Below are 71,353 nucleotides of genomic sequence, written 5' to 3' on the forward strand. Positions count from 1 at the left end.
AGGCTCTAAAGAGCCAGGGACGCTAAGTGGAGTGTAATGATGTGAATGTATATTATTAAATGGAAAATAAATAAAAATTATATATAAGAAAGGAAAAAAGAAAGATGCTCAAAGGTAGTCGGACTCTCAGACCGTTGCACGAGAGGCAGTGGGCATATGTCCTCCCAGGCACAGAAAGAGAAATCTTTAGGGGACACTTTTCCAAGCTGAGGGCCGCATTGTGGCCTGGGCAACCATCCAGAGGCCGCAAGCCAGTGAAAAGTGAGAACCAGAGGGGCAAATGTGTTTTCTCCCTCCGTCCCGATCTATATCAGTGGGACACATCGGGAGGCTGAGGTTGGGTGGTGCCTCGGATCCTCTCCTGTGGTTAACAAAGTGACCCTCCGGCAAACCCTGCAGCTGAGCAGAGCAATACTGGAACATCTGCTGGCCTTGCAAAACTGCATACAGATGCAATGACAATTCTCCCTTTCTCTTTGCCCAGCTGTGAATTCTTAACATCCCATCTGTGCCGGTGGAATTCATTCCAGGGGGCTATTTCTGGACTGCTCTGCCTCAACCAGCCCTGCACTGTCCTGCCTCAGTCACGCCTCTGGTATTTCTATATCCCAGCCCAACCCCGGGGGCAATACTGCTAGCCTTTCAAGCTGGCCAGTGACAACATCTTGAGATGTGAATCGGGTGTGAGCGTGTGGACACACCAAGCAACCTTGAAGGTGTCTGAGTACAAATGCCACGAAATGCCCGTTCTGCACTGGGAAGGAAACTGATTCTTTAGTGTGGCGGCTACTCTTTGGAACTCCCTGCCCATTGAGATTAGGCAGTTGCTGTTCTCTTCTCGGTGCCTGCTGATGAAGCAAGCCTACCTGTAAAAATCAAACATGCATTTCATGTGTGTTTTCATAATGCACATTTTAGAGAGCTTTACCGATCAATATGTCTTCCCAAGGAACTCTGGGAGTTGTAGTTCTGTGAGAGGAATAGGGGGTCTCCTAACACCCACAACAAACTACAGCTCCCAGAATTCTTTGCAGGAAGCCATGACTGTTCAAAGCAGTATGATACTGCTTTCAATATATAGGGAGGATGGGGACTTAAAATGTATAAATGGAGATTGCATTGATGGTCATTGTATCAGTAAAGTTGACTGGTGTATTCTTTCTCCCTCCCTTATTTTTAAATCGCTCTTAAAACATAAAGCGATCTCTGATAAAGATGAGCTTGGGTGTGGAAGTTGAGAGTGTTTTTGTTTTTCATATTTTGTCTTGGTTCCAGGAGTTTCCTTGATAAAATTCCTCTGAGCTAAGGCAGGTTGTTTTGCACTCGCTCGTGACACACATTCCTATGCCGAATGAACGAAGGGGATCTGGAAGTGGTCTGTTTCCTGCAGATGAAAAGCTCTACAGGATTGTGCAGTGTTCGGGGCCGTAATTATGCCAAGCCGTCTTGGCGGCACAATAATCTGCCGAGGATTCCATCTTTGCCAGCTCTGCTAATGCCATCGCAGACTAAAAGCGAGAGAGGGGGTGATGCCCGTCAAAAGTTCCCTCCCCGGCCCATAAATGCACAAATATGGAAGACGCAGAGGACTAGCGCCTTGAACTTTCAAGGAATGATGGATTCCAATATTACGGTTAATATTTTGCTGGTCCTTAATAATGCTACGTCGTGAGACACAGCTACGATTGCCTGCTATTTCTCTCAAGTATTGGTATTTGCTTGAGACACAACATTAGGTCAACAACTGCTCAATCTCCCAACAATACAATGACCATACTAGCGCTGCTCAATCTCTGGGGCATTCGTGAAACAACTGTAGCTCAGTGGTGGAGCCTCTGCTTTGCACGAAGAAGATCCCAGGTTCCCTTGCAAGGCAGGGAAAGATCCCGTCTGAGAACCTGGAGAGCTGCTGCCAGTCGGTGAGGGCAGTGACTGGTAAATAACTGCCTTTAACAGATGCCTGATATTCATCAAAGTGGGGGGGATGTGCCTATTTCCCAAGGAACCCTGCAATCGGAAGAATTCTAAAGGAACGAGCAAGAAACAAACACCTGGGCTGAGCACCCGGATTCGAGTCCTGACATCCGTCAGCTGCGACCTCGGGTTGACGGAACCAGTTCTCCTTCCATTCAAAAGCTAAATCCCTGCAGCTCCACCCTCGCCTTACAAACATGGGATGAGCTTGAAGAGCACGTTGCTCTTAGGGTATTTTTCTTTTCTTGAAAGACAAAAACAGGCCTTCTGGGTTTTAGAAAAATGTTTTATTTCACGGCCAAGGAGAGGGCATGGCTGAGGGAGGAAAGAAAAGGGGCTGACACATCCCTGGCAACGAAGCTTTGGGATTTCACAGAAGGGATGGGCAAGGAGGTGTTTGTTAGGGTCTGGATAACTCTGCACGTAAATGGGAAGGCTGTAAACTTCGAAGCGCATCCAAATCACATTCCCTCATCAAAGAAACTCCATTGCCCAGAATCCTTTGAGGGAAAGATGGTTTGCGTGTATCAATGGTGCTTCAAAGGTACACAGCCGCTGTTGTGTTATTATTAGGTCGGAGGCACGACGTGACCTTTTATTTTTAAGCAGGAACAGTCGGCTCTGGAAGGGTTAGGCAGGAAAGCTTTTCTGGGGTTATCGGCACCGTGAGCCCGGCTGTGCCAAAGCGCGCCTCCAGTGCTCCGGGTGCGAGATCACGCACGCTATCCCGTCAATACTTCTTCCCTCCCGTCGGCTTCATCTTCTTCACGTAATACTCGTTGCATCCATTGGTCAGCCCGGCAATGAGAGAGAGGTAGCCCTCAAAGCTGACTTTGCCATCCCGGCACTCCTCTAGGTTCTTCATGATCCGGTCGATGGCCATCGGATCTTTCTGGTTCTGAGAGAAAAAGAGGGGGCAGGCAGGGGGAAACAACAACAGGCCATTATCATTACTATTACCTAAATGGCTGTCCTGTGGAAGACAGAAGCAAGCTTGCTTCCTGCTGCTCCCGAGGGCGAGATCCGAACCAAGGGATTCAAACGACAAGGAAGGGGATTCTGAGTAAATGTCGAGAAGAACAACATGAGGGTAAGTGGAACGGACTCCCTCGGAAGGTGGCGGCCTCTCTTTCCTCGGAGGCTTCTAAACAGAGGTTGGGTGTCCATATTTCAAGGACTAGTTTAGCTGCAACTCGTGCACTTGAGGGGGCTGCACCCCTTTTGCAGAAGGAAAAATTCCAAAGAGGTAGCGGCCTTGGCCAGTTGCAGGGTCGACCTCCCACCAACCCCTGCCCCAAATAAAAAAGGTAAAGGTAAAAGATCCCTGGATGGCTGAGTCCAGTCAAAAGCGACTGTGGGGTTGTGGCGCTCATCTCGCTTTCAGGCCAAGGGAGCTGGCGTTTGTGGCCAGCAGGACTAAACCGCTTCTGGTGCAACGGGACACAGTGAATGCACGGAAACACCATTGACCTTCCCACCACAGTGGTACCTATTTACTCGCGCTGGCATGCTTTCGAACTGCTAGGTTGGCAGCAGCTGGGACAGAGCAATGGGAGCTTACCCCATCGCAGGGATTCGAACTGCTGACCTTCTGATTGCCAAGCCCAAGAGGCTCATTGGCTTAGACCACAGCGCCACCTGCTCCCTTTTCATGTCCCAAATAGCACAATTTAAAGCCAGTGCCCTCCAGACATATTGGACTTCTGCTGTCACCAGCCACTGTCTGGAATGAATGGGGCCCTGTGTTCTAAACCACAGAGCCTAGGGCTTGCATATCAGAAGGCCGGTGGTTTGAATCCCCGTGATGGGGTGAGCTCTCATTGTTCGGTCCCTGCTCCTGCCAACCTAGCAGTTCAAAAGCATGTCAAAGTGCAAGTAGATAAATAGGAACCGCTACAGTGGGAAGGTAAATGGCGTTTCCGTGTGCTGCTCTGGTTCGCCAAAAGCGGCTTTGTCATGCTGGCCACATAACCTGGAAGCTGTACGCCGGCTCCCTCGGCCAGTAAAGTGAGATGAGCACCGCAACCCCAGAGTGATCCGCGACTGGAGTTAACAGAGGGGTCCCTTTACCTTTATTGGCTCTGTCTCCACCTATGGTTGGGTGCCCCCCCCTTCCTACACCCTCCTCTGAAAACAATGACATCAATGCCATCATCTGCAGTTTGAAAAGTAATAACAACAACAACAATCCCGTTTCAGCCTCACTCACTTCCATATACCCAGGGACCTCCTTCTCCATCAGCTGCCGGAGATCTTCCTTCGTCAGATAGTTCTTGTCACCCGCAAATTTGTGGAAAGTGAACATGATGTTCTCCATGGCGTGTTCTAGCTGGGATGGCATTTTGGCGCTGGTTTCTGGGGCACGAGGAAGCCTGTGGAGAAACGGGTGAGAGAGAAAGAGATGTTGAGTTCTGCTGTCTTAAATCCCCCTGATGGAAGAAGCGTGGCAAGTGAAGACTAGTAGACTGGACCAATTCTCTGTTGTTGCATTGATGCTTAAAAAAAGAAAAAGCAGGGGAAAGGAAGCAAATTCTAAAGCCAAGAAATCTCATATTGCCATAAACCCAGGGGCCTCATTCCCTCCTGGGCAATGTTTCAGGGTCCACATGCCAGGTGGGCGGGACCAGAGGGGAAAATGGGCAGAGCGCTCTCTCTCTCTCTCACACACACACTCTTCTGTATCATCCATCCAAGGAATGAAAAGGCATGATCAAAATTCACAGACACGCTCCAGTCTTGCAAAACCACACACAGGGTGGAGCAGGGAGAGTGTGCGGCATAAGGAGTTTCCTGAGGGCCAAAGAGATATGCTTGGAGGGCCACATTAGTCTCCCAAGCCTATGGGTTTGCCACCTCTGATCCAAACTGCCAGAACTATGCAAATCACGTGCATCGAGCAAAACAGGCATGATTTCTTTCATTTGGTGGAATATGTTTCGCAGTGTATTATTTTTAACTGTTTTGCATAATTTGTACTGGTTTTGCTCTGTCACAGGCAATGGGACGAGGAGCTAGCACAGGACAACCGAGCTCATTCCTCAGCCACCGTTCCATCACCTCTTGGGGCTTCAGAGCAGACTTAGCCGAGACACAAATATCTTGGCGGCACCAAGGCCTAGAAAAAGATTTTTGAAAAAGAGAGTGAAGCTTCTCAGTAAACTGGATGCTGTGCACTCTTTATAGGAGCCAACTCCCTGGGGCCCACAAAATTCCCCATGAAGAGGGTGGGCAACCATAAATTTTGGTGCCAGGGCCATGCTCAATGCATGGCACCGGGCACCATGGGGCACTAGCACAGCTGTACTGCTCTTAATCCCCATATTCTGTGCATTCATGAAGAAAGGAATATGTTTCTAGCATGTGCAGAAACTGAGTTGGGATGCAAAATGTACAGGCACTATTTTTTTTGTGGGTGCGAAACTGGCCTGTTTCCCCCACCCCTTCCCAGTGTCTTATTTTACCCCGCCCTCCATTTAGCCAAAAAATCCTGTGGATGCCACAAAAAATGTCAAGCCTCTGGGATGTGTGTGTCGCAATGCTCAGGAGGTCAATTGAGCATGTGCAAAGTGCACCCCCAAACAAACAAACACTGTGCAACTGGGATGGTGATAGCAGGTCCTGACTTATTGGGAAATTCCTTCCTAAGGACAGAGAGGAGGCCAAGCACCAATCCTGACCGGCTGGTTCTGTGCGGCTCAGCAGAATTTATTCTCTCTCGCTCTCTTTCCTGCTCCCTTCACATTCCTTCCACTAAAAGCTGCCGCCTTTTTCTTTGATCCCTGGACCCTCCAGGCTGCCAAGAACATCTGTACAGACCATCTGGTTCCTATCTGGGGAGGGCTGTGCCTGGGGCAGGAGGCGTTGGCTGGCTTCCCGGCCAAAGCATCTCTCCCGCCTTCCCCTTCCTCCTCCTCTTGGCTGGCACTATGAGGAAGAAACACAAGGAAGAAGCACACTCTGACCCGGGATCAGCCTTCTGACTCAGCCTCTTCTTAACCCTTCACCAGCAAAGACTTTGCTTAAGCACATGGCATAGTCCTCCCCAGATGGTACAGCCCTCCCCAGACAGTCGTGGCGATTCAGGCTCCCGCTGGGAGATTTGCACTTCCAGGAAACTGGCACTACTGCCCTTTGTACAAGCATGCCAGGCAAAACACCGCCCTTCCCAGTTCACGGGCATTTTCTTTTGACATTTCTATTGAGATTTGACAGGCACGCAAAAATGGGATGCGTCAGAGTCAGAGAGAGCATGGTGCTGATAATGCCAAGGTTGCAGGTTCTGTCTCCCTATGGGGCAGCTGAAGATTCCTGCCGTTGCCCCGGGTTGGGCTAGAGGATCTTCAGGGTTCCCTTCCAATTCTATGAGTCTATGATTCTATGAGACCAGACCCGTTAAGAGATGACTATGAACTCAATCCCGGCGCAAATTGGAGATGCACAGAAACACCAAACAATCTTGAAGAAAATATGCAAGATGGAGAGCCAGCTAAGATCATTTGCAGATTTCTAAGCTAAGGAGAACAACTGTCTGGGTATGTAACACATGCCCATCATGGGTGGCAGGGATTTGGCAGCGGGTGGGGAAGGGCTGTTGTCACAAAACAAGCCCAACAAACAGAGGCAAAGTAGCTGATGTATTCGATTTAACTCTTCTAAGTTGTCTGTAACCAGCCGTGACTTTTTCTACCACCGCTAAATTGTCACACCTGACTCCACTGTCCCTTTAAGGTACGGCCGATTCTGGACCAGTTCCAACCTGGCTGCTGTAACCAGGTGTGTGATTAGGATAATGAATTAATTCAACAATTAATACATTAATTCGCTGGCATTTTCAGCCGTGAATTGCCTCTTGGTCATGCCGGGGTGTGACAAAGAGACGGAACTCTGCGAATGGTTTTTGTTTCATGGCACCTCTCTCTTTCTCACTCTGCCCATCTCACCCCCCAAGCCCCACTATCCTCACAACAACCCTGCGAGGGAGCTCAGGCGGAGAGAAGGCCCGGCGTCACCCAGCCGCCTTCATGGCCGTGCGGAGACTTGGTGCCGATACAACGCCAAGGGTGGAGAGTTTCTTCCCCATGCCAGGGGGCAGAAGTGGCTCTAAAGGGCTTAACATACAGGAGGGTAGACTTTGATCCAGTGTTACCAGAAACCTCTTGATGGGAGCAGCTGATCGGGAATACCTTCCCAAGGATCCCCCTCCAATCCACAATTTCCCATTAAAACCACCCCAAACTATTACCATGGGTTTTCTGCTGTGGTTCTACAATGCCAAAAGATCCCCTCTCCAAAGACCTCTTTAATTTTCTAACAGTACTCTGGCCACACCCACTTTGGGGCTCTGGCCACGCCCTCTTCCACAAGCGGCTCCCGAAGGTCTGCCCATGGGTCAATGCAGCCCTCAACCCGCCAAAACGTTAGACACACCGGCCCTGGGTGGGCAGTGGGTGGGCTCTCCCTGAAAGAGAGTCTCCACCCCCATCGTTCAGCCCGGACACTGAGGTCCAGCGCCAAGGGCTTTCTCCCTGCGAGAAGCCAAGTTACAGGGAACCAGGCAGAGGGCCTTCTTGGTGGTGGCGCCCACCCTCCCATCAGATGTCAGATAAACAGATAAACCTGACTTTTAGAAGACATCTGAAGGCAGTCCTGTTTAGGGAAGTTTTCAATGTTTGATGTTTTATCGTGTTTCTAATATCCTGCTGGGAGCTGCTCAGAGTTGCTGGGGAAACCCATCCAGATGGGTGGGGAATAATAATAAATTATTATTACGGTATTATTATTACAAGGAGAAGCTGGACAGCCCTGCATTCTGGATGCTCTCTTTCCAGGCTGCCTGCTTCAAATGAGTCAGGTTGGTCTAGCGGACCTTACATGGTCCCCTCCAACTCTTACAAACTCTGAACTCCCCACCTCTCTCTTGGGAGGTCAACAAAGAACTGTGTTGAGGATGCCCTAGCTGTCTGCTTCGAGCAGGGTGGGCTGTTCTGAGCAACCTTACGGGGGCCACTTCAACTTTTACCAATGCCAAACTCTCCAACTTCGTGTCGGCCGCCTGCCTGAACGCAGAGACACCCCCAGCTCCATCTGCTTCACCTGGAAACCAGACACAGTGTAGAAAGACTCACGGCACAATTGTTGAGTCTCTCTCCCCTGCCTCAGTTTCCCCTCCCTTCCTCAGGTAAAGCCCCAGCAGTTTAATAATCACAAGACAGGAAGAGAGCCATGTCCTTTGCCGGCGATAAATCTTGGTGCAAAGAGCAGGGTGGGGCGAGAGAGGCAGAGGGAGCCGCGTTGGGGTGAGCTGTCACAGAGCCCAAATACCCGAAGGGTGCGGCCCCCAGGTCGTCTTAAGGCCTAAGCCGTCTCCTGTTGGCTGCCGGCCCATTTGCCTGCTCATAACCTGCGGCTTCTTGCCTGACACCTGGAGCCTTCTGGAAGGAATCCCACACAGGGCATCGGTTCACTTAAGGCTGCAATTCCAGCCGCTGCTGGAAACCGCAGGAGAGGGGAGAGAGCTCTTGTGTTCGAATCCTGCTTGTGGGTTTCCCACAGGGATCTGGTTGGCCACTGTGAGAACAGGATGCTGGACTGGGCGGGCCACTGGCCTGATCCTGCAGCTCTCTTCTGACATTCTTACTTGGAGATGCCAGGGATGTTGCTTGCCATCTTCTGCTGAGCTGGGAAAGCAAACCAAGGCACTAGTCCTCATGGGTTCTGAATGAAAGGCCAACTTAAATAGTAACACATGAAGCTTCTTCACAGCCATGCCCCCTTCTAAGATTATACATTAATAATTATAATAAATATGATTAGGGATGCATTGCAGCAGCCCAGAGTGGCTGGGGAGACTCAGCCAGATGAGAGTGATACAAATAAATTATTATTATTAGTACAGCTCTCCATGCGTTGCTTTTCGGCTAGACTTTCTGTGCACATCCATGGGCAAGTGATCTCGAGCGCTCCAATATCTTCCTGCAAGTTTGGTTTTGCATGAAGTTCCACTGTACGAAACAGAACCTGTGCACCATTCTCTTGAAACTGGAGAGCCTTGTACTTTCGGGGTTCCCAAATACTTAGCTTTGGAGTGGACAGAACAACTTCTCATCTCTGTTCTCCCCACAAGCCTTCTCCAGAGTGACCCTCTCCCCATATGAACCGACCCAAATCCTGAGATCCATCATCTGAGGCCCTTCTTCGTGTGCCTCCTCCAAGAGAGGTCCAGAGGGGGGCAATACACCTGGGGAGAGCATCGCACAAGCGGGGAGCCACCGCAGAAAAGGCCTGTTCTTGTATTGCCCCCCTCCAGGCAAAAACTTCTTCTTCCCACAGGCCTTTGGCTAATTAAATAATATACAGTGGAACCTCGGGCGGCAGCTACACTGGTGACTGGGAGCAGCTGCCAACGCCATATAACACTGGTCCTGAAAGACCGACATTGGCTCCCAGTATGTTTCCGAGCACAATGCAAAGTGTTGGTGCAGACTTTTAAAGCCATAAATGGCCTCAGCCCAGTATACCTGAAGGAGTGTCTCCACCCCCATCGTTCAGCCTGGACCCTGAGGTCCAGCGCCAAGGGCCTTCTGGCAGTTCCCTCACTGCGAGAAGCAAAGCTACAGGGAACCAGGCAGAGGGCCTTCTTGGTGGTGGCGCCCTCCCTGTGGAACGCCCTCCTGTTAGATGGCAAGGAAATAAACAACTACAGTGGTGCCTCGCTTAACGAATGCCCTGCTTAACGAAATTTTCGCTTAACGAAAGGATTTTTCGAGCGGAGGTTGCCTCGCTAGACGAATTCGTTTTATGAAAAATTCGTCTAGCGAATCGTGGTTTCCCATAGGAATGCATTGAAATTCAATCAATGCATTCCTATGGGCAAAAAAAAAATTCAAAAAAATTCAATGCATTCCTATGGGATTCGCTAGACGAATTTTTCGTTATAAGAAAAGACCCGTGGAACGAATTAAATTCGTCTAGCGAGGCACCACTGTATCTGACTTTTAGAAGACATCTGAAGGCAGCCCTGTTTAGGGAAGTTTTTAATGACTGATGTTTTAATGTATTTTTAATCTTTTGTTGGAAGCCGCCCATAGTGGCTGGGGAAACCTAGCCAGATGGGCGGTTTATAAATAATAAATTATTATTATTATGATAAATAGTATCAAGAGGGAGACTGGATGAACGAACAGCAGAGAGCACAGAAACTGCCTTTCTACTTACTCAGAGTGCTGGGATCCATCTTCCTAAGTAAAGTCAACACTGACTGGCAGCGGCTCTCCAAGGTTTCAGGCAGGGCAGATTCCCAGCACCACCTGGAGACGCCAGGGATTGAACTTGGGACCCTCTGCATGCAAAGCATGAGCTTTAAGGCTTAGATATAATAAATAAATAAATAAATAAATAATGATATTTTTTTTTATTTATTCCCCGGCCAGGGCCGGGCTCAGGGAGGCTAACACCAAATATAAATTACAATAAAATGTAATAGAAAACAACAACAAACAAACAAGCAGTTAATTAAAATACGGCTTAAAATGCAGCTTAAAATGCAGCCTCATTTTAGTAGTAGCCCATAAATCAAGACCATAAAGTGAGGAAACATCAGATATTCACCCGAGCCAGCTATCCATGCTGGTCCTACATGGGGCAGCAAAAAAGCCAAGGGAAAATTTATATACCAAATCCCATATAACGGGTCAGAGTGAGTCCAAGCCGAAGGCCAGGCGGAACAGCTCCGTCTTGCAGGCCCTGCAGAAATATGTTAAATCCCGCAGGGCCCTGGTCTCTTGCGACAAAGCATTCCACCACGTCGGGGCCAGTGCTGAAAAGGCCCTGGCCCTAATTGAGACCAATCTAGCCTCCTTGCGGCTCGGGACCTCCAAAGTGTTGTTATTTATGGACCTTAACGTCCTCCGCGGGGTATACTAGGAGAGCCGGTCCCGTAGGTACGAGGCTTCCCCCCCCCTGAAAAGAAAGTAAGATTCCAGTCCTCATGGTTCCAAATGAAAGGGATCTGAAACAGGGGGCGATTCCCAACCCTTCATGCAGATGCTGGGGATGAAACCGGAGACCTTTGGCATGCAAGGCAAAGGCTCTGCCCCTGAACTACTGCCTTCCCTCTAAAACAGAATGTAAGGTTCTGGTCCTCATGGGGCTGGTTGAAGAGGAACACAGAAGGCTGCACACACCAAGCTACGGCTGCAGAACACTTTCAGAAGGGAAGCGATTTTGCTTAATCACAGACGTTTCCTGCCCTTGCCCGCTCCCTTCTGGGTGTTCCCCTTGGGTGGGTGTTGGCTGGAGGCTGCAGAGGAGAAGTTGTCTTAGGAGGGGGGCAGGAGGGAGGCAGAGGGGAGGGGACCGACTTCCCATCCCTTGGCTGTTAACGCAATGACTAAACAGGGCTTAAGAGATCCTGGCAAACTCCCCAGCTCTGCTGCTGTCTCCGGAGCTGGGCAGCCCCCCCCCCCGATGGAGTCCTGGGTGGATGGGCGAGGCCTGGACTTGGTTGGCATTCGTGGGAGATGACTCTGGGAGGAAGCATCTCCAGCGCTGGGCAAAAGAGACAGAGAACACCAACTCCCCGAGAACAAGATGACGCAAAATAGAGGATGAGAATTTAGGATGCCCTGCTAGAAATGGCACTACTTCTGCAGGTTGTACCACCTTTTTTGGGGGGGGGGGACTGTAGCCTGGCGAGCAGCTGCTTTGCATGCAGAAGGGTCCCAGGCATCTCCAGGCAGGGCTGGGAAAGACTCCCTACCCGAAACCCCGGAGAGCTGCTGCCTCTCAGTGCTCACAATATAGCGCTAGATTGACCACAAACTTGGCTACAAGGCTGTCCTTTGCTGGCCTTTTCTTGGCCCAGAATCAATCTCACAAACACCGAAATCTCAGTCCTGATGTTCTGCAGCTTTGAGACAGTCCCTTGGGGTCGGTGCTGAGAGGTTTTCCAGGCTCCAGCTGCCCCGGGGAGGCCTGTCTGCAGCCAGGAGCCTTGGACACCGCCAAAAGAGAGTGTAAAAGATTTATAAGCAGATGTCAGCCGGGGCCGAGTCCTGCAAAGCCTTTTAACGGCTTCTCGGAAGTGTCTGTGCAATGCAGAGAACATATAGGGGGAAGACCACAAACTGTCTCTCTTTCCCTCTCTCTTTAAACACACCCACAAATACATATATTTTAACACCAGAACCCCTGGACATACAATGAACCTGAATGTTGCAAAATTCAGGACAGAAGAAAGAAAGAATATAGAAAGATTTACCAATATATCACAATGTTTGAAATAAAGATGTAACTTTGTAGAGGAGAACGGGGTCATGTCCTGGCAATGGGTACTACTAATTATATAGGGTTGCCATGTTTAAAAATTTGAAAAACTGAACACCAAAACTGTTGAGCTTTTCACTGAGCTTTTTTTTGGGTGGGGTGACCAAAGGTGTTGAGCTTTGAGCTTATGTTTTTGAGCTATTTTTAGTGAAATTCGCCAAAATCTACTCTTCCGACATGGGTTGCCGTAAGTCCGGATTTTCCTGGACATTTCAGCGATTTTTGCCCATAGTTTCCAGCAGGCAAATCTCAGCTATGTCTGGGAAATTCCGGACATATCGCAACCCTTATTTGGTGGTCTAAAGCGAACACTTCTTTTTTTACTTACCTTTTATTGCTGCAACTGTTATTTTATAGTACAGAGCAGCAGGGGCGGCAGGAATAATAAGAGAAGCGATGTCTGGCTTCACGATTTTTCCTACATCGTGGTTTTTTTTTACATAGCACAGGCACCTCTTCTTCTTCTGCGATCATTCGTAGCCGAGTAAGATTGTCTTCCATAAAACACGATTTTAACAATGGGTCTGTAAGTGACTGTGGAGGCCAATCCTGGATCCACACGTCCTTCCACATTGGTTTCTGGGTGGGAGTTGATCATGGTGTGGATTTGCCCAGCGTGCCTTCCTCTTAGCATGTTTCTCCCTTGCGTCCTGAGATCGAGTTTCTTCAAAGCCCATGACACCTTTGCTAAAGGCTGTTCTCCAACTGGAGCACAGGCACACGCTGTGATCCGCGATATATCTCCACGTTGAATATTCTGAAACCATTACCACGATGCGGTCTTCAAACCGATTTTTGACAATGTATTGATACATTGCCCGGCCCTAACGAGTGTGTGTGTGTGTGTGTGCTATGCAAAAGTCACAATGTAGGAAAAACTGTGAAGCCAGACTCTAGACAGCTCTATCCTTATTTCAGACATGGTGGTATATCAGAATATTGCGATGCTTAGCTGGTGCTAGACAGTATCCGGATGTTGAAAACCAGATACCTCCCCGCCCTAAGAGTGTGGACGAGGACCAGGGAGGGGGTGTGGCCTGGAAGGGGGTGTGGCTTAGTGAGAGACAGAGGACACTCCCACAGCATCCATTCAAAGTGCATAGCTTCCTGCAAAGGATCCTGGGAATGTTAGCTCTGTGGTGGGAAAAACCACTTTGGGGGAAGCCATGACTGTTAAAGGAGTAGACTTGTTCTTAAATTGTATGGTGTGGATGTGGGCAGAGAGGCCCAGAGGACTGCATCTGGTTCTGGGGCACCTCTGCTCTAGCCATTGCACGATACTGCCTTTCCTCTTGATGCAGGGCAAAGAGGATGATGGTGCTCTGAGTCCAGAGTTAAATTCTTTGGTTAGGGAGGGGTTTGTGAGTAGCCTCATATTCTCCCCAAGTAACTCATTGATGGAATTCCATTCATGCTGAGTAAGTGTAGCAATAGGGTTCTATGCTTTTGAAGGCATGCGCTCATGCACCCACACAGTGCCAAACCCTGTTTATTTTAAGGGCTGTCCTTTGTTCAAAGAGCAATCCCTTTCTTACAGACTCCACCCAGAATTCTGCTCAGATCTCGAGAGTTGGCCACAGGACTGATGCCCTTCTTCATGGTGAGCTCTCTCTCTCTCTCTCTCTCTCTCTCTCTCTCTCTGTGTGTGTGTGTGTGTCAAATATTTGCATCAAATATTATATCAAATATTAAAAACTTCAGGTGTCTTCAAAAAGTCAGATACTTGTTTATTTCCTTGACATCCGATGGGAGAGTGTTCCACAGGGCAGGTGCCACTACCAAAAAGGCCCTCTGCCTGGTTCCCTGTAATCTCACTTCTCGCAGAGAGGGAACCGCCAGAAGGCCCTTGGAGCTGGACCTCAGTGTCCAGGCAGAACGATGAAACAATGTGGCAGATTTTGGTCCATTTTAATTGCAACGGGTCTCCTCTGAGCAGGACTTTGTTGGGACTCCCCCATCCCTCTCTGGCAGTTTGCCACTGTGGGCTGAAATTGGCACTCTTAATTCCATTTACGTATCTCTTCCCCAGGAGGAAGGTCAAAGCATTTTACAAGAAAACAGTCACATAGATGAAAATGGTTAAAAAACAATTGCCTGTAATTGTTTTTTGTTTGTTTTTTAAATGATGAGGCAATTATAAACATAGAGACAGTTTGAAAACAACAACTCATACACAGAATCAATTCAGATCTGGGACAGATGCCAAGCCTCCTAAAAGGGGGTGAGACAAATTCGTGGAGGCTGTCAATGGCTGCTAGCAGAAATGGCTCTGTCTACCTCTCCTGTCGGAGGCAGTATGCCAATTGCGGGGAAATCAGAGAGGTTCCTGTGAGAACCAGGTCAGGCTTTAGATTCGGATCTAAAGCACATCCGAATCATGTTGGAAGCACACGTCTTCCCCCAGAGAATTCTGGGAGCTGTGGTTTATTTGTTTATTACTGGCCATGGTTCGAAACGCCACATGACGCTCCCTGGGTGTGACCTTGGGGGCCAGTCACTATCCCTCTGAGCCGATAGCCCTACCTCACAGGGTTGTTGTGGGGATCGAATGAGGAGAGGGAGAAGCAGGGAATACTATTTCGAGCTCTTTGGAGGAAGAAAAAAGGCGGGATGCAAACACAGAAAATAAATGGCCAGCAGGCATTCTGAACTGGCTCAATTCTTCTTTTCCACTGGGGCAACCAGTTAATTTATTCAGGGTGGATTTAAAGAGAGCAGAGCGCTGGCGTCATCTGTGGAATGCAGGGGGAGGAGGGCTGGGGAATCCTTTCCAGCCCGAGGGCCAGATCCATAGTCTGCCAGCCCTCAGAGGGACCAAACACCAAGGAGGGTGCTTCATCTAACTGTTGCAGCATCGTAGGCAGGTGCCTTGCCCCGAATCAGTTCCATTGGTCCACCTAGCTCAATAACGTCTACACTGACTGGCAGTGGCTCCTCAGGGTTTCCGGCCCATGCACCTCCCCAACGCTACCTGGAGAAGCCACTGGGGATTGAACCTGGAACCTTCTGCATGCAAAGCAGATGCTCTGCCGCTTGGCTATAGCGCTTGAATGAAAAAAAACTAAAGCTGGTTTCTAGTCCTCAAGGTCCTGAATTACAGCCAGAGCGATTTAACAGCCAATCCCTTTTCACAGGGAACTATAGCTCTGAGAGGGGAATCACAGGTCTCAGCACCCATAGCAAACCACAGTCCCCAAACTACAGTCACATGCCCCCCCCCAACAATCCAGAGAACTGTAGTTTGTGAAGGGCGCTGCAAAGCGTGTGGGGCAAACTACAGTTCCCGGGATTCTTGGCCTGTGTGTGGAGGACCATTAAAAGCGGCAGAAATGCTTTAGATGTACGGTTTGTGGTCGTGACCTGTGATTGCGAGGAATGGAACCTGCAGGTACAGGGGCAGTCTACCTTAGATGGGGGTGACAGGCAGGGCTGTATCACGACCTGCTTGGAAGCGGCTTTCCAAGAGGAATCTGAGGGAGGAGGAGGAGGAGGAGGAGGAGCTGGCCTTTGGTCTGATCCAGAAGGTCTCCCTGCTTATCTTATTATGACCCTGCAAACAGCTTTGCCAGCCTAGGAAAACAAATATCCTTTTGAGAAATTTTGGCACCCCACCCATCTCTCTCTCTTTTCCTCCCTCCCTCCAGTTTTGGGAAGAGAAATTCTTTCCCCCAGGATCCAGCTCTTGTGACACAGCCAGGGAGGATCTCCCCCTGCCAACATGTGGTCTGACGCCGCCTTAAGTAGGTCACAGAAACTCACAAGGGGAATGGTCTGTCTTCTCCGGCCTGTGCCATCTGGTTACAGTCAGCTCCGGGCCCTCCCATTTCCTCACCCTGAACCCCAACACCAGAGTCCCCTTTTGACAACTACGCCCCACAATTTGCCCCTCAGAAACCACAAGAGTGGCTCTAAAACGCTGTGATGGCAGAGCCTTTCAACAACACACACGGCACATGAGTCCTTCGAACCGTTTGCTGGCTTCATCTGAGATCTCGAAAGGCCTGGAACCTCCGGACTCATTTTATAGGGTGACTGTTCTGTCTCTACGGTGACGCTTAGCCCCATGCTGGGCAAAAGATCCCTGCATTGCAGAGGGATGGACTAGATGACCCTCGCGGACCCTACCAGGCTCTCCAGATGTTTCTATAGAACCTCCAGTTTCAGAGGCAGTCTATCTAGATTCCTAGGCCCCTCGGGGCTTTTGGCTGCTGCGAGAACAGGATCCTGCATGAGATAGGTCCTCTTTGGCCTAATCCTGCTGCCAGGCTCTGTGTGGCATCCCATACAGCAGAAACATCATTTCCCAAGACCGCAATTGTCGGAAGCCCAGCAAATCATGACCGTGAAATAACACAAATATTCTTTCTTTAGGCGAAGAAAACATCTCCCTTTTTTTCTTTCACGACTTGGACATTTGTTCCCAAACCCACAGGCAACCGAACTTAAAATATTTTAACATACCTGTTTTGCATTTTTGGCTTTTTTTACATTTCAGTCTGTTGCCACAATTATCCTTTCTGTGTTTCCTATGCATTATCACATGAAGCAACAAACCTTTTACCCAAACGCAAAACTGTTCGTTGTTACTTTAAGGGGTTGAAACTGAGGGGAGCGGATGGGAAGATAAGAAGAGAACTGATATTCAGGGCCCCGTGGATTTGGTCTGTATCTGAGTGGTCCCAAATCCAAGCCCCAGCCCACCCTAGCAAGGAAGGAAGGAAGGAAGGAAGGAAGGAAGGAAGCAAATCCTCTGTCCTTGTCCAGTCCTGTAACAGACCCTCCCTGTTATAAGGCTGCTCCTTGGGTAATCTCGCTGCATGCCACACCCTGGGAGAGGAGGGGTGGGGGAGCTGTAGTGTGAAACAGAGGAAAGCAAACAGAGACTTTCTCCCCATAGACTTGAAGCTACATCAAGGACTGCTGGCCAATTTTTGAATGGATGGATACATAGGTAGCATGACCCTGACACCCAACGCCCATTCACATCAGACACAACGGCCCATGGTCACTTACATACCATGCATTCCCCCCCCCTAATTCATTCAATCATTTATTGATCATTAACAAAAGCCCAAGAAACTGCTCCAGGGGAAAAAACGTCTCCAGATCACAGCCTTCCGCAAGAAAACACAACTGATCGCAAAATTAAAACATCTCTTCTAAACCTGCAAAACCTACTTGGATTTGCTTTCATGGGAGGTGATTATTTTTCTCGAAGTGAGCAACCAGTTCTCCCAGAATTTATTTCTGAATTCGCTTGCAATGCTTCGCCTTAGATTTTATTTTTGTCGTTAGAGCCTCTTTCCAAGACAGCAGCAGCAATGCTCCTTTCCACTTTTGAGCCACACAGCATACATTTAATGCACGTTCTCTCTCCCCAGCATCCCAGAGAATCTCAGGAACCATAGTTTGCCAAGGGTGCTGGGAATTGTGGCTCAGTGAGGGAGTAAAGTGCAGTTTCCAGGATTCCCCCCCCCTTTGGAGGATGAGTGTGTTTAAAAACACAGCATGTGTACACAACCAGGTGGAGTTGGTCTGACAACATCTGAAGGCAATAGCTTTGGCTGTCTCTGGCCTAGGAACCAAGACCGACTCTGAGCAAGATGGACCTTGACCTCAATTGGAGGCGCTGGGGCCTCTCTGGGTGTGGAACGCACTGCCAGCTAACTTCATACAGATCCATCACACCTTCCCTGCTAGCAGATCCTTCTTATGCACGCTCCCGTAGCAAATGTAAGGGATTCCGTTCCCCAAAGGAACAGGCTACGCTCGATTGACACTGGCGTGATCTAGTCCCAGAGCTTTTTTAAAGAAGTAGCTAGGCCCTGCTCAGAGTAGACTCATTGGAATTAATGACCCCAAACTAGCCATGTCTATTAACTATGAGCAGGACATGCATTTAGATATATAACCCTTTCATTTCTTTCTCTTAGTGCAGAATAGTCACGATGCCCTCGGCCAAGGGTCCAGGACACCCCCAAAAGGGGTGGGGGAAGTATCCTTACTCAGTGGGAGAGCAGGTGCTTTGCATGCAGAAGGGGGCATGTTCAAGCCCACCTTCTACAGCTAGGGGTAGGGGAACGAGCCCCATCTGAAACCTCAGAGACTCGCTACCAGTCAGTGCAGACAACACTGAACTGGACGGACTAGATCACCCAACTCAGTCTAAGCAGCTTCTTCTATTCCTACATATTTCAGAAATGCACCCATTTCATGGATCTGCACTTTCCCGCTCCCCACAGCTGGGATTAGTCAGCCACATGGCTGGGTGGGGAACTCCAGACACCTCCCTAGCTGAGGGCACACCCTGTCCAATGATGGCAGGACCTATCCAGCCCCATGTACCCCAAATTCTACCTTTGGAACCCCCACGTCCCCTAGTTTTAGGGTGTTGGTGATGGGCTCCTCCAACCCTTCAAAGCACTAAACTTGGGGTTGCCCCCTTCCACAACCCCCTCCCCCTAAAGTCTTCCTGGAGACCCCAACCCCCCTAGTTCTAAATGGGAAGGGGGAAACGAACCACCCTTTTTGCTCAGGACATCAGATTTTAAAATCCCCCTAAATAAAAATACGCCCCCCCCAATTTTAGCGATGTTTTTCAGACCCAGGGGTTTTTTTTTTTTTTACTGCAAGCCCATATGCAAGAAAAAGGACGCAGGGTTTCAACCCACTTGGTCCGGTTCAAGAGTAGACCAACTGGAATCAACGGGACCTCTCCCCCCCCCATGCCCATTCACGGCAATGGACCTGCCTCTATACTCCAAACCAGATTAACACAGGACACACACGCGAGGACACCCAAAATGAATTCTGAGCGGAGACTGATTGATACAGGAGAAAAGACCCCTTGCCCCAAGACACTCAACACACTTTCTCAAGAGGAGACCACCCAGCTCTCATTCCCCAGGGCGGACCACACCCTTTCCCAGAACTGCAGGCTTTTTCACTGCAGAAAAAACAAACGTTCCCTTGCAAAAAAACAAACTTATTTGGTTTCCAATACTGCACAGCAACCTCAGTCCAGTGTTTTCCCTCCCTAGGGTGCAGATATTTTGGGGTGAGGCGGAGGGTGCTCCATTTCAATGGGGAGAATCCCACTTTTCTGAGTGTTTCTTCCAGCCCCCGCCCGCCCCCCATTTCTATCCCCCTTTAGCAAGCGGCGCGCGCGTCTTTTTCTGCGCCTCTCCAAAAAGTCCCCGTTACGCGCGGCTGTAACGCCCCAAAGAGACTCACCGCGGAGGAGCTGCAGAGCGAGCGAGAGGCGCCTGGAGCGACGGCTGGCAGGCGGCAGAGTGAGGCCTCCTGGCCAACGCCTCCGCAACCCTCGCCAGGCTGGGCTGGGCTGGGCAAGAGGGGCGGAGACGGAGGCCGGCAGCTCCAGCCCCGCCGGGGGAGAGCGAGAGAGGACCGGCCTCTTGGCGGGGAGCCACGTGGGGTTACCAGAAGGAGCCCAGTGCGCCTCAGCAGCCCCACTAACGAGGGGGATCCGTTTCACAGGATCCATTGGACATTTCTTGCTTTTTCTCCCTTTTTGCAAAAGGGCTCTTCTGCTTGTCCAGAACAAACGCAAGGCAGACATTCAGCAGGTGCAGAGAGAGAGAGGGAGAAAGAAAGGATGCTGGACTAGGTGGGACACTGGCTAACAACTACAGGGCTTTTCTGATATTCTGATGGAACCTCCAGATCTAGGGGCAGTCTATCTAGAGTCTTAGATTCCTTGGGGCATTTGGCCACTGTGATAATTAATAGGGTGATGTGGGCCTTTGGCCTGATCCAATGCCAGGAATTTGCTGGTAATCATCTGTCCTCTGGCTGCCCTCCAAATGGAGGAATTGCCCTTCTTTACCCTAAATTTTGACACCCAAGTTCTATATTCAACGACTCATCTCATTCTCTGGACTGTAGTTTGCTATACTGTAAACTGATTTTAATGTGGGATTTTTAAATAGTTCCAGCCCACACTGGGACCTTATTACTTACCTACAGGTAAGTACAGTCATACCTCGGTTTAAGTACGCCTCGGTTTGAGTACTTTCAGTTTAAGTACTCCGCGGACCTGTCTGGAACAGATTAATCCACTTTCCATTACTTTCAATGGGAAAGTTCACTTCTGGTTAAGTACGCTTCAGGTTAAGTACAGACTTACGGAACCAATTGTGTACTTAAACCGAGGTACCACTGTAATCGAAATATAAGAAAAACATCAACAAAAAGCCAAAACGGCCTGATCCCTCAAATTCCACGGAGATCTCTGGGAGAGTTCCTGCTACTGACCCACTAGAGGTCATGCATTCAATATACAGTAATAGGCCCCAAAGCCGTTGGAACTCCCACCCACCTGAGATTAAGACAGCGACCCTCCTTGAACTTCAGAGCATGACTAAGCCTCTTTTTTCCAGCAGGGATTTTAAGGTAGGGTTTGGTTTTACGATAATTTTTTATTGTTTCCTTTTGCTGCCCGGGTTGCTTTTTATGGACACCACTTAGAAATGCCAATTATTCGGTGGCACATAAATGTCTCCTGTAAAATAAATGATCAAATGGTCACTGGATGCGACAAATGGCCTGGCTTGTTCTCGGCCAGCTTCTTATGTTGCTGTTTAAACCATCCCTTTATTCAGCACCGTGAGGACTGGAATCTTAAACTTTATTTTCAGGGAAAGGGTTGCATAGCTCAGGGGCAAAGAAACTGCTGTGTGCCAGTCGATGATACTATTTGTAGGAGACACACAAGGCCACCTTCTTTGACTTCCAGCAAGCAGGACCTGAGCTCAACCACAGCACTCTTTCCCCATCTGATCCCCAGCAACTGGTGCCCCTCCAAACAGAAGGGACTGAGATCTTAGCAGCTTGGAGAGATCCACAAGATGCCTTTAAAGCACGTAGTTTAAATATGACTTTCCTTAGGTAGTCATCCTTGCAGTAGACATGTGGCTGTAGACTACATATGCTGTTTTAAAGGCACATTTCATACAGTCGTACCTTGGATCCCAAACGCCTTGTGAGTCAAGCGTTTTGGCTCCCAAATGCCACAAACCTGGAAGTGAGTGTTCCGGTTTGCGAACGTTCTTTGGAACCCAAACTTCCAGTGGAGCTTCCACGGCTTCCGATTGGCTGCAGAAGCTTCCCGGCAGCCAATCAGAAGCCGTGCCTTGGCTTCCTAAAATTTTGGAAGTCAAACGGACTTCCGGAACAGATTCCGTTCAACTTCTGAGGTACCACTGTATTTGACTTTTGATTTTGAAATGTTTAAGATTATTTTGATTTTGAAACATTGGATTTTGAAATGTTTAAGATTACTTTGCTGTTAACTTTTCTGTGTTCAACGTGACCTCCATTGCAATGCTTTATTTTGAAACTTTTAAACATAATATTATAGTTTACCGTGAATTAACTCTGCTTTGAACTTTATATTTGACTTTCTTTTGGATTGCGTTGTTTGATGTTTTAATGTAGGGCTGTAAACGGCTTTGAGATTTTTGGCTTGGAAATAGAAAGCAGTACAGAAATGAAAAATAATGATAATGGCTCCCCACGCACGCACACACAAAGAATCCCGGGGACTGAAGTTTGTGAAGGGTTCTGGGAATTGTAATTCTGTGAGGGGTGGAACTACAGTTCCCAGGATTCTTTGAGGGAAGCCATGCACTTCGTTGTGGATCTGACTAGAGAGAGGATGGGAAAGAGGTGACCAAAAGAGAAAGAGGAGGCACCTGAGAATGAGTGTGTGGCAGAGAGAGAGAGAGAAAGAAGGAATGAGAGAGAGAGAGAGAGAGAGAGAGAGAGAGAGAGATGGAGGGAGGGAGGGAGGGAGAGGGAGGGAGGGAGGGAGAAAGATGACAGTGAAGGGTTATTTATGATGCCACTACTGCGGCCCATGTTTTGTTAGCCCCAAAATCAAAAAACGAGTGAGATGCCCAATGGCAACTCAAGCTGACAGAATATGCGCAACCTGCAGACTTAATATATAGAATAACAGAACAGGAAGAAAATACGCTTAGAGAAGATTGTAAAATATTGATTGAATATATGGGAAATAGCTGTGTCCAGCTGGAAACGCTGGCAGCCTTAAGATAAATTCAACAGAATAAATGTCAGGAGTATGGGCAGGAGTCAGGCTCTGGGGCCTGTAGTGCTTTGCAGGACTGGGGCCTGCCTCAGCTTGTGCTGGAGAGGCAAGGAGTGGTCACTCAGGTGAGGCCACTTGATACCTCACTGCAGCTGGTGGCAAGAGCTGGGAGGGATAAAAGCTCAGCATTTCCCTTCAGCTCTTTGCCACAGCAACGCTATCCCTGCCTGGTTGCCTCTGACCTCTCGCTCCTTGGACCCTTGCCTTGCCAACGTCTTGATCCTCGACCCTTGGACCCTTGCCTTGCCGACGCCTTGCTCCTTGACTCCCAGACCTTCACCTCTGCCTTGCTCCTTGACCCTGCGACTGCCTGCTGCTGGACCCTCAGCCCTGCACCTGTTCCTGCTTCTACATCACAATCTTGCCTCTGGTCCTGACGTCCTCAGTCAGGGCTTCAACCGCCCGCCGACCGGACCGTGACAATAAATAAGTTTCGACGGATGCAAAAGTGGAATCCTGAATGGTTTTTGTCAAAGCTTCAGGGATTTATGATATGCAAAATGAACCATGGAAAGAGAAGGGAAGTCCTTCCTATTTTAAGGATGTTCAAATGAGTATTTTAAATTATAAAACAGAAAATTTGATTTAAAAAATTATATATTAAAAAAAAGAGAGAAAGAGAAAAAATGTGCCAAAGTATGGGAAAAGGGAAAGGGTGGCTCCACCCAAGATTGAACTGAGGGTCCTCTGGGTGCACAGCAAGGACCCCACCCACTGAGCTGTCGACCCACCCTGTTGCACTGATGTTTCTTTTTCCATCATGATAGATAACTCCGGCCGTCTCCCTCTGCCCCCCCGCCCCACCTTTCCCCTCCCCTGTGCTCTTAAAATTCCACTGGCAGAGGATCAGCACAATGCTTGCTGTTGTTCTTGGCTGTCCTCCCCATGTTGCTTCTTGCAAACTCCTCCACTCAAACGTGGTTGGGGTTTTCTTTCCTTCCCCTTTCTGTTTTTGCAGTGGTGATGGGGTCTTCCTCAATGGACGGGACTGTGGGCCTAGGTGTGTGTTGAAAAATGACCTTGCTGAGTATTATGGGATGGGATGCAATGCCTTGAGATGTCTTAAATCTAGGCTCCCCCCTAAAATTCAGGCCACAAGCACACCGCCATACATTTGAAGCGGCGTCATTCCACTTTAAACGGCCAGGGGTTCCCGCAAAGAATTATGGGAGCTGTGGTTTGTTAAGGACCTACAATTCCCAGAGTTCCCTGGGAAGAGAGATTGGCTGTTAAACCTATCTGGGAATTGTAGTTTTGTGAGGAGAATGGGGGGGGGGGTTCCTATCAATTCTCAGCACCCTTAACAGACTATAGCTCCCAGGATTCTTTTGGGGGGGGGAACAATCTTTGATTGTTTGAAGTTATATCATTTCACTTTAAATTTATGCTGCGAATTTCCCTTATTGGGATGAAATGCTTGAAATATTTAAGTCTGTCTCCCCACAGGGCCCTCAGATGCCTCCTTGATTGCCTGCCAAAGCCTCCTGTCCTGGATTTTTTTATTTTTAAGAGGATTTTTGTGTGTGGACCTTCTCCCCTGTCTGTGTGTGATGTTACGTTCCCCCCCCCTCTTTATTTAGTCTATATTTCCTTTTGGGGGTGTTGCTTGTTTTAGAAAACTCTATCTCCGGGTATTTTCTTCTGTAAAACGGGTGGTTTCAGAGTGCCCACAACAGTTGCATACCGTCCAGCCCCTTCAGGAAAAAAAAAACTGGATGCCCAACTTCTGGGATGCAAGTCGCGTGACCCATGCCATGATCGCACCCTGGAAAAGAGCTTTTTTGGGATGCAATCTTGCGTGGTCCCCCAAAATACACTCTTTTGGTGTGTGTTTGTGTTTACAAGCGCAGCACAATAGCACAGCACAAAAAATAGGTGCTGTGATCTCATGCTAAAAAACGGGATGTTCCATTTCCCCCCAGGACGCTTGGCAGGTATATAAGAGTTTAAGCTTAAGAGCTTAAGGAGAGCCTGCTGGATCAGGCCAATGGCCCATCTAGTTCCCAGCATCCTGTTCCCACAGTGGCCAACCAGATTCCTCCATGGGAAACCTGCAAGCAGGATCCAGGCACAAGAATCCTCTCCCCTCCTGTGGTTTCCAGCAGCTGGTATTTAGAAGCATTGGTGCCTAGGTTGAAGGAACTTGTAAAAGGGTAAAAGAGTATTGGGAAATGATCCATAACAAATTGAAAAAAATGTTTAAATGTAGTTTTCCAAAAACAAACAACAACAAAAAAGTCATTTCTGTTGGGGATAATTCAGACTGAAATTCCCAGGTGTCAAAAAAGGTTATTGATGTATGCCACTACTGCGGCCCATATTTTGTTAGCCCCCAAATGGAAAAGGAGCAAGATTCCCAACCAAAGAAGAATGGCAACTCAAGTTGACAGAATATGCTCAGTTTGCAGACTTAAGATGCAGAATAAGAGAACAAGAAGAACATACGTTTAGAGAAGATTGGAAAACGTTTATTGACTATATGGGAAATAACTGTATACAACTGGAAACGCTGGCAGCATTGAGATAAATCCAACAGTCTAAATAAGTTTGGATGGATGCAATCATGGGGCACTGAATGGTGTAGTATCTGTAAAATAGGGAGGGATTTTTGACATGTAATATGAACCATGGAAAGAGAAGTAAGGGAAGTCATTGATATTTTAAGGATGTTAAAATGAGTACTTTAAATTGCAAAACAGAAAATATATAAAACTAGCTGGCCCTGCCACGCGTTGCTGTGGCTAATCCCTGTTGCAAAACAGAAAATATATAAAAAGAGAAGCGTTGCTGGCTCTGACTACGGAAGCAGAGCCGAGCTATGTTGCTGGTAGCTTTCGGTACCCTTTTCCTCCACAAAACGTTGAGGAGTGCCTTTCAAACTGAGCGTTGATTTATGGCGCAAAATTGCTTTGGGAAGAATGTGATCGGTGGTGTTTTCCCCCTCCCAAATGTGAGCCCCATTGTTCTCCTGAAGGGCGTAGTACAGCTGCTGTCGCACAGAGGTACGACGTTTCCTTTGCTGTTTTGCTGCTGCGGTTAGGCTGAGGAGCTTTCCGCACCTCACCTGTTAATCCCATTTCTGTCTGAAAAAACAGAATAAAATGGGAGAGCCGTCTTGAGTAGCCCACCTACCGAACACTGGCGGAACCGCCCCAGCTTGTTTGGCCGGATCTTCAAAAAATTCACATGTACATTCCAATACAGTGGTACCTCCAGTTACAAACTTAATTCGTTCCGGAGCTCCGTTCTTAACCTGAAACCGTTCTTAACCTGAGGTGCGCTTTTGCTAGTGGGGCTTCCCGCTGCCGCCACCGCACAACTTCCACTAGCATCCTGGGGCAAAGTTCGCTACCCGGAACACCTACTTCTGGGTTAGCGGAGCTTGTAACCCAAAGCGTTCGTAAGGAGGACGATATGTAACCCGAGGTTCCACTGTACATAATACATTTTATTTTCATTTTGTCAACTTCCTACCCCGTTTTCCATGGTGTTTTAATGTGATGCAGCAGCTAAAAAAGCCAATGCAATTCTGGGCTGCATCAATAGGAGTATAACATCTAGATCAAGGGAAGTAATAGTACCACTGTATTCTGCTCTGGTCAGACCTCATCTGGAGTACTGTGTCCAGTTCTGGGCACCACAGTTCAAGAAGGATACAGACAAGCTGGAACGTGTCCAGAAAAGGGCAACCAAAATGGCCTGGAAACGATGCCTTATGAGGAATGGCTTAGGGAGCTGGGTATGTTTAGCCTGGAGAAGAGAAGGTTAAGGGGTGATATGATAGCCATGTTCAAATATATAAAAGGATGTCATATAGAAGAGGGTGAAAGGTTGTTTTCTGCTGCTCCAGAGAAGCAGACACGGAGAAATGGATTCAAGCTACAAGAAAGAAGATTCCACCTAAACATTAGCAAGAACTTCCTGACAGTAAGAGCTGTTCGACAGTGGGATTTGCTGCCAAGGAGTGTGGTGGAGTCTCCTTCTTTGGAGGTCTTTAAGCAGAGGCTTGACAGCCATCTGTCAGGAATGCTTTGATGGTGTTTCCTGCTTGGCAGGAGGTTGGACTGGATGGCCCTTGTGGTCTCTTCCAGCTCTATGATTCTATGATTCTTCCCCTGGCTGCGCCCTATTTTCTCTCTCTTATGCCATAACAATGATACATTAATCTCTTAATTCAATCTGTTGCTCAAATCCTGCCCGTGAATTCAGCATACTATAATATTTCTTTAAATAGTCCAAAAAAGGCTTCCCTTCTTTTACTAAGCAAACATTATTAGGTTCTCTTATTTTGCCTGTTAACTTTTACCAATTCCTCATAGTCCAGGACTTTAATTATCCTTTCTTCTTTGCTGGGAACTTCTTATTCCGTGTTTGTGCATAGAGAATTCTAGCTGCTGTCGGTACGTACATACTGAGGCTCTCCTTTCTTAAGGTCCCCCACCTCTCCCTTTGAGCCAGACTTGTGCCAGATAGCGCCTCCAAGCAAGGACACCTTCAGAGAGAGTGGCGACGACCCTTCGAAGTAGGACACCTTGCCAGGTTAAGATGAGGCGATGCAGCGAGAGAGATTGAAAGAGAGAGAGAGAGAAGAAGAGAGTGATTAAGCTGTTCTCTGAGTTTCCAAGAGAAGCCTCAGCATTCCCTGGGAGGCTGCCAAGCGAGCAGGAAGCAGGAAGCGATGGCTGGTGCGATAGCGGCTAATGGGCCTTCATTGACGACAGCCCATTGGAGTACACCTGGAAGAGGGGCCGGAGGAGCCACGCAATGGGAAAGGAGACCAGCAGAGGTGAGGGGTGGACTTTGCTTTGTAGCAAGCACCCATGCGTTTTGCCAAGACTCTGGACGCACTGCGGTACACATAGCAAGTCCCAGGTCCTTAGCATCTCCCGGTAGGGCTGAGGGAGAGACACCCCTTTGACCGAAAGCTCAGAAATAATAATAATAATAATAATAATAATAATAATAATAATAATAATAATAATAATAGGACCCAGGTGGCGCTGTGATAGGCTCCCTCGGCCAATAATGAGCGCGCAACCCCAGAGTCGGTCACGACTGGACCTAATGGTCAGGGGTCCCTTTACCTTTACCTTTACCCCGTCCACCTGGCTGGGTTTCCCCAGCCACTCTGGGCAGCTTCCAACCAAAGATTAAAAATACAATAAAACATCAGTCAGTGGCGGAGCTTCATGCGCCGGCACCGGGGGAGGGGCTGGCACCCGTTCTGGGGGCGGGGCGCACCTCCCGAAGGGGCAGGCTGCACGTTCCGGGGGTGGGGCATGCCTCCCAGAGGGGCGTGACATGGTGGGGCATGCGTTTGGGGGGGCGGGGTGGGTGCCCGCGATGGTGCCCCTTGGAGCCTGCCACTCGGGGCGGCCCGCTCCTACTGCCCCTATCTTCCTACGCCCCTGACATCAGTCATTAAAAACTTCCCTTCAGATGTCTTCTAAACGTCAGATAGTTGTTTATTTCCTTGACATCTGATGGGAGGGCGTTCCACAAGACGGGAGCCACTACTGAGAAGGCCCTCTGCCTGGTTCCCTGTAATTTCACGTCTCACAGAGAGGGAACCACCAGAAGGCCCTCAACACTGGACCTCAGGGTCCGGGCTGGACGATGGGGATGGAGATGCTCCTTCAGGTATACGCTGCCAGTCAGTGCAGACAGTACTGAGCTTCTTGGAGCATGGCCTGAGTTGCTGCAAGGCAGCTTCCCCTGATCCTTTTTAAACCAGCCCTTCAGAACCATGAGGACTAGAATTGTACTTTATTGTTAGGGAAAGGGCTGTGGCTCATGCGCCCACTTTGCGTGCAAGGTGTCCCAGGTTTGATCGCCAGCATGTGCTGGAAGAACAGGCAATGTCCCCTGCCTGAAATTGCAGGGGGTTGGGCTAGATGACCCCCAGGGTCCCTCCTACAATTCTACGATTCTATAAAACACTGGAGAGCTACTGTCGGCAACTGCAGACGATACCCAGGTTCCTGTGGGAAACCAGCAAGCAGGATTGGAGCTGTGGTTTTCAGCAACTGGTATTCAGGAAGCATCGTTGCCTCTGGCTATGGAGGGCAGAGCATAGCCATTATGGCGAATAGTCTTCTCTAAGGCTGAATCTACACATGTATTTCAAAAAACGCTGTGGATTTTTTTTAAAGGTTTTACAATATAGATGAAATTTGCCATTAGCTCACCTGTGCCATCTGGTGTCGCCTTTGTGTAATGCACTTAAAACACACTTAAAACGTTATATTTGCAGCTGCGTAGCTGAGATTCCGCCCGTAGAACATGTCCCTTGATCTCCATCCCGTTGGGGAGCAGTTCCTTTATTTGTGAGCACGGACGCTTTCAAAAAATACTGCACCTTCCTGCCCCACCTCCCCCCGGCATTTCTGAGAAAACAAGCAACTTTCAGTTGTCAACCTTCAAACTGGTTGCACAATTTTGTGGGTTTTTGCGTGTTCCCTGACGGGAGGATGTTAGCAGTACACGGTGTGTATCAACAGAGGGTAGTTGCCTCAGAAAAGTTTCCTTCCTTATAAACAGGACCAGTTGAGATCATGTGGGGTTGGGGAAGGGTTTACGGATTTACCTGCATCCTAAGTGAGCTCTGAGTAGATTGAGTTGATCTAAGCCAGGCATCCCCAAACTCTGCCCTCCAGATGTTTTGGGACTACAGTTCCCATCATCCCTGACCACTGGTCCTGTTGGCTAGGGATGATGGGAGTTGCAGTCCCAAAACATCTGGAGGGCAGAGTTTGGGGGTGCCTGATCTAAGCAGTGCAGTGAAGTCTATAGGGGTGATACCACTTTGAACAGTCATGGCTTCCCCACAAAGGATTCTGGGAGCAGTCGGTTGTTCGGGTGCTGAGAATTGTTAGGCAACTCCTATTTTTCTCACAGAGCTGCAATTTCTGAATTTCCTTGCAGAAGGGACCGATTGTTAAACCATTCTGGAAAATTTAGCTCTTGTGAGGGGAATGCAGGGGGCAATCTCTGAACAACTCTCAGCAACTGCAACAAACTACAGCTCCCAGAATTCTTTGGGAGGAGGGTTAGGACAAGAGCCAACTAATTCTAGTTTTGGCACTGTAACGTCTTCCCTGTTGAGATAAAGGCCACATTCACACCCATGCATTTAAAGCTCTATGGTGCTCCTTTAAAGAATCATGGCTTCCCCCAAAGGATTCTGGGAGTTGTAGTATGCTAAGGGTGCTGAGGGCTGTTGTGCATTCCCCTCACAAGAGCTACAATTCCCAGGGTGGCCTATCATTCCATCCCTCTTCCTTTTTTTGTTTTTTGTTTTTATTCTTATTTATCAAACTTGTTTGCCTCTTGTTACACAAAGGTCACCAAACAACTGGCAACGTTTTAATAATATAAACACATTATAATTATGACACGTTAATCCAAAAACACATTCATTTTTGAAATAACCCTTCATTTATTTCCTTTCTTTAAATTTTTATTTTATTTTGACAAAGTAATAATCATAAATAAATAAGAATAAAAATGTGCAGCCCACGATTGAGACCATTCCATTGTAACTATCCAACCTCCCAAAATGTCAACATCTCCTGTGATGGTTTGACCCAGACACCCCCAAACTCGGCCCTCCAGATGTTTTGGGACTACAACTCCCATCACCCCTAGCCAACAGTACCAGTGGTCAAGGATGATGGGAATTGTAGTCCCAAAATATCTGGAGGGCCGAGTTTGGGGATGCCTGCTAGGATATACATTTTGCATACCCTTCGCTCACACTGCATTGCAAAAGTCAGAGAGGTGCAGGTTTTGAAGGAAGGCAGCTTTTCGGTTTGCATGTTGTGTTGGAAAGTGTGAATTTTGTAGGTCCACCATTAAATGTGACCTGAATTGCAGGCCTACTCCCTGCCATCCCTAAAGAAACATGGGAGTTGTAATCCAACAACATTCAGAGGGCCACACGTCCCCCTGCCCTGCCCTAGCGGGGGACCTGTGGGCCTTCATAGGTTGTTGGACTCCAGTTCCCATCCTCCCCCCTGGCTATAATCTATGCTGGTTTACTGAGGCTGATGGGATCTGTAGTCCAACAACATCTGGTGGGCAAGAGTTTCCCTGTCTGCGCCATAACTGGTATCTGCTTTCATCCCCCAAATGCAGCTCACTCCCTGTGACTCTAAAACTGAGCAGTGTGCCATGGATACTCCCAGTTACAGGTAGGTAGCCATGTTGGTGTGGCGTAGTCGAAACAAAATAACAAAAATCCTTCCAGTAGCACCTTAGAGACCAACTAAGTTTGTCAAAGGTATGAGCTTTCGTGTGCTTGCACACTTCTTCAGATACACTGAAACAGACGTCACCAGACCCTTATATATAGTGAGAGGGTGGGGAGGGGTATTACTCAGAAGGGGGGTGGGAATGGGTGATTGGCTGATAGTCCCATCGCCCCGGACCGCAACCCCCCTAAATCCCTGGAGGCTGGGTAGAGGAGAATCAGCCGGACTGTGTGTGTTGGACCAGATTAGGCAGGAATGCAAATGGCACTTAAGAATTTGGCCTTCTGCCACAGAGAGCTTTGGCTGGCTGATTCATAGGCACAGCAGCGCCCCCGAGTGGCTAACCTGCACACCAATCGCTTTCAGGGTGGCAGATACGGTTGGAACAAGCCGCCTTTGCAGCACCTGAAATCTTGCTTCAAATTTTGCCTGTGCCTATTTTTTTGCCACAAGGGACCGCATAATGTTCCCTTTAAACTGACCATATACAGGTATAAGATGTTCACTAAAACCAGCTTTTTCCTAACTGGTACAGTGCTACCTCACTTTTTGTACGTAATCCGTTCTGGAAGACCTTTCAACTTCTGAAACGTTTGAAAACCAAAACATTTATTTCCGGAAGCATTTAATTCTGGAAAACTCAATATGTGCTTTGATACAGCACTTTGGGAACATCCAACTTCTTTTGCAATTGCCTTTTGAGGCTTTCCCTCCTTATGGAGGGTCTCAAGGATGCACAATAATAATTATATAATAATAATAATTTATTATTTATACCCTGCCCATCTGGCTGGGTTTCCCCAGCCACTCTGGGCGGCTTCAAACAGAAATATTAGAATACACGAATTTCTTGAAGATTAAAACTGTCAGGTCAGCAGCCTTTCCCATGATTGTGATTCCTACTGAAGCAGACTGAGAGACCATTTAAAGGCTCAGGAACCCTTTGCAGGAGTTATGGATTGAGTAGCTAAACACTATTCTAATTTTAAGAGATTGTCAATTTGGGGTTTTCTTCAGCTGTACGCCATAATCATCACAATTACAACAAATAAAGGCTTGATACATCTCACTTTGCATGTCATGAGTCTCTCTCCTACCGGTATACTGGTTTCACCTTTTAAGTTGCATTAATGAAACAAATGAACTTTTCGACGATATTCTAATTTTTCGAGTTTCACCTGTACATCCAGTTTTTTGCCTTTTATTTTTTGGGGGGCCCTCTAAGAGAGTGGGGCCCTAAGCTATAACTTTTTTTAGCTTGTACCGGGAGCCAAACAGTAGGTGGCACCAGAAAGCCAGCGACGGGTGGAGCCAACTAATTCTGGTTTTCCCCCTAGTCTCCTCTTGGCTGAGTTTTATAAGGACGATTCTGAGACTAAGGAGGGCATTGTTCACAGCCAGGTCATCCCAGCTGGTTTGTAAGTAAGGAGGATGGTGGAGTGTGGGTGGCTGAGGGGAAAGTGGAGGTTGGTGGGAAACCCACCAAAAGCCCCCAACCCTCATAGAATCATAGAGTTGGAAGAGACCACAAGGGCCATCCAGTCCAACCCCCTGCCAAGCAGGAAACACCATCAAAGCATTCTTGACATATGCCTGTCAAGCCTCTGCTTAAAGACCTCCAAAGAAGGAGACTCCACCACACTTCTTCGCAGCAAGTTCCACTGCCGAACAGCTCTTACTGTCAGGAAGTTCTTCCTAATGTTTAGGTGGAATCTTCTTTCTTGTAGTTTGAATCCATTTCTCCGTGTCCGCTTCTCTGGAGCAGCAGAAAACAACCTTTCACCCTCCTCTATATGACATCCTTTTATATATTTGAACATGGCTATCATATCACCCCTTAACCTTCTCTTCTCCAGGCGAAACATACCCAGCTCCCTAAGCCATTCCTCATAAGGCATTGTTTCCAGGCCTTTGACCATTTTGGTTGCCCTCTTCTGGACACGTTCCAGCTTATCAGTATCCTTCTTGAACGGTGGTGCCCAGAACTGGACACAGTACTCCAGGTGAAGTCTGACCAGAGCAGAATACAGTGGTACTATTACTTCCCTTGATCTAGACGCTATACTCCTATTGATGCAGCCCAGAATTGCATTGGCTTTTTTAGCTGCTGCATCACACTGTTGACTCATGTCAAGTTTGTGGTCTACCAGGACTCCTAGATCCTTTTCACATGTACTGCTCTCAAGCCAGGTGTCTCCCTTCCTGTATTTGTGCCTTTCATTTTTTTTTTGCCCAAGTGTAGTACTTTACATTTTCCCTTGTTAAAATTCATCTTGTTTGCTTTGGCCCAGTTGTCTAATCTGTTAAGGTCATTTTGAAGTGTGATCCTGTCCTCTGGGGTATTAGCCACCCCTCCCAATTTGGTGTCATCTGCAAACTTGCTCAGGATGCCCTCAAGCCCATCATCCAAGTCATTGATAAAGATGTTGAATAAGACTGGGCCCAAGACAGAACCCTGTGGCACCCCACTAGTCACTACTCTCCAGGATGAAGAGGAGCCATTGATGAGCACCCTTTGGGTTCGGTCAGTCAACCAGTTACAAATCCACTGAATGGTAGCATTGTCTAGCCCACATTTTACCAGCTTCTTTACAAGAATATCATGGGGCACCTTGTCAAAGGCCTTGCTGAAATCAAGATAGGCTATACCCACAGCATTCCCTTCATCTACCAGGCTTGTAATTCTGTCAAAAAATGAGATCAGATTAGTCTGACATGACTTATTTTTCAGAAACCCTCTCCCATTGATGCTCACCAGCAATTGGGATTCAGTACCATACAGTTGTACCTTGGATCCCGAATACCCTGGAACTCAGACATTTTGGCTCCCAAATACCACAGACCTGGAAGTGACTGTTCTGGTCTGCAAATGTTTTTTTGGAACCTGAACTTCTGATGGGGCTTCTGCGGCTTCTGATTGGCTGCGGGAGCTTCCTGCAGCCGATCAGAAGCCGCGATTTGGTTTCCGAATGTTTTGGAAGTCGAACGGACTCCCGGAACTGATTCCATTCAACTTCTGAGGTACGACTGTACTGTCTTTGAATCTGGAACCATGTATGGTATCCAAACTGGTGGTTTCCTGAGGGGGAGAGTTTCATCCGTTCTTTATGCATTGCATGGAGAACTTTCTTTGGCCTGTAAAAATAAAAAGCCTACAAAACAATAATGGCAATAAAAGGAATAAACAATAAACCAGGGATGACAATCCTTTCCAGGCTCGAATTCTGGAAGGACAAAGTAAATATCTTCCCACTTATCTATTGGTTGAGTAGAATTCTGCCTGCACACTTGTCTCGATCATGCAAAGGACTATAGAGACTTATTTTTTAATTGTTAAAAAATGGGGAAAGTTCAGAATTTTGGGGCAGGGGCCTCACATGGCTAAGTCCTCTGGCAAGAGTGCAATCAAATGCTCCCTGCTGGGTGCTTTGTACAGTAAACAACTAGACCTTTGTGTTTAACCCATCCGTTTTATTGAGAAAAAAATAATATATGAAGAGAGGGTCGCTTGCTTTTCCATGTCGGATGTGGCTCGTGTTTTGCGGACTCACAGAAGTGCTGGATTTTGGAATGTTTGAGAAGACTTTGGTCTTGGCTCGGAAAGGCCAATAAATTGGGGTGTTTCATGGTTTCGGGGGGACACCAGCTGTGGGGGATGCCAACACCTGGCTGTGGCAGGCCTGGGCAAGTCCCCCGATGAGGTTCAAGAACTCGCCAAAGTCCAGCTGTCCATCGTTGTTCATGTCAAGCTTTTTCATCATGCGATCGAGGACGCCCGGGTCTTTCTGATTCTGAAAGGCAGGGAGGAGTTTTAGATGAGGATTCACTCTGCATAAGGCTGTGTACACTCGCCCCATACGTTGAAAGCACTGCAATGCCACGATAAACAGTCATGGCTTCCCCCAAAGAATCCTGGGAGGTGTAGTTTGTTATGGGTGCTGAGAGTTAGGAGACTCCAATTCCCCTCCCAGAGCTACAATTCTAAGAGCTCCCCTGTGAAGAGGGACTGATCATTTAACCACTCTGGGAATTTCATAGTCTGGGAGTAGAAATGATCTTCGTGTTCTGCGCCTTTCTTGAGCAATACAATCCGAGTTCCAGAGTGTTCCTGCATCCTCGGTTATCTTTGGTGTGTGTCCCCTGATTTCTTGGATTGCTTCTCGACCTTCCCTCCCCCTCTGGCTCCTTGTCTCTACTCTGGTCTGTTTCTACTTTCTTGCTGTGGGAAAGTTGCAGACAGATCTGGAGGTCCATTGGCTTATAGCTTTGACACTTTCCTTGACCATGGATGCTGGTAGGCTGGAAGTAAGGGAGCCCAGCAGTAGGTGGCGCCACAGTGCCGATGGCAGACAAATTCTAGTTTTGTTCCCACCCTCCTCCCTGTTCAGTTCTAGAAGGGGTCAACGCTGAGACTGAGGGGGAGGAAACTGATAGCCAGCCCCACTCGCTGGGCTGTTCATAAGACAGAAGGAAGCAGAGGTTGGTGGGGCAATGCCCCATTCACCCAAAGAGACCAACCTTCACTGCTCTAGAACCTTTGGAAACCATACCTTGCTGAAACTTGCCAGCTCGGTGTTCATGAAGGTCAGGAACTCCCTTTTGGACAGTGTACAGGCGTTGCCATCCCGGCCAGCATAGCGCTGGAAAACGGCGAGGAGCGACTCGATGCAGCGCTCTGTTTCTGTGGGACCGACGGGGTACTTCGACGACTGGAGGAACGAGAAAGCGATTTGTTTTTAAGAGTCTTTCTTTCACAGTTGCCACTATCCCAGTGGCTGCAATTACTTAATGCTCCAGAGCAGGCATCCCCAAACTCGGCCCTCCAGATGTTTTGGGACTACAATTCCCATCATCCCTGACCACGGGTCCTGTTGGCTAGGGATGATGGGAGTTGTAGTCCCAAAACATCTGGAGGGCTGCGTTTGGGGATTCCTGCTCCAGAGCAACCCATAACCTTTCCCAAGTAACCTTTTAACTGGGGATTTCCCCGCAATTTGGTTGTCTGGTGACACTGTGGAAACTGGTAGGGTGGAAGGCAGGGAGCCCGGCAGTAGGGGGCGCCAGAGAGCCAATGGCAGGCAGTGACCACTAATTCTAGCTTTGTCCTCCTGCTCCTCCTCTCTGATGAGTTCGACAAGAGCAACATCAAGGATAAGGAGGAGGAAACAGACAGGCAGGGCCACTCCCTGGCCTGGTTGTAAGTAAGAAGGCAGGCAGATGGGGGCAGACTGGGGCTGCTGTTGGGCAGTTTCCCATTTGCCCTCCGCCGTCAGAGCTCCTGTAGACTGGTGGCTGGCTTTTCTGTGTTTGTATATTCTGCCACTGATGCAACAATAGTGTTTATTATGCTTTATTAAATGTTCTGCAAGGCTCACCCAGCGCTGTACCATGTAATTGCTGCCTGGAAGGGGGGCTATAGTGCAGCAAACATAGAACACACACAAATAGAATATCTGGGATGAAAAAGTTAAAGGATTTCAGCAGGAAGCTATGGGCCATGTGCTGATCAGAAATGAAGCAGGAGCTTTTAAAAAAAGAGAATACCTGGATATTAATCAGTGAATACTATATTTAGCTGTCAGACACAGAACCAGAAGTATTTTTTAATCTTTTCCCATTTTCCTATCTCTTTTTCCTTTATTTTGCTCTTCTTTCTTGTTAGATTAGATTTCAAAAGTATTTCTTTTATTCTGGTGTATTATTAAAAAACAAACAAACACTGCACTGGGTACGAACTTCTGTGTGTGTATAATTTTTCAGGCACGAATGGTATTGAAAACGATATCGTTAACTTTAATGCATAATAAAAGGGACACCTGGAAGCACCTCCCCTCCCCCCTAATTTGTGTTTGCATTGGATTAGAACCATTTGTCAACCTGAAATTGTTTTAATGAAGAACATCAGAAGACTGGGCCAATGGCCTGCCTAGTCTAGCATCCTCTCCTTGCCATAGCCACATATGCCAAGAACATAGGACTCTGGATAGACTGCCTCTGGACCTGGAGGTTCCATAAGGAAGACCCTGGCTGGATCAGACTAAAAGCAGGGGGGGGCATCTAATCCATCAGGAACTGAGCCCTCTTCCCACCTGTGGTTCCCTGCAACTGGGAAGCCTTCCTGCCTCCAAACAGGACTTTTGGAAGAGCAGGGTTCAGATTCTCGCTCGGCCATTGACCCGGAGGCCCATCTCCGTCTCTCAGCCTAACCTACCTCACCAGGTTGTTGTGAGAATGAAATGGGGAGAGAAAGAAGTGTGCTTGCCCCCCCCCCCCCCCCGTTGAGCTCCTGGGAGGAAAAAGGTGGAACGGATAGGCAGATAATAAATTTAGATCAAATCCAAAGAGAATTAAGGTGCCCTCATTTCACCCTCTAGTGGCCTTATGTGTCCTTGCAGCCTCTGAGTGTGTGTGAGAGAGGAGCCCTGGGGCAGAGGTGGGGTGGGGTGGGGTGGGGTCATGGGTGATGAGTCATTTTTGGGAGCTGCGCCTGGGAGTCTGCCCTGCCAAGAAAGACTGTGTGAAACGGCCTGTTTGCTCAGAGCAGAGGAATGAACGGACCCGGGTGGGCGGAGGAGGGGAAGCTTGGGCGTGTCTGGCTGAAATTTGCAGGATGCGTCTTGGGGAGGGGAGGTGAAGGAGGCAAATGATCCCTTGGGCCTCCTTTCCAGCCTAGCCATTTTTTTGCCCTTGTGTGGCGAAAACCTGGAAGGCAGAACATAGGAATCGGTCTTCTACTGAGTCAGGCCGTCGGGATCTGCCTAGCTCATTCTTCTCAGCACTGACTGGCAGAAGCTTTCTAGGGTTTGGGGCAGGGGGTAGGCCCAGCCCTACCAGGAGATCTTGGAGGTTGATCCAGGGACCTTCTGCATGCAAAGCGTGAGCCTTAGATATGCCTCTTCCCCCCAAATTAAAGTAAGATTCCAGTCCTCATGGTTCCAGATAAAAGGGTTTTGAAGGAGGGGCATTAAAGATCCCCAAGTTGTTGGTGTTCTTTTTGCAGGGGATGTAGGAAGCTGCCTTATGCTGAGTCGGGCAATTGGCCCATCTAGCTTGATACTGTCTGCACTGGCTGGCAGCATCTCTCCAGGGCTTCAGGCAGGGGAGATTCCCAGCCCTACTTGGGTCCTTCTGCATGCAAGAGAGAGGCTCTATTCCCTGAGCTGTGGACTTTCTGCAGTTACTAATATATGACTAGGGGTATCGGGAGGAATTGAATAGAGACTTTTCAGTTGCGGTTCCTTCCCCTTGGGTCCCTTTGAACTCTAAAACTCTGTGATTCTTTAAACAGTTGCAATCGAATAGCGGAAAGGACAATTCCTCCTGGATTCAGAGCACAAGGTTCCCCGCCAGGTGAGGAACTCTCTACCCTGTTGGGTTTCTGCCTGTTGGAACCATAGCTACGGTGCGAGGAAGTATAAGTTGGCAACCCCTCGGATGAGCCATGCACAGGGCAGGAACAGTTGGCACCATGGGGGGGGGAGGGGAAGCATGTTTGAAAGGGAAGTATGACGAATAAGCATTTCTTCCTCATTCTTCCAGCTGCTTTTGTCTCCTAAGCCCCATTCTTAGCAAACGCACGTAGCTAAAATAATATGGCCTTTTTCGGCTGAAGGTTGGAGACCAAGAGGAAAGCTGCCAGCTCCTCTCAGCGCTTCCGTAATCCGATATCCTGGTGACTTAAGAGAGGGTTGGGAGGAGAACAGCAGGCTAAAGATCACAAGAAGAGTCCTGAAATTGGATCAGGCCCCAAGGGGGCCCATTTGGTCCAGCACCCTGCTTCTGGCAGTGGTCAAACACCCTATAGAACCTAGGAATCCAGGTAGACTTCCTGTGGACCTGGAGGTTCCATAAGAACATCAGAAAAGCCCGGCTGCCGGATCAGGCCAAAGGGGGCCCATCTAATCCAGCATCTTGTCCTCAGGGAGGAGGGAGCCTGAAAGCAAGGACCTGGGGGCAACAGCAACCCTCCCCACTTGTGAGTCACAGCAACTGGTATTGAGGCTTCCTAATTCTCCGAAGGTGGAGAGAGAGAGAGAGAGAGAGAGAGAGAGAGAGAGAGAGAGAGAGAGAGGGAGCATGGTTTCACTTTGCTGCAAAATCACACACCCCCTTAGACATCTGGGCTGGTCCTGTTCGGGGCCCAGGAATTTGGGAACAGATCCATGGTGTTATGGCACCCGATGCAACAGCTCTTCTGCTTGCTCAACCCAATTGGGCCATTTTATTTATTTGACTTTTTTTTCCTGTGGGGAAAGACTACAGCCACAGCAGGCTACCGAAAGGAGGCTTGGCCTTCTGCATGTTTCAATAGCAACTCGTTCGAGGTAGAAAACTGAAATACGGAACACTCCCAGCACATGGGCACAAAAGCAAAAGACGGTGAGCTCAGTATGTTGGTGTGGGAGATCCACCTTGGGAGACGCTCAACAGGTGAAGCTTTTAACAGTAAGGTGAAACAGCACTGGGCAGGCTGTACCTGTTGAATATCTCTCGTTGCACAGATTAAATGGTGGATTGTCGTTCTCATTCGTGGTAAAAGTGCGCATGCTACGTGGCAGGCAGAAATCCAACAGGCCTTGCTATGCACACATGCAAGAAACGAAAGCTTCACCTGTTGAACGACTGCCAGAGTGGGAATCCTATTACATGTTGATGCCTCCCTGCCCTGGGATCTATGGCGTTTTGCTGGCCTCAAAATGCTCATTGTCTTCTACAGCGCATAGAGGCGCACAAGTTGATGTGCTGTGCGCTCTGGGTGTGTGCATGTCTCAAGGTGGCAAATGCAGCCACGCCCTTGCCTAGGTCTCCCTTGAACACAACTGAAACTAACCAGGAATGGTCCCAGAGGTCTTTTCTTCTTATGAAAAGCCCTTCACCTGCTATTAGGCCAATTTTTGACTCTTACTCTGAGTGGTTATGGTGGGATGAAGCCAAGTCCTCTATCTGTGGCCTGAAGCCCTTTGAAGGAAGACATGAATCTCAGACGTCGGGCGTGCCCACCATGTTTCAAAGTTAAAGGGAGGCGCACCTCTCTCCAAACACCAGAGCTTCCCCCCCCCCAGCTCACCAGAACTCAGTTCCGGCACCTCTCAGGTGGGTGCCATTGCCATTATAAGAGAACGAGGGAGGTGTTCATGGTGAGATCTAGGCAGCTCATTTTTCTAGAAAAACAGCACCAGCAAACACCATGGCCATGCGTGGCTCTCTGGCGCATCGCTATGTGCCACCATGCGCTGCCATGCGCCTTCCCTTCCAAATTGAAATGTTTGCTGCAGGGAACGAGTGGAGTCTTCCATGCGACAAACACGAATGAGCAAGGAAAACTAGATTTGGGGCCCTCAGGGCTCAGCTATGTGCCATGCATAGGGTTGCCAGACTCAATAGAGGACAGGACTTCTGTGCCTTTAATTGCCCTGCTCTCTTTTGAGTCTGGAAACCTTAAAGAGAAACCAGCAGACCCTTTGCTTGGAAATTAAACAAGAAGTCCTGTCCTCTATTGAGTCTGGCAACCCTAGCCATGCGTGTCTTCCAGGAGCCTTGATCGGGGAGGATGAGCTCACCTTTGGCCTGGCACCTCTCGTTCCCCCTGCCAAAGCCCTTTCCACTCCTCGCTTTGCCTTCCCACCAAACGGAAACAAACTTTCTGGGCCTGCTGTCTCATTACAAAAATAGGAAGAGAGTTCTACCCTCCCCTGTTCCTGCGCATCAGGGCGCATAAATCCCGGTGCCCTCTTGCAGGAGTGTCAAGCGTCGGGGCGTCAACTTACCATAGCGCTGGAGAAAGAGTGTCAGTCGATAGGACGCAGAGACTTGGCTGGCTGGCTGGCCGCTGGGTTGGAAAGCTAGCTCTGAGCGAGGGATTTGATGCGCAACGGGTGGCTCTGTGGCCCCTCCCCTCCCAGCCGACGCCCTGCTCCCCTCCGGTTAAAGAGATGGCCTCCCCCCCTTCCCCTCCTCGCTTGAGCAATTGCTTTGAAATGACAAAGCCAGACATGCCTGTTTGGAGAGCACACAAGCCCCACCTTCCTTTTTCACTCAGGAATGTGAGACGGAGGGGGGAGGCAGAGAAAGTTTGTTTCTCTTGGCTTCCCTGTTATCTCTCTCTCCCCCCTCCCCTCTTTCTGTATACATAAATTTTCTGGTTGCAGCGCTGTGCCAAGCAGGCAGGAATCCAACAGGCGAGGCTCCCCTTTTCTCAAGAGTTGGGGACGACGACGACTCTGAGATGCAACTTCCCAGCTGTGGCCTGCGTTCAGCTTGATCAAAATATCTCCCAGTTGACAACCCTTTAGATATTCAAAGATGGCTCTGATGTTTTTGATCTTTTATGTTTGTTTTATGGTTCTCCTTTGTAGGCAGTCTTGGAAATCTAGATTAATAAAATCACGTTTGTTTTTTTTAAAAAATAAAATAAAATAGATGAAACAAAAATGGTTACCCATCGATGCTGCGTTTTTAAAAATCCCACCAAAGTTTAATTACTTGGTAACAATCATCTATATGTTTTTAGCTCTTAAAGTGGGGTAAAAATAAATATAATAGTAGCAAAAGCAATAATAAATTGAGAACGTCAGGATATGTGAACCAAGAAATATTTATGCACATGCTATTTGCGGTTATTGGAATTGCGCTAATAAAGCTTTTGAAAATATACCTGCATCGTTTTTTAATTATTTACTTGTTGCATTTCTATCTTGCCTTATCTCCAAGGAGCTCAAACACATGGCTCTCCCTTATTTAATCCCCACAACCAGGGCCGTCTTAAGCATATCCTGCACTGTGGTGCAAAGATCCCTCCGGCGCCCCCCCTTCCCAGAGTTTTTGACCTTTTAGGGCTGGAGGAGACAGGCAGCGGCTGGAGGGCAGCTCCTCTGGCAGAGAAGAGGCAGAGGCTGGACGCGGCGCCTCCTGGCTCAGCTGGCCGCTTCGGGCCACGGTGGCCACTGCAGGCAGCACACCGAGCAAGCGGGCCTGTGCCAAGTGAGCGGGGGCACGTGCGCTGCTCCCACCGAGTGCCGCCTCGGTTTTTCCCTTTTAGCCTTCTGGCGCTCCGCAGAATTTGGTGCCTGCAGGCTAAAAGGGACAAAACCGAGCTGACACGTGGCGGGAGCAGCGCACACACACTTGCTCACTCTGCGAGCTCGTTCGGTGTTCCCCGGACTCTCGCCTGGTGCCCTCCAAAACTTGGTGCCCTGGAGTCCCGCGCCACTAGCCTCTATGGGTAAGATGGACCTGCCCACAACATCCCTGTGAGGTTGATGAGGCCGAGACTGGTACAAGGTCACGCCCAGCAAGCGCCAAGGCCGAGTGGAGATTCGAACCCTGGTCTCTCCGAGGCCGTAGCCTAGCCCAACACTAACCACTGCACCACACTGGCTCTCACGTGAGAACGTCCTTGACTGGATAAGGCCATGCCAAGGCACAGAGGCAGTGCAATGCAGTGGTTAGAGTGCTGAGCTTGGTGTGGAATGGAGGCCTGTGTTCAAATCCTCACTTGGATATTATTTATGATTCTTTCCTAAATTTTATATGCTGCTTGATTGCAATAAAACACACACCTCAAAGTGGTTTGCAAAAAGCTGGCTGGGTGACCTTGAGACAACCGCTATATCAACAAAACACATGAAAAGTCTCGACAGTGGTGGCCAAACTCGGACCTCCAGATGTTCCCACCATCCCTGACCACTGGTTCTGCTACCTAGGGATGATGGGAGTTGTAGTCTCAAAACTTCTGGAGGGCTGAGTTTGGCTACCACTGGTAGCAGCTGGATCAGACCAAAGGGCCCCGATTCACAAATCTACAGGCTGAATAGGTGGCAAGCCAGCCCAGCAGTTTAGAGGCAATGTCAAAGCGACATGGAGACGCCACCCCAATCTCTCAGCAGCCCTCAAACTCCAGTTTTAGCTAAGGGCTGGAGAGGATCCAAGGAGACAGAGCTTCAATATTTTGCAGGGGAAAGAGGACATTCCTCTTGAGTAACTGGACTCCTCCTGTCATCAGACCAAGAAGAATTTCCCCATCTCCACTTTTATTACCCAAAGGCTCTTGGTCACCTCTGTTGTGTTCATGCATGCTGCAATAGCCAGTTCCTTATGTTACAAAAAAAAGATGTGCGCCGCAACAAAAAGTTGCAATACAACCTCTTGCCTATCAAAAGTGCTGGAGGCTTCCAGACAGCCATTCCTTCCAAGCAGGGCTTTCCCCTTCTCCCCTCTCCTGTTTCCCTCTCCCCATTTTTCCCTTTTCAATCAGATACCCGACATTCAGGGTGTACTGAGCATCACGGGTCGTATGGCTTTTTGTGTGCATGCAGGTGTGTGGAGTGAGGGCTGAGAGTGGCAGAGAAGGTTCACATTTTGTGCTCTGCCAGACATGCATCCCCCAGAAGATTGCATGTAGCAATGCAGCCCTCAGGCTGAAAAATCTGCCCTCCCCAGATGAAAAGGGCTGTGTCTTTGAGCCCAATTCGAAGAAAGGGTCTGTGTGTGTGTGGGGGGGCTATTCTGCGGGGTGGGAGTGTGGTGTATGTGCAATGCTGGATTTATGTATAAGCTAAACAAGCTATAGCTTAGGGCCCCACTCTTGGGGGCCCCAAAAAAATTAAAAACAAAACTGGATGTACATTTCCAAAACATAAGATAAAAAACTAATAAAATAAAACCTACATACAGCAACTGTGTTTTGTGTTGTGTAGGCTCCTATGATGTAAAGTAATGGGCCCCACCTGCCAGCCTGCTCTCTAAAATATCAAACTTAAACCACTGAGCCTAGGGCTTGCTGATCAGAAGGTCGGCGGTTCGAATCCCTGTGACGGGGTGAGCTCCCGTTGCTTGGTCCCAGCTCCTGCCAACCTAGCAGTTCGAAAGCACGTCAAAATGCAAGTAGATAAATAGGAACCGCTACAGCGGGAAGGTAAACGGCGTTTCCATGTGCTGCTCTGGTTTGCCAGAAGCGGCTTTGTCATGCTGGCCACATGACCTGGAAGCTATACGCCGGCTCCCTCGGCCAATAATGCAAGATGCGCGCGCAACCCCAGAGTCAGTCACGACTGGACCAATGGTCAGGGGTCCCTTTACCTTTACCTTACCTTTACATTCTGCATGGTAAAAGGTAAAGGTAAAGGGACCCCTGACCATTAGGTCCAGTCGTGACCGACTCTGGGGTTGCGGCGCTCATCTCGCGTTATTGGCCAAGGGAGCCGGAGTACAGCTTCCAGGTCATGTGGCCAGCATGACAAAGCCGCTTCTGGCAAACCTGAGCAGCACACGGAAACGCCGTTTACCTTCCCGCTGTTTATCCTGCTGTTACCTTCCCTATTTGTCTACTTGCACTTTGACATGCTTTTGAACTGCTAGGTTGGCAGGAGCTGGGAGCAACAGGAGCTCACCCCGTTGTTTGTTGTTGACAAAGGACAGCTGGACATATAAAGGGCCCCATTACCTCATCAAACCAAAATCCGGCCCTGTGTGTGAGAGAGAAAGCTGGGAATGTGCACTGAGATGCAAAATCCAGCTTCCTGGGAGTAAATGCTGCTGCATTAAAAAAAATATACTGCATATAAAAAGATTCCATTCCTTATCGTTGTGAAGATCAGCGGAATGGTTAGTCTATGAGTGTTCCCAGTGTGATGGATAGCAATTTCTTCCATTCTCCTCTATGGCTCACCTTTCTTCCAGAGAAGGACTTGGATGTGAATCAGAATTCTTTATTGTTTTTTCTTTATCTTTGGTGTGTGGCCACTTATTTAAAAGGTGTTACTTTTTTAATTTAAAAAAATCATCTTTATTGAAAATTCAAAAAGTACATCATTATATGTGCACTAAACATGATGAGACATAAATAAAAGATAGAGAAAGAAGAAGAGAAACAGAACCCGTGCAGAAGGGAAAATTAAGCGGGGGGACAGACCCCAAACTGTATATTTTACAAAGTTCTTATTGTACTTCACCAGCTCTTAACCTGTTTACAGTGTTTGTAAGAATGGATTCCAAATATCATTGAATTTGTCCATGGCAAGTTTGTGTTTATATGCAAGTTGTTCCTATGTTGTGAGTTTGTATAAGTATTTAGTCCAATCGAGGAAGGGAGCCGCATTTTTATTTTCCCAATTCATCAGCACCCGTCTTTTTGCCGTGGTCAGGGAACGGAGAGTCTACTCGCATTGTCCTTTTGTAAGGTTCCATGTGCTGGGTATATAGTTCAAGAGGATATTTTGCTCTATAAATGTGATGTTCTGTTCAGGGCTGTCTTAAGCATATCCGGCGCTGTGGTGCAAAGATCCCTCTGGCACCCCCCCCCTTTCCTGGAGTTGCCAACCTTTTCTAGGGAGGATGGCGCTGCCGGCGAAGTGCCCAGCTTTGCGGGGCTGGAGGAGGCGGGCAGCGGCTGGAGGGCAGGGTAGCTCCTCCGGCGGGGAAGAGGCGGAGGCTGGATGCGGCGGCTCACGGCTCAGGGCAGGCAGAGGCTCTGGGAGTGGCGCTGCTTCGGCACAGCATGGCAGAGGTGGGTGAGGACGACGAGCTGAGCTGATGCCGGGAGGCACCGCCTCCAGCCTCCACCTCTTCCCTGGCATCCTCCAGAACTTGGCACCCTGGCGCCCTGCGCCGCTAGCCTCTATGGGTAAGACGCCCCTGGTTCTGTTGCTAGTTTCTGCCCAAAATCTTTCAATATTGGACAATGAAAAAACATGTGCTTTAGAGAAGCATTATCCCTATTGCACCTCCAACAGTTAGATACCTTAGATAACCCTTTTGGGGTCCAGTATATTCTGCTTTTACAGCCTGTTTGTAAGGAAGACCTTAAAAAAAACAACAACCAAGATTTGATATCTGGTAGGCCTCAGCTAGCAGGAAGTCTTTGCCCTCCCTGTGACTTTTCGGGACTCGGTCACTCTACAGAGGTCCTGTTAAGATTTCCTACCCTGCAATGTGCCCAGACAGAAGATCTTGTGGTTGTGATGCCCTTCCTCCCAGGGCAAGAGTCTTGCAAATTTCAGAAGAAATGATGAAAGAGGCCCTGGTGAAATTCAAAAGCCCCGTAATGTTCCCTAAACAGAAAACCTCTATGTTATACGTACAGAAACAATGGGTAATGAAATGGACTCACTAGCAGGCTTTGATTAAACACAACTACCAAAATAGATACACACACACACACACACACACACACACACACACACACACAACAGTGTTAAAATAACAAGAGGATAATACAGTAATAATAATAATTATTTTAAAGACTTTAAAAGTAAGAATAACAAAACAAGCAGGAGAAATAAAAATGTAAAAAAAAAAACCAGAAGAGGAAGTTGAGGGAAGTCGTGGGGAGGGGGGGGGCATGGGAATTGTATTTTTCTGTTATGTGATATAACATTGTGATGATAAAATTATGAAATTTTTTATTAAAATTATTTATAAAAATAACAAAAAGGGGGGGGGGAGAGTTGAGCGGAAAATTCTCACTGCCCTGGGAAAATTTCAGAGATTTTTCTTTTAGCTCAACCTTCGAGGTAGGGCTGAAATCCCAGAGAACCACTTCCAGTCACTGTAGACAGTATTGAACTAGGTGGGCCAATTGTCTGACTTTATTGAATATTGATTGTTCTGATGAGTTTGTTGTTCGCTTTGTTTATGTGCTGCTGTGTTTCATATGATAGTGATTGTAACTTTTTTAAAAAATGCTCTTATGATTATCGTGAGCCACTTTGAGCTCAACATGTGCTGCAGGAAAAGCAGAATACAAATATTAAATCGGACCAGTGTAAAGCCACTTCTCCTTTAAACCAGCCCTTCTTAAGAACAATGAGAACTGGAAACTTGATTTATTTTCAGGGGAAGGGCTGCAGTTCAGCCTGAGAGCCCGTGCTTTGCATGTAGAAGGTCCCAGACTCAACTCTTAATGAGATTCCCTGGCAGAGTTGGGCGAGGCTTTGCCTGAAACCCCCGGAGAGCTGCCAGTCAGAGTCTGGGCAGCGTAGGCCGAGAAGGACCAATAATTCAGCATCCTGTGTTCCTATAGGAAAACAAAACAAAACAAAAACAAGTCTCTGCACCTGGGATACCTGGGCAGATCCCAAAAACATCGTGGGGAAAACGAGGGAGTGCCTGGAGTCTGGGAGGAAACAATGGCTTGGTTTCAGATCAACGCAGTGAGTTGGTGGAAGAAGAAGCAGGGAGAACAATAGCTGCATGAAGGATAAGTCAAGCTACACACCCAGGAGTGTGTAATTGTGTGTGTGCTAGGCTGTTCTCTTGTGGGTTTTTTTTTTTAATTCTCCATTCCATGGGACAAGTTCCAACAAGAAAGAAGGGGGAGAAATCAATAAACTTCACAAAATCCCTGTACAAACTTTCCAGTGACTCATGCTATTAATCATCACCTTCCAGGAGGCAATTGCCGTATTTTTCCGTCTATAAGACGCCCCCATGAATAAGATGCCCCTTCTTTTTTGGGACTCCAAATTGAGAAAATGGGGGGAAATTGCCCCCATGTATAGTAAGGGTAAAGGGACCCCTGACCATTAGGTCCAGCCGTGACCGACTGGGGTTGCGGCACTCATCTCGCTCTATTGGCTGAGGGAACCGGCGTACAGCTTCCAGGTTATGTGGTCAGCAATATTATGTGGTCTGGCGAACTAGAGCAGCACACGGAAACGCTGTTTACCTTCCCGCCGGAGTGGTAACTATTTATATACTTGCACTTTGACATGCTTTCGAACTGTTAGGTTGGCAGGAGCAGGGACCGAACCAGAGGAGCTCACCCTACCACGGGGATTTGAACCGTCAACCTTCTGATCAGCAAGCCCTAGGCTCTGTGGTTTAACCCACAGACGACCCCAATTTTTAAGCTTAATTTTTCAAGAAAACAACCTAGTCTTATACACGAAAAAATACGGTGACCAGCTGTCAGATTGTTGACTCTCTGACTCCACCTGGTGGCTGAGAAGAGCTCTGGCATCTATTTGAAGACCTTTTCTGCATTATCTTTACAGATGGATTTCACGTTTCCTGTTCATATCTGCATTGGATTTGAAATTGTTCTTGCGTAGGATGATACCTTTGTAAAGTGTTTTTCATTGTTAGTGTGTGATTAAAAGGAGAAGTTATAATTGCTTTTATGGATGAAACGCCCTCCCACCAGATATCAAGGAAATAAACAACTATCTGACTTTTAGAAGACACCTGAAGGCAACTCTGTATCAGGAAAGTTTTTATGTCTAATGTTTTAGAATTTTTTATGTGCTGTAAGCTGCCCAGAGTGGCTGGGAAACCCAGTCAGTTGGACAGGTATAAATAATAAAAGTATTATTGTGTAATTGTTTTTTACTATTGATATAAAATATAGTTCTCTCTCTCTCTTTTGTTGTTTAGTCATTTAGTCGTTTCTGACTCATCGTGACCCCATGAACCAGAGCATGCCAGGCACTCCTGTCTTCCACTGCCTCCCGCAGTTTGGTCAAACTCATGTTGGTAGCTTCGAGAACACTGTCCAACCATCTCATTCTCTGTCGTCCCCTTCTCCTTGTGCCCTCCATCTTTCCCAACATCAGGGTCTTTTCCAGGGAGTCTTCTCTTCTCATGAGGGGCCAAAGTATTGGAGCCTCAGCTTCAGGATCTGTCCTTCCAGTGAGCACTCAGGGCTGATTTCCTTCAGAATGAATCGGTTTGATCTTCTTGCAGTCCATGGGACTCTCAAGAGTCTCCTCCAGCACCAGAATTCAAAAGCATCTCTCTTGCTATATATAGGGAAATCAGTTTGGGATATTTTCCGGGAAGCAATTTATCAATGCGACTGAGTTAGTGATCTGACACAGTTTATCACCACAACAGCTACTCACTTTGGGTTTTAGTAAAGCAAACAGTCTCATTTGTCTGCGCCTAAATGATATCGAGCGCCAGAACAACTTGGCCACAGTAAGGAAATTTTGCCCGTGGTATGACTATTTTCCACATTCCCATTTCAACACTCTGCCACCCTATTTGCATAACCTAGCAATTCTAAAATATAGACACGCTTTTAGTTTGCAAGATTGAATGTACTGCCCTCGGCTGCACTTGACGGATGATTCCAACATATTCCACGTGAAAAATGCTTATGTCCCTGTGGAGATGGCAGTATCAAATCGGTGGCGCATGCCCTTCTGGCTTGCACTCTTTATAAAGAGTTGAGGAACGAGGTTATCACCTTTCTTTTATTGTCCATTCCGGGTCGCCCAGCCACTGCCCCAGTGTCCTTTCTCTTGGCAGATCAAGATGAGCAGGTGACGGCAAAGGTTGCAAGGTTTTTAGCAGGGGCAATCAGAATAAGGTTCACTATTTGACTGTTGAGTCAGGAACCTAATGTGTGCTTTATATAATTGACTTTTATTTCTGTTCTTTGAATATTGCATTGTTCTTTTATTGCTATGGCCGATAAAGATTAATTCATATTCATTCTGACACAGTTTCCCTTCCTGCCTCTGTTCCTTCCCCCTCCCTCCCTCTTGTTAGGTTTTTTGATGGTGTGAGAACAGTCTTTAATGTCCTGAGAACGCTGGGAGAAGGTTCGTTCCCCCCCCCCCCAGCTGCCTTAATCAGTTGTGGAGGATAATGCTGGCTACCTTCTTTGATGTTGGACATTGTTTTGAGAAAGTGAGGCATTGGGAGGGGGTGGCTAATGGGTGATCTGCACATAGCCAGCCTTGGAAGCCACACAGGCTATCTATAAAATCAGAGAGTTTGAAGCTTGTGCACAGACTGATCGGCCGCAGGGCTATGCAAACGGAGGCTTCCTGGGGGAGTCGCTTCTCTGCTTCTTGAGGGCTTCCACATGGCAGATTGAAGTGCTTGCTTGGTATGTCTACAGTGGCACCTCGTTTTTCGAACGTAATCCACGTTTGCGTTCTGAAACGTTTGAAAACTGAAAACTCAATAGCTGACAGCTAGGCCTCAGGATCTTGCACCCAGCAGAAGCCGTGGGGCATGTCTGACTTCCGAGGTGCGTTCGAAAGCCAAAGCATTTACTTCCGGGTTTACGGCGTTCGAAAACCAAGGTACCACTGTACATTGCTTGCTGTTTTAGAATAAAATAATCTCACTCACTTGTGTATTTTGTATTGCTTCTGAATCTCATTTTAAAAGAAGCAAGACAGCCTCTTCTGAAGTCTGCCAGGTTGGTGGCAGTCCCAGCTTCCTGAGGCAGTGAGTTCCTTAGTTTAACTGTATGCTCCACAAAGAAGGACTTTCTTTGATCTGCCCTGAATCTCCCAACATTCAGCTTCACTGGATTCCCACAAATTCTAGCAGGAGAAAAACATTTCTCTGTCCACTTTCTCCATTCAGTGCATCATTTTGTTTTGTTTTGTTTTACAAAAAAACTTATGCCATATTTCCCCTTTACTTGCCTTTTCTCTAAACTAAAAAGTCTGAAGTGCTGCAACCTTTCCTCAAAGGGGAGTCGCTCCACCCCCTTGAGATCATCTAAGTTGAAAAAAAGAGGATGTCAACGCTTTCATTCTAGAGCCATTTATTGAGTTCCATCACATAATACAGAAGCTCTATAGCTGCAAGCACTGGAAGAGGGGGTGGCCCGCCTTCATGCCCCTATAGCCATCAAACTCAACCCCCTTGCAAAGGAGGTCAGAGCCAAGGGTTTCTGTTGTTCAATCAGCTGCTGATGGAGAGGTGTTGCATCCGAAGGGGGCAGAATTTAAGAGGCAGAGCCATTTAATCATGGTCCCTCTGAAACCACAATCATTATCCCCTTGGCAGAAGCAGGAAAAGAGTTGGGCTGCCACCCGATTCAATCAACGTTAGCAGATTAGTCATATAAGTTTTAGTTGTGATTAAAGGTAAAGGTAAAGGAGCCCCTGACCATCAGGTCCAGTCGTGTTCGACTCTGGGGTTGCGGTGCTCATCTCGCTCTATAGGCCGAGGGAGCCGGTGTTTGTCCGCAGACAGCTTCCGTGTCATGTGGCCAGCATGACAAACCTGCTTCTGGCGAACCAGAGCAGCACACGGAAACGCCGTATACCTTCCCGCCGGAGCGGTCCATATTTATCTACTTGCACTTTGACGTGCTTTCGAACTGCTAGGTGGGCAGGAGCTGGGACCTAGCAATGGGAGCTCACCCCGTTGCAGGGATTCGAACTGCCAACCTTCTGATCAGCAAGCCCTAGGCTCTGTGGTTTAACCCACAGCGCCACCTGTGTCCCTTTAGTTGTGATAATTAGTTGTGATTATTGAGTTGTGATTATTAAGTGATTGTTCAATTTTCGTAAATCTGCAGAGGAGTACAAGTGTTAGCTCTGAAGGAGAAAAGCAAAAATCAATTGTGCTTACATGATCCCTAATTGGCTAGGATTGTCTTAAGAATGATGTGTGTGGGTTTCTGCACAACCTCTGGCTGACTGGGATTACCTCAGGAGGAACGCCATTTTTTAAAACTTAAATGGCACCAAGCCGGCAGATTATCAACAGAAACAGATGTGACCTGGGACAAACACCTCAGCAAACAAAGATAAATAAGGGGGGGTTCATGTGTCCCTTTTTCCCCTCCTTGAAAACCCCTCTTTTTGTCCTCAGGCTTTTGCTGGCAAATATTCAGCACAGTCCCAATTACAGGTAGTCTACGTCCCTAATTTAGAACATTTGTTTATGCCAGAACCCAGTCCATCCTGATGTTTCAAAGCATACATAATCTGCGTTGGCTCTGTTGAATGTAGTAGGGCTTAAAGGTAAAGGTTAGAGGCAGGTAGCCGTGTTGGTCTGACGTAGTCAGTGTATCTGAAGAAGTGTGCATGCACACGAAAGCTCATACCAAAAAAAAAAAAAAAAACCTTAGTTGGTCTTTAAGGTGCTGCTGGAAGGATTTTTTTAAAATTTTGTTTAAAGATAAAGGGTAAAGGGACCCCTGACCATTAGGTCCAGTCGTGACCGACTCTGGGGTTGCGGCGCTCATCTTGCGTTATTGGCCGAGGGAGCCGGCGTACAGCTTCCAGGTCATGTGGCCAGCATGACTAAGCTGCTTCTGGCGAACCAGAGCAACGCACGGAAACACCGTTTACCTTCCCGCCAGAGTGGTACCTATTTATCTACTTGCACTTTGAGGTGCTTTCAAACTGCTAGGTTGGCAGGAGCAGGGACCAAGCAATAAAATAAAAAATAAAAAAATTCCTTCCAGTAGCACCTTAGAGACCAACTAAGTTTGTCATTGGTATGAGCTTTCGTGTGCATGCACACTTCTTCAGAAACTGTAAGATTGTGCTGTAAGACAGAAGTGTAAGCCATGAACCACTATGCTTTTCAAGTAGGGATGCTCAGCGTACATATATGGTAGCATGCTAGCATAAATACCAATTTCATGAAGCAAAGGGCTGATTTAGAACTGATTAGAAGAAAACCCATTGGGGGAAACAGGCAATCTAAAATAATGGCTGTCATCTAAGAGGCCAGGGACACATAAATGGTGTGATGAGAACCCAGGAGGGTCATAGACAACCCAAAGCAGGATTGGGGGACACCTATGGCCCTTCAGATCTTGCTGGACCCCGACCCCCATCAGACTGTTCATTGGCCATGCCAGCTGGGGCTAATAGAGTCCAACAACATCTGGAGGGCCACAAATGTTATCCATCCCTGATTTCGATTGCACACGTGGATGGACAGATGGCAGAGAGGGTGGTGGTCTCAGCCTGAATCTTTCCTGGGTTGCCTATGGCTGCTCTTGCCTCTTCTGGGCCAGAAGATATTGATAGAGCGGGTTGCAAACCAGTGGCACTTTGTCGCCACACAGAAAACCCGGCTTCTCCTGGGAGCCGTCAGCCTCGCTCGATTCAGGGTTGCTCTCGCTCGCGGCGGCACCTTGTGGTCTTTCTGTGCCAGGCTTGCCAACCTCCTCCAATGGCGGTTGGGGTTCTCGGGCCTGTGGGCTGCTTCTGTCACTCTCCTCTTTGCCACTTTCTTCTTTGCAGGATACACCTGGAACCGGGTTTTGCTGTTGTTCGGCCACTCTAGACTGTTCTTCCCGAGTCCCTTTTCTCTCTTCAGATTTACCCTCAGCTCTGGGTTCTGTGTTGGGTCTTCCTCGCTGGCGCTCTGAGGCCTGTGGCTCACGAGGCTGGGAGGTCTTGCCATCCGTGGCTCCAGGGTTTTGAGTCTGTTGCCTCCTTGAGTCTCCTTCCTGGGGCCCCAGTTGACGTACCTGTGGCTGGCTTCTCTCAGCCCTGCTCCGTTCTGGGCCACACAGGCCTCTTGTGGGCTGCCTTGGCTCGGGCCCACCTGGGCGTGCTCTGCCCTGCTCCCCATCGCTCCGCTGAGGCTCACGTGACTGGGTTCTCTCCCTTTCACTTGGTCTTTGTGGACTTTCTCCAGACTCAGCCGGCCCCTGCCTTCCCAGCACCCTCTTTGCAGGTTCCTGCTCTCGTGGTTGTGGCCTCCTGGCCATGTCAGCACTGGGTGGTGCAACCTCACGTGGGGGAGCTCTGCTTCCATCAGTGTCTTGCGCTAGAGTCTCAGCTTGTCGGACACTACTTGGCTGAGCCACTTGGGTTTCTGGCACAACTTGCCTCCTCTGAACATTGTCCCTGGGTTCAGAATCACGGGGCTCTTCTCGGGACACGCCCTGCTGAGTGTCACGTGACTCGGTTTGTTTTTGCTCCTCTCTCTCCCTTGGGACAGCCTCACTCTGGTCACCATCTATTGGTTCAGTGTCACGTGGCTGCGTTCTCCTCTGCTGTTGAGCATCTCTCAAGTCAACATCATGGGTCTGAGTTCTCCTTTGCTGCCTGCCGTCTCTTGTGGCAGCATCCCTGCCATCCACACTCTGCACTTGATTCTGCCTTTGCTCTCCATCTGTTTGTTCAGTGTCCCGTGACAGGACTTGACGCCGCTGCTCATCATTTCTGGGGGCAGCACCACGTGTCAGTGTTTGCTTCTGGTTAACATCGGCTGGTTCAGCGTCATGCGACTGGGGTCTCCTTTGTTGTTCACCTTCTCTTGGGTCAGTGCCACGGGCCTGAATTTGCCTCCGGTCAACATCTGCAGCATTGGTGTCCTGTGATGGTGCTCTTCTTTGCTGTTCATCGTACCTTGGGTCCTGTGAACGGGTTCTTCTCTGCTCACCGTCTGTTGCATCGCTATAGTGTGACTGGGTTCTCCTCTGCTGACAGTCTCTTTGTTCAGTGTCATGTGACTGGGTTTGTGTTTGCTGGTCGCCACGTCTTGGGTCAACCTCATGAGTCTGGATTCGCCCCTCATTACTCCCTCTAACATCAGTGTGCCTGGACAGGGCTCTCCGCTGCTGTTCACTATCTCTTTGGTTAGTTTCACGTGTCAGTGCTTGCCTCTGGCCAATGTCCCTTGCATCAGTGTCACGTGACTGGGTTCTCCTCTGCTGCTCACTGTCTCTTGGCTCAATATCACGTGACGGGGGTCGCCTTTGCTCAACATCTCCAGCATCAATGTCACGCAACGGAGTTCTCCTCTCCTGTTCATCATAACGTTGGTCAACTGTGTGCCTCTGGCTTTGCCTCTGGCCATCAGTGTCACGTGACTGGGTTCTTCTGCGCTGCTCACTGTCTCTTGGCTCAATATCACGTGACGGGGGTCGCCTTTGCTCAACATCTCCAGCATCAATGTCACGCAACGGAGTTCTCCTCTCCTGTTCATCATAACGTTGGTCAACCGTGTGCCTCTGGCCATCAGTGTCACGTGACTGGGTTCTCCTGCGCTGCTCACTGTCTCTTGGCTCAATATCACGTGACGGGGGTCGCCTTTGCTCAACATCTCCAGCATCAACGTCACGCAACGGAGTTCTCCTCTCCTGTTCATCATAACGTTGGTCAACCGTGTGCCTCTGGCCATCAGTGTCACGTGACTGGGTTCTCCTGCGCTGCTCACTGTCCCTTGGCTCAATATCACGTGACGGGGGTCGCCTTTGCTCAACATCTCCAGCATCAATGTCACGCAACGGAGTTCTCCTCTCCTGTTCATCATAACGTTGGTCAACCGTGTGCCTCTGGCCATCAGTGTCACGTGACTGGGTTCTCCTGCACTGCTCACTGTCTCTTGGCTCAATATCACGTGACGGGGGTCGCCTTTGCTCAACATCTCCAGCATCAATGTCACGCAACGGAGTTCTCCTCTCCTGTTCATCATAACGTTGGTCAACCGTGTGCCTCTGGCCATCAGTGTCACGTGACTGGGTTCTCCTGTGCTGCTCACTGTCTCTTGGCTCAATATCACGTGACGGGGGTCGCCTTTGCTCAACATCTCCAGCATCAATGTCATGCAACGGAGTTCTCCTCTCCTGTTCATCATAACGTTGGTCAACCGTGTGCCTCTGGCCATCAGTGTCACGTGACTGGGTTCTCCTGCGCTGCTCACTGTCTCTTGGCTCAATATCACGTGACGGGGGTCGCCTTTGCTCAACATCTCCAGCATCAATGTCACGCAACGGAGGTCTCCTCTCCTGTTCATCATAACGTTGGTCAACTGTGTGCCTCTGGCCATCAGTGTCACGTGACTGGGTTCTCCTGTGCTGCTCACTGTCTCTTGGCTCAATATCACGTGACGGGGGTCGCCTTTGCTCAAGATCTCCAGCATCAATGTCACACAACGGAGTTCTCCTCTCCTGTTCATCATAACGTTGGTCAACCGTGTGCCTCTGGCCATCAGTGTCACGTGACTGGGTTCTCCTGCGCTGCTCACTGTCTCTTGGCTCAATATCATGTGACGGGGGTCGCCTTTGCTCAACATCTCCAGCATCAATGTCACGCAACGGAGTTCTCCTCTCCTGTTCATCATAACGTTGGTCAACCGTGTGCCTCTGGCTTTGCCTCTGGCCATCAGTGTCACGTGACTGGGTTCTCCTCCGCTGCTCACTGTCTCTTGGCTCAATATCACGTGACTGGGGTCGCCTTTGCTCAACATCTCCAGTATCAATGTCACACAACGGAGTTCTCCTCTCCTGTTCATCATAACGTTGGTCAACCGTGTGCCTCTGGCCATCAGTGTCACGTGACTGGGTTCTCCTCCGCTGCTCACTGTCTCTTGGCTCAATATCACGTGACGGGGGTCGCCTTTGCTCAACATCTCCAGCATCAATGTCACGCAACGGAGTTCTCCTCTCCTGTTCATCATCACGTTGGTCAACATTGCGCCTCGGGCCACTGTATTCCTGTCGCCTGCCCCCATCGCACTCCCTTCGGCCGCCCACTGATGGATAACACCTGTCTTCTTCTCTTGGTCTAGAAAGGGACTGTCTTGCCTGGGGCCTCTCCCTCTCATCGTCACTGAAGTCAGCCTGCTCAGGTCTCCTTCTCTCATCTTCCCAGGACTCAGAATAACGTGACTGCGGCCTCCTCCTGCTCACTCTTTCTTGGGTCTCAGAGTCATAACGCTGCTGCCTTCCTCGGTTATCCTCTCGTCGAGCAGATTCTTGGGCTTCTGGCATCCTCCTCTCAACATCTCTGTCCAAGGGCTCAGGGTCATCATACTGCTGCTGCCTCTGACCATCACCTCTTGGAGCTCGTTCACGTCTTTGAGGCCTGTGGGACTCAAGCTCACCAGACAGGGGTCTCCTCCTCCTCAGATTCTCACCCTCTTGGGCCTCGTCTTGATGGTACTCCTCCCGTCTCCTGCCATCTTCTGGGGTTTGTGCACGTCTTTGGGACCTTCTCTGGTCATCCTCTCTGGGCTCATACTCACGAGATTGGGGCCTTCTCGTCTCACTGCCTCTAGGTTTATGTTCGTAAGGATGGAACCTACTCCACTGACGATCTCTGCGTTCTGGATCACGAGACCCTCGCTGGTCTTCCAGCTCTGCTCTTGTGGTTGACTCACGTGGATAAGGTCTGGTCCACTCGTCTTGATCCACAGGCTGGCGCCTCCTCCATTCAGATTCTCTTATGTCAGGCGCATGGAGCTCAGCCTCTCTAGACTGAGCTGCATATCGACGCTGTCTTTTCTGCTCATCCCCTCTGTAGTCAGGATCACTAGACCTGAATCTCTCTCTGTATTCTTCCTCAAGCATCTGAGACCTTCTCTGCTCTTGTTCTGCATCACGCAACCGAGATCTCCTCTCGCCCTCTCTAGGAAATGAGTGGCATTCATCACCACAATCTACTGGTTCACAGTCAGATCTTTGATTCCTGCGTGCATCAGATACATGCTGGTCACGTCTGCTAGACCTCCGCTCAGCTTCACGTACGTAATCCTCCCTCCTTCCATCTTCCCGTTCTCGGGGTTCACGGGATGGGCGAGATCTTGGCCTGCTCATGTTCTCCTCCTCTTCCAGTTGACGCTCAGTCTCTCGTGCTTGGTGTCGCCTGTCATCTTCGTCTCTTTGTGTAGCCTCTTTGGAATATTGCTTACTTTCATCCCCTTCCCATAGCCAAGGATCACGTAGCAGAGGACGTCTTTCACCATCCTCTCCCTGGACATGCTCCTGCAATTGGCGCTGATGGTCCTCTTCCATCCCTGGTTCTCTACGTCTTAGTTGACGACGGCCAGCTTCACTCCTACGTGGCTCATCTCCAAGAGGCTGCTGACGAGTCCCCACATCTGCCTGCTCTTCGGGCATATGTGTCCAGTCTTCATGCTCATTTTCCAAACCCTGAGGCTCACGGGATGGATGGTCCCTCCCATGATCATCCCTCAACTCCTGACCATGAGCATGACGGCTCCTCTCAACTGCTCGGGCAACAGCCTCCCGTGGAAAGGAATCTCTTCTCCCCTCATCTCTAGTGGCAGTTTCCAGCTGACGAAGTCGTGTGCGGTCAGAGTCCCGCCTCTCGTGAACATAGCTTCCTTCCCTTTCATCCCCCCTTAGATGGCGGTGGTCTCGTCCTTCCCCTCGAGGTTCCCCTTCACGTAAGGCTCTGCGGGCTTCTCCCTGCTGAAGGAGGCATTCTCTGGGCTGCAGGTGGCTGTAGCAGGCCTTGGCCACTCTGAAGATGAGCAGCAGGTACTCACTGAAGTCCACCAAGCCGTCCCCATTGATGTCCAGCAGCTGGAAGGTCATCTCAACCGTATCAGGGTCAGAAGGGTTCTGAAAGATGGAGAAGGCAAAGGGTGTTACCCTTTAGCTCTGTTGAAATCCTGCTCACCAGCAAAAGTCCTGATATCTCTAACTGTGGTTGTGTTAAATATATTTTTGGAAAATTAGATCTCAAACTTAAACAGCTGTTGAGCTGTGGTAGCTTAGGAACTGGGATACCTTGCAGAATTTGCATACTGAGCAGTGGCATGGAAAAGGTTGGCAGAATGCTCTTTTAGATCAATCAAAAGGGGACAACAGATAAAGGACCCATTTGAGAAAGGGCTTATTGACTATACAAGTTCAAAGGTTAATGCCTCCAGGGTCCTTTTGAGTTACCTTCTTCACCTCGAAACTCCATAAAGAAAATATACACATGATGGAAAGTATTACGATGATCTGTGTGTATTGAACTGCCTTGAGCCTGTTGCATCTGTTTTGTTTGTTTCATTTATTTATTATTTCATAAAAATTACAAACAGCTTGACTGTAACCCCCACAGACCCTCAAAGCAGTTCACAAAAAGGTAAAACAATAGATTCATCAAAAAGAATAATGAATAACAATTTAATTTTTTCCAAAACATGAAATAACCATAGACTAAAACCAGCTTAGGGACCCAGGTGGCGCTGTGGTTAAACCACTGAGCCTAGGGCTTGCTGATCAGAAGGTTGGCGGTTCGAATCCCTGTGACGGGGTGAGCTCCCGTTGCTTGGTCCCAGCTCCTGCCAACCTAGCAGTTCGAAAGCACGTCAAAATGCAAGTAGATAAATAGGAACCGCTACAGCGGGAAGGTAAACGGCGTTTCCATGTGCTGCTCTGGTTTGCCAGAAGCGGCTTTGTCATGCTGGCCACATGACCTGGAAGCTATACGCCGGCTCCCTCGGCCAATAAAGCGAGATGAGCGCGCAACCCCAGAGTCGGTCACGACTGGACCTAATGGTCAGGGGTCCCTTTACCTTTACCTTTTAAAACCAGCATAATTTGGAATTTGCACCTTCAACAGAGTGCAATAAAGGTTTATTCATTTTTTAAATAAGAGGAACAGTCCTGATTGCACTATCCATGTCCCTGGCAGATTGGCCAATTCCCCCCCCCCCATTGGTGCTTGTTTCTCCATCAGAACTCCAGCTCACCTTGATGACCTCACCAAATTCCTTCAAGATGAGCCGCTTCATCTCCCTCCTGTTCAGGGTAGAGCAGTCGCCATGACGCTTTGCATACTTGTAAAAGACCCCAATGATGCTGCATATGCTGCCCAGGAGGTAAGGCATCTTCACAATAGTTCTGCTGGGACTAGTCAGAGAAAGCGTCACCATTAGCACAGGACACTCCCCCCAGCGCCCCTGTGGGCTGCATCATTGAAACAGATGGCTTCATTAAGAAACAACAACCTTTTTTTATTGAATTAAATAAATAAATTCAGCAGTGTGAATGAGTTTGGGTGGATGCAATAATGGAATACTGAATCGTTTGTTTATGTAAAATATGCAGGGACAAAATAAACTGAGGAAAGAGAAGAAGGGAAGTCATTGATATTCTAAGGTTGTTTAAATGAATATTCTAAAATGTAAAACAGAAAATTTAATAAAACATAAAAAGCCTACTTATTGAGGTAGACTTCTTGGAGGAAAATATCCCATAAACTGAAAATCTCTGTTTGGTCCAAATGACAGGTTTTATGCACTATGAAAGCATATCAAACCCTACTTAGCTTTGCAAATGTGTTAGCAGTTTTATTGCTGCACCACTAGGAGTTTGGTTTGCTTTAATATCATTTATGAATATGGAGGCACGTGGGACCAAGGGTCAGTTCAGTTTATGCTATAGAATGGGCTACACGAAAAGGCAATCGATAAGATACAATACACCCATGCTCTCTTATTTTATTTTATCTTATTTTATCATATTTCATTCTTACCATATCTCTACATAATAAGAAGGCATGTGAATTAGGATAAACATTTTTGTTTGATCCACCATGTGTTCAACATATTGGTAAAGGCCTCTGCATTTTCTTTCCCAAATACTTGTTAAATCACAACAATCATTGACCACTAATAATGAAACATATTGTAGATATTTTTCAACATTTATCATGCTATTTTTGTGATATGCAAATGACACGAGAAAACTTGGTATACTGTACTTATTTGTATAACATTCTTGTTTATAATAAAATAAAATAAACAATATATATGCTGCCTTCATGTTCCATGTCTGCATTGATGCTACATAGTGATATTCTTAAGGCGTAACCCCCCCTCTCATTCTTATTTTCCTCTGTAAGTTTTTTTCTTTTCTTATCATTACAAAAGTTCAACTTTTGGTTGACATGGAAGATATGTCTGGCTAATTTACCAGGAATCCCATTCCTCCCCAATTCAGAACAGGGTTAGAACAGGCATGTGGGGGTTGTGTGTGGTTAGGCAGTTGTGGTCCTCCAAGTACGCTTATCTGGCTCCCAGAAATATCTGTAACCTCCTGTCGCAGGCTACTCATATCATGAACTCTATTTCACATCCCCCTGGAGTGCTTTTACCTGACCAAAATGTGTCACATAGCAGTGGCAGACTTTGGGCTCTCAAAATCCAGTGGCACCCTGTGTGATGCTAAAATTTGGCACCCTCCTGCCTCTTTCACTTTGTTCTACATCATTGTTGTGGCTTTGTGTTGAAGCGAAGAAGAAGAAGAAGAAGAAGAAGAAGAAGAAGAAGAAGAAGAAGAAGAAGAAGAAGAAGAAGAGTAGTTTGGATTTGATATCCCGCTTTATCACTACCCGAAGGAGTATCAAAGCGGCTAACATTCTCCTTTCCCTTCCTCCCCCACAACAAACACTCTGTGAGGTGGATGGGGCTGAGAGACTTCAAAGAAGTGTGACTAACCCAAGGTCACCCAGCAGATGCATGTGGAGGAGTGGAGAACCCGGTTCCCCAGATTACGAGTCTACCACTCCTAGCCACTACACCACACTGGCTCTCACACTGGCTAAGAGGTCTCTACCTTGCCTTGCCTTGCAGCTGCATCATCCCGGCACCGTCCATATGGCACTGGAGCACCGCCACCAAATGGCTGCTCGTGCCGCTGTGATGGGGTGCTGCCTTGTCACCCCCGGAGATGTGGCACCGGGAGCGCACTGCCCCACCACCATTGCGACGCCACTGTACAGGAGTACAGTAATACCTCTGCAAATGTCCGCCCCGCTGAGCGTCCATTTCGTCGAATGTCCACGGCAAACCCGGAAGTAGCGGAATGGGTTACTTTTGGGTTTGCCGCTCGCGCATGCACAAAACCACGGAGCGGCGGTTTGTCGAGCGTCCCTTTCATAGAGTGTCTGGGGCTCCGGAACGGATCCCGGACTCAAAACAAGGTACCACTGTACTCCCAAGAGACATAGGCACTCCTTCCGAGGGAGTGCTGCTGTACCCCACCAAGTGCAGGCAATCTGAATTGTATTAGTTCCCTTGCTTCAAAACAGTTCATTAGTGGCATTAAATCGGCATGAATAGGCATGGGACATAAAAACAAAGGCTCTGGGCAACCCCTTCCTCCACAAAACCCCACACATACACAGCAACCATGGATGTCTCACTATCAGCATCATTACCAACAAAAACATCTAAACATAAGGAAATAAAAGAGCATTGGTTCTTGAACAGGAAACCTGCAAGCAGGATCCAAGCACAAGAGCCCTCCCCCCTCCTATGGTTCCCAGCAAAAAGATTTGTTTGTGGAAGATTCAAACATTTTCCAATGGCTTTTGTTTAGGAACCGCTTCATTTCAAGTGAGATGAACTTAGGCTAATCCATGCATGCAATAGGAGTGAATGGGCTGCTTCCAAGACCTTTTGCATCCTGCCCAGTTTGTCACCCAACAAGGGCGGATGAATCAAGCTGAGAGGCTGTTCTGTTACTAAGCGGGATAAACATATGTTTAATAACACTAGCCAGGGTTGGGAATGTCATTGCTGCCTGAACTCCCCCCCCCCCTCCAGAGCCACTAGCAGTCAGTGTAGACCAGGGGTCAGCAAACTTTTCCAGCAGGGGGCTGGTCCACAGTCCCTCAGACCCTGTGGGGGGCCGGACTATATTTTGAAAAAATATATGAATGAATTCCAATAATAATAATAATAATAATAATAATAATAATAATAATAATAATAATTTATTATTTATACCCCGCCCATCTGGCTGGGTTCCCCCAGCCACTCTGGGCAGCTTCCAACAAAACATTAAAATACAGAAATCAAACATTAAAAGCTTCCCTAAACAGGGCTGCCCCACAAATAACCCAGAGATGCATTTTAAATAAAAGGACACATTCTACTCATGTAAAAACATGCTGATTCCCGGACCGTCTGTGGGCTGGATTTAGAAGGTGATTGGGCCGCATCTGGCCCCCGGGCCTTAGTTTGGAGACCCTGGTGTAGACAACACTGAGCTAGATGGACCAACAGCGCAACTCAGTAGAAGGCACCTTCCTATATTCCACGCAGCGGAGGTTCTTTCCAACGCCCCTGCTGTCCACTGATTTCCCCCTCCACCCTTCAGGCTACGACAAGGCTACTCACCTGGCTCTGTAAAATCAAATGGTTCAGAAGCTTTGGGGAAGTAGCTTTCATTGCCCTGTGGAGCCGGTCCGGTCCCTTTTTATACGGTTCTTAATTGTGCCGGCAGAAGGGAGGCGACACCCTCCTGGGATGACGGTCTGATTCATCTCCAGCCCAGCCCAGCCAGTTACACCTTTGTCGCCTCCAAACGGGTTGTTTAGCTATATTTCTACATTTTCTGGCTCTTCTAAAACCAATCTGTCATATTCATTCATATATATATCCTAAATTAGCATCATTTGCTCTGTGGCAACAACCAGGGAGAATTGGAGACCCATCTTCCTCAGTGAGCTTTTGGACTAGACATGCCCCCAATCACCTTCACAGCGTAGGTTTGGATGAACAAGGATGGGGTGGACCATAAAAACATTATGTCTGCTGGATCAGGCCAAAGTCCAGCATCCTGGACAACTAATTAACTGTGGTACGACCACAAGCAGAATCTGAGTAACCAGCAACCAGAGATATACTACCTCTGTCAGTAGAAGGAGAACGTCATGATTTGTAGCCATTGATATACTTATCTTTCAGAGAAACCATCTAAGCTAGGAAGTGACCTTCCAAATCAGACCAAATGTCCATCTGGGCTGCCATCCCATCTCTAATCTAGATACCTCTTGAGGTTCTCCAGCATAACATGAAGGTATAGTTCATTGTTAGTAGTCATTGTTAGAACCACTGATAGTTCCAACCACTTCCATCAATTTGGTCCAATCGGCACGGAAAGCCATGAAAACCAGACAGTGCCAACGCTGCTGTTTCATGATAAGGAAGTTCTAGAATTCATGCTTTCAGGTTTCCCATTGGGGCATCTAGTTGGCTTCCATGTGAACAGGATGCTGGACTTGAGGGGCCTTTGGTCTTATGTACCCATATATGTTATTAGGTACACTGAGGGAGGGCTCTTGCCTTCATCCCTTACCTGGGGGTTTCCTGAAGGACTCTGGTTGGCCACTGTGGAAACAGGGTGATGGACTAGATGGGCCTTTGGGTCTGACCCAGAAGGTTCTTCTGAGGTTCTGAGGCTCTGCATTCTCCCCTCCCTAACAATTGGGGGCAGAATCTTGCCCGGTAATTTCTCTACCCTCCCCAGGTTTCCTGTAGCTGGGTTTGGATGTGTATTTCCCGAGTCTTGCTGATCGACTTTGTCTACTCCGATATGCATTTTGTTTCCATCATGGGGAGGGGTTACCATGCCAAATTGAGCTCCATAACAAACCAATCAAGGTGGGTCTTTCATACGCTTGTCATGGCTGTCGCAGATCAACAGTTGCTATTTGGGGCCGTGTTGAAGGAACAGTAGCAAATCTTCTCTCTAAGAGCCCAGATTTTACAAGACAAAACCATGTTAAACTTCAACCACCATGTGATCAGTTCAGGGTAAAAAGGCATCGTTTTCCCCTCTGTCATGTATGCATCGCACACAACACTGTTTCTGCTCTGCTGCAGTTCGTCCTCCACAAAAATGAAATTTCGTAACTTTTGTGTGATGAGTTACAGAAATCATGTACTGTATGTTCCATTGTCATCATGTTATTCCAGCACATTCATTTCGGTGCAACAGAAACACAATGCAAATGGGGGGGGGAATCACCACCACTTAACGCAGGAACACCACTTAACGCCTTACATGGATAGCTCAGTTGGTTAGAATATGGTGCTGATAAGATCAAGGTCATGGGTTTGACCCCGTATGGGACAACTGCATATTCCTGCATTGCAGTGGGGGGAACACAATGATGCTCAGGGTCCCTACCAACTCTACAATTCTATGATTCTACGTGAAGTCTTGCTCAGCATTTTCAACACCGCCTATCAGTGGGTTCTCCAGAGTTTCAGCCACAACTCGCTCTCAGTCCTACCTAGAGATGCCACCAAAGATTGAACCTGGGACCTTCTGGGGCTTCCTGTTTCCGGCGGTGAGCAATGACTGACTCCCACACGATCGGACCTCAGCCGTGCCAGTAATTCAGGGTTGATATGGGGGTAATTAGCCCTGGCAGACTCCCCAGGGTGGGGGAGGACTGTCTTGTAGACCTGCAGACCGTCTGACATTGTCAGCTTGCATTAAGGTGAAAGCGGCAGGACTTTGGGTCCCAGAGCACAACATGGCTGGCATTCTCCAAAGTCACTCTCATAGCCGGAAATATCTGTTTGATAAAATAATTAGATTTGGACAATAAACAGACATAGTCTGGACCAAAGAGAGAAAAAACCTGCAGTCCCTGGTGTTTAAGCTTGGACTTCAAAGAGATTCTCATCATGGTGTTAGGATTACGGAGGTGATTGGTACATTCTTTTTCTTCTTCTCAGTACTTACAATTGTTTTTCTATGCCAAGCCTCATTAAGAAACCTTTCTTTTTTTAAAAAAAAAAGTACAGATGGACTTCTATTTATAATTAAGTATTCAATTGCGCAGCTTTACTTAGACTTGAAAGACTTGATAAAGATAAAATAAGAAACAAGATGGCGCTCGTTAATATGACGCAGCATGGAAAAATGAGAATTCCTTTCTTTTTCGAGGGAAGTGGGAAATACTTGCTAGTTGACTTTATTATGACTTGCAACAACAATTTGGGATAACATACAGTGCATCTGTTTGCAGAATTTCTTCATTATGAGAGAGAGAGAAGGCTAAATAGATGTCTAGCAACCCCGCTTCTAGGGTCCAGAGTAAGGGATTGTGTGGTCTCCGGGAAAGCTGATCGATCGCCAAATGACTTATATCTGTGGACTACAGTTCATTTACATTGCAATTTTTGCAAACAGTATGCTCAACAATTTAACGACGGGAAATCAGTAACAACTTAACAACGTGGAAGTTACTGCATCATTAAATTTCAAACGTCAGGCTTGGACAGCAGCCCGGATTGGAAGATTGGAATGAAGTCAGGAAAAGCTGTGCTGGCAAATAGACAGTTGGGAAAAAAATACACAAATGAAGCTGCACTCGATGGATGAAAGGATATATGATTTCTGACATGACTGAGAATCGCATAGCCAGGGATGGAGAACTTTAAAGCGCTAAAATCGGTATGTAGACAATAGGAGAACAACAAGAAGAAGGCCGGAACGAAATATATTGGAGATATACTTCAGAGGTCCAGACTATGGAAAGCCTGAAAAAATCAATAATTAATAATTTGGATTGTAATTTGGTTGTTTTTAAATTTTAGTTTATTGTTTTTAATTGGATTATGATTATGATTTGATGGATGTTAATTGGCTGTTTTTATTGTAAAATCAATAAAAATGAATTTTTTAAAAAAGAACCTGGGACCTTCTGCATGCAAAGCAGATGCTCTACCACTGAAAGGGGTTTGCAGTCATTAATAAATGCCAACATGATTTTTCTCTTGTCAACCATCACAGCCAGATCCATCAATTTCTATAACCATTCTTCCATAGTAGGTAATAGTAAGTCCTTCCATCGGAGGGTCTCTTCTGTGTGCCCCCTCCATGTGAGGTCTGGGGGGCAGCAACACAAGAACAGGGCCTTTTCGGTGGGGGATCCCCATTCGTGGGATGTTCTGCCTGGGAGTCTCCCCTGGTGCCATAATTACAGATCTTCAGACACCAGGCAAAAACAATCCTGTTTCATCAGGCCATTGATTCACATCTGTCCAGATTTCTGGTTTAATTATTCAGATGTTTTAATTTGAAAATTCAGATGTGTGTTGAATGCCAATTCCATAAATGTATAGAATTGTAGAGTTGGCAGGGACCCCGAGGGTCATCTAGCAGGAATCTCAACTAAAGTATCCATGACAGATGGCCATCAAACTCTGCTTAAAAACCTCCACCATTTCACTTCAGTGTTTCAAACTCAGCTGCTGTAGATTTATCTGCTGTTCTGAATCAATTCACCAGCTGTCATATGCGAAATCCCAGGAGGGGTGTCAGATGCTTGGCACCACTGCATGTTAGTTCTTGGTGACAGAATAAAACCATTGCATGTCAAGTAGCAAGTACTGTCCAATACCAAACATCAATGGGAAAGATCCAGCACTGAGATAAAAAAATAAAAACAACACCAAGATTGAAACACAGATTTCAAACATTTTGCAAAGAACCTGTCCCTTAGAACAGGGATGGGGGACCTGTGGCCGTATGGACACTGTTTGACTCCAACTCCCATCATCCACAGTCGGGGAGATGGGAGTTGTAGTCCAGCAGCATATGAACTGCTTGCACCGCCCAAAATCTGGTGCTGCTTGTGAACAGGGAGAGATTGCTAAATCATGCCGAAAACTGTAGCTCTGTGAAAATTGCACTTTTGCACTGAAGGTTCTCCACCCACCATATAGGACACATTAGCACCATACAATTAAAGCACCACAAAGCCACTTTAAACAGTTCTGTTTTCTCCCAAAGAATCCTGGGAGCTGTAGTTCCAGACCTTCCAAGTGTCCCTATTTTCCAGCGATGTCCCTGATTTAGAGAAGCCGTCCCAGTTTTTTATTTTTTCCTGGAATATCCCACGTTTCCTTAGGACACCCCTATTTTCATTGGAGAAATGTTGGAGGGTATGGAGTTCGCCGACCCCCCAAGCCGTCTGAAGGCAATCCTCTATAGGGACTTTTGAAAAGTTTGATGTTTTATTACGTTTTTATATATTCTGGAAGCTGCCCAGAGTGGCTTGGGCAACCCAATAAGACGTGCGGGGTACAAATAGTAAAATTATCGTTATGGAACGGGACATCTCTATTTTCACGTTGGAGGGTATGTAGTTTGTTAAGAGCACCGAGATTTGTTAGGAAACCCCTCATTCCTCTCTCAGAGCTACAATTCCCAGAGTTCCTTGGAAAGAGGGACTGATAGATAAACCACCATGGGAATCTTAGCTCTTGTGAGGTGAATGGGGAGTCTCCGAACAACTCTCAGCATCCGTCACAAACTGCAGCCCCCAGAATTCTTGGGGGGGGGGGAAAGCTTTGACTGCTTACAGTGGTACTGGAGAACTTCAAACGTATGGGGCATCAGTCTTGACGTCGCCTCATGGCATGCAATGGAACAAATGCTGGCTTGCCTTGGGTGTTGCAATACTCAAGCTGGAGCCCCCGAAGTGCCCTGGATTGGTTGAGAATAAAGCCCTGTTACTAAAATCCCTTCTTTTGTTTTGAATCAAATCTTGCCTTGGAGATAAATGATCCTATGCGCAAATTACACCCCACACCCCTAGACTAATGATACCTCTCCTGGGGCTGTAATTTCATGTTAGGCGAGCGATGCAGGGACAATAGACATCCGATAGTGGCGGCTTCTGGGGTGGGGGTGGGGGAAACTCCGGAAAAACCTCTTCTGTGGCGGGGCAAAGACGCCATCTGTGGAGCCGCCCTACACAGCCCTGTGGTTAGGAATATAGGAAAGCTCCTTATGCAGAGTCAGGACAGGGGAAACGGCTGCAGACTTGGCTAGACCCTGGGTCCATCTAGCTCAGCATTGCGTGCACTGACTGGCAGCAGCTGTTTCAAGCCGTGATCTCTGCCAATCCTACCTGGAGATGCTGGTGAGGGGCGGGGGGCTGAAGCTGGGGCCTTCTGCACGCAAGGCACAGGCTCTACCTCTGAGTCACCGGATTCTGCACAAGTGCCGCTTCTGAGCCACAATGTTTCCTGTTGACTCTGCTCTGAACAAGCAGATTCCATTCCGACTACACTTGTCTTGACTCGGCTCCCAGCCTCAGCGCTCTAAATGGCTGATTTGCCTGTGGAGGTGTATCCTCTCCAGCGTTTTGGTGAGGTTCCTGGGCATATTAGTGCTAGTTTCCTTGGTGTTAGGTACCACCTGTAAGTGATTTTCAGAGTGAGTGCTTTCCATTTCGTTGATATGGATTTAAAGGGAGGTTTAGACCACATTATGGTCCACTGAGTGGGGTTAATCTCATAGCCCAGGCATGTCCAACAGGTAGATCGTGATCTACTGGTAGATCACTGGTAGATCATTGGCTCCCCCCAAAGAAGCTGAACAACCGTGGCTCCCCTAAAAAAAGCTCAACATTTTACTTCCTCCCTGAAAAAACTCAACAACTTTGACCTGAACCCCCCCCAAAACGGGGTAGATCACTGCCAGCTTTTAACTCTGTGAGTAGATCGCAGTCTCTTGGGAGTTGGCCAATCCTGTCCTAGCCTATGTCGCCCTCCCATTGTTTTTTGATTATGTCTAGGGAGTTTGTGGGATTTTGGAGTAGTTCTGTACATACAGTGGTACCTTGACTTACGAACGACTCGACAACTGAATTTTTCGACTTACGAATGGGGGTGATGGTCGCGTGCTTACGAATGTCTCGACATCCGGGGAAGAAAATGCGGTGGTTTTAAATAGGGATTTTTCGACTTATGAATTTTTAGATAGACTTACGCATTTTTCCGTTTTCAATGCATTCCTATGGGAAATCGTGTTTCCAATGGCATTTTTCGACTTACGAAGGTGCCTTCGGAATGGATTAAATTCGTAAGTCGAGGCACCACTGTACAAGACAACGACAAGAATCCACCAAAAGCATACAAATCAATATGGCTAACCTGATTAAAAAACACCCACCCACCCCACTCACACACAAAAACAAAGTTCACCGCAACCCCACACATATCGATACGTTAAGTAAAATAGAAACATTGCCACCCGACCCCACCCCCCATCACCATGCCCCCCTCCACCTCTTTCCTCCCTTTCTTCCTAATGTCTCAGCAAATGAAACTGATATGTAGAAAATGTAACTTGAAAAAAGAGACATTCCACATACTTTTGTAAACCAAGAAATCTTTAATAAAAATACGTTTAAAATAATAATAATAATAAATAAATGGCTGATTTGCACGACCTGTTTGTCGAGGGACGTCTCTTTGCTGCGCTCAGAGTTCCTAGGAAAGTAGGAATCAGCCCTGTCCTTCATCAGGTCTAGATCCATCTGGGTCAGCATTGTCTGCACTGACCGGCAGTGTCTCTCGGGGGTTTCAGACAGCGATCTTTCCCAGTCCACCTGGAGATGCTGGCGATTGAAACTGGCACCTTCTGCATACAAGAAAAGAGCTTTAAATTTTTGTATGCAGCAGTGGCAGCGAGAGTTCCTATAGCTACGAGGTGCAAGAGCGACACAATTCCTTCTAGACAAGAGTGGATACAAAAATTGACTGAATAAATAAAAAACAAACTGAGAATTGAATCTGTATCAAAACGGGAGGCCTTCAGAACATATCTTAAACAAAATTATACTATGTTAAAATCTGTAGCAGCTTTTGAGTGATCCCAGCAGTTTTTATTAATTGCTTATATAATAAAAACATTTATAAAGTGTGAAAATATTAATAGAAAAATAATATTTTGATATGGCAGTAAAACTATGAAAAAGAATTAAGGAATAAATGGGAGGTCGGGTGTAAAAAATAATGAGATTTTTATTTTTATTGAAACATCAAATTGTAATCACAAATTTTTGTCATAATTTTTATCTTATTATCAGATTGTGTAAATTTTATTTTTTTCCCCTTTCCCCTCCCCTCTTAAGTTGCACCCCGTTTTTGGTATTGTTTTTCTTGCATGTAATAAGCATAGAAATAAGCATGAAAAATAAAAAAATGAAAAATAAAGTGGCACCTTCTGCATGCGAAGCAGATGCACGACCCCTTAGCTGTGGTCCAGCCCAGCCCATAGTAACACAGAATGCTGTTGCGTGCTTCATCAAGCTCCTTAGTCCATCTAGCTCAGTTCTGTTCTCACTGACCGGCAGCAGCAATTTCAGGCGTTGATATTTCCCAGACCTAGATGCTGGGAGGGGGAGGGACTGGATGTGAAACCTTCTGCATGCAAAGCAGGTGTTCTCCTACTGAGCTTTCCCCGTTCCCTGAAAAATAATAGCAGGATTCCAATCCTCATTGCTCTGTATAAAGGCCCGATTTGGAGAGGAACACAGGTCAGGCTATGGATCCAACTAGCTCAGTATGACCCTGATTTCCAGGCAGGGGGTATTCTGCTGAGCTGCCTGTTGTCCTTCCTTGTGAGGAATCCTGCTAAAGCATGTTTGGTGTCTGTGAAAAAGGGGAAACCAGAGAAATTTCTAGAATGTTAGTAGAAATGGAAGATCAAGAAGACAAATTAAAAGAGGTGAGGGGAAAAGGAAACGACAGGGCAGATAGATAGTCAAAGTTGGGGGTTGGGGAATATGGGAGAATTGTACGTAGAAAATGTTGTCCATAAGAATAAAAGAAAGTGATTATAAATTAATTTGGAGATGGTCTTTAACACCAGTCAGATTAAATCAAATAAACAAGGAATATTGGGTGTTATGTTGGAGGGGATTCCAGGAAACAGGGAATTATGTTCACATGTGGTGGGGGTGTAAATATGTATAAAAAAAATTGGGGGGCAAAGGGTGTTTATGGTGATAACAGAAATCACTGGGTTAAAGCTGACCAAAAGTCCAGAGGTAGGATTATTATCAATTTACAATGGGGTGGAAGGTTCGCAGGCCTTGGAGGACTTGCTCAAAAAATTTATTGACAGCTGCACGAATTATTATAGCTAGGAAGTGGAAGGGGTAAGCAGAATATAAAGTGGAAGAATGGTATAAAGAGGTGTGGGATATAGCTGATAATGATAAATTGTTGTTGTTGTTTAGTCGTTTAGTCGTGTCCGACTCTTCGTGACCCCATGGACCATAGCACGCCAGGCACTCCTGTCTTGCACTGCCTCCCACAGTTTGGTCAAACTCATGTTTGTAGCTTCGAGAACACTGTCCAACCATCTCGTCCGCTGCCGTCCCCTTCTCCTAGTGTCCTCAATCTTTCCCAACATCAGGGTCTTTTCCAAGGATTCTTCTCTTCTCATGAGGTGGCCAAAGTATTGGAGCCTCAGCTTCACGATCTGTCCTTCCAGTGAGCACTCAGGGCTGATTTCCTTCAGAATGGATAGATTTGATCTTCTTGCAGTCCATGGGACTCTCAAGAGTCTCCTCCAGCACCATAATTCAAAAACATCAATTCTTCGGCGATCAGCCTTCTTTATGGTCCAGCTCTCACTTCCATACATCACTACTGGGAAAACCATAGC

General features: G+C 47.8%; 2 protein-coding genes across 2 annotated transcripts; both read right to left on the reverse strand.

The window, feature by feature from the left end:
- Positions 1-2,242: 2,242 nt before the first annotated feature.
- Positions 2,243-19,576, reverse strand: S100A10 (S100 calcium binding protein A10). The gene is made up of 3 exons (XM_035098968.3): positions 19,531-19,576; positions 4,184-4,346; positions 2,243-2,872 (listed from the first exon to the last, which is right to left on the reverse strand). The coding sequence occupies exons 2-3, from the start codon at positions 4,313-4,315 to the stop codon at positions 2,705-2,707; spliced, it is 300 nt and encodes a 99-aa protein (XP_034954859.1). The 5' UTR covers positions 4,316-4,346; positions 19,531-19,576; the 3' UTR covers positions 2,243-2,704.
- Positions 19,577-34,128: 14,552 nt separating this feature from the next.
- Positions 34,129-40,513, reverse strand: S100A11 (S100 calcium binding protein A11). The gene is made up of 3 exons (XM_035099205.3): positions 40,446-40,513; positions 35,229-35,387; positions 34,129-34,469 (listed from the first exon to the last, which is right to left on the reverse strand). The coding sequence occupies exons 1-3, from the start codon at positions 40,446-40,448 to the stop codon at positions 34,302-34,304; spliced, it is 330 nt and encodes a 109-aa protein (XP_034955096.1). The 5' UTR covers positions 40,449-40,513; the 3' UTR covers positions 34,129-34,301.
- Positions 40,514-71,353: the final 30,840 nt, after the last annotated feature.

Source organism: Zootoca vivipara, chromosome 16 (assembly GCF_965207765.1).
Source record: "Zootoca vivipara chromosome 16, rZooViv2.hap1.1, whole genome shotgun sequence".
In the NCBI taxonomy this organism is placed as follows: Eukaryota; Metazoa; Chordata; class Lepidosauria; order Squamata; family Lacertidae; genus Zootoca; species Zootoca vivipara.

Coding starts and splice junctions, on each gene's coding strand:
- S100A10 (XM_035098968.3), bottom strand. CDS start 4,315: ATGCCATCCCAGCTAGAACACGCCATGGAGAACATCATGTTCACTTTC. Junction 2,873..4,183: donor AGGTCCCTGGGTATATGGAA/GTGAGTGAGGCT, acceptor TTTTTCTCTCAG/AACCAGAAAGATCCGATGGC.
- S100A11 (XM_035099205.3), bottom strand. Junction 34,470..35,228: donor AGCTGGCAAGTTTCAGCAAG/GTATGGTTTCCA, acceptor CCTGCCTTTCAG/AATCAGAAAGACCCGGGCGT.